Raw genomic sequence first — 72,089 nt, forward strand, 5'->3', positions numbered from 1 at the left:
ACTGCACTGTTCGAGTTGTTTGTGGGGTGGGGGTTGGGTGTTTATTTTCCTCTATTGTTCTGTATTAAAGTTTGGTATTGGCAGAGGGTTCATTGCTGGTATAGTATTTGGTTGTCTTTGATTTTACCCTGAGCAGTGATCACCCTGCTAGCTGTAAAGCTAGTTAAGGGGAGCAGAGAAAGGGAGATATCTGCAGCTTGTCACCGTTGGGGTTGTTTTCTTTTAAAGGTAATAAGCTTAGGTTTTTGTTTCTGTTTTGTTTATATAGGGAAAGGGGCTGATTTTGTTCTCCTGTTTGTTGTTTGGTAATCAGGTCTAGGAGAGGGGAGGGGTAGATTGCAGATGGTCTCTTTGTCTTTGGGCTGGTTCTATGGGGGTGTATGGCGCTATTTTGATTAATAAGAGGGTGTTGTTTACTGCTGTTAATATATTAGCAGACCCAGTTGGGAGGTACGCGACCGTCAGTGGGTCGTTGGCAGGCACGTCGGTGGTGTTGGTTAATGTGCATGCACCGAACTGGGATGACACATCATTCGTTAATAAGGTGCTGGCTTCAATCGCAGATTAGATTCACATCAGCTAATAATGGGAGGCAGACTTCAATTGCATTCTGGATCCCAGGATGGATAGATTGAGTCCCAAAGCTCTGATTCCATCAGGGGTAGAAAAGGAGTTATCGATATTCGTGGAACAGATGGGGGTGGCGGGGGCGCAGACCCATGGTGTTTTACGTATCGGAGGGATAAGGAGTTTTCTTTCTTTTTTCCCCACACCATTGGGACAATTCTGGATTGATTTCTTTTTGGTGGGTAGGGCTTTTCTCCCTGGGGTCCAGTTTAAAATGCTACCTAAACTGATTCAAATCCTCAACGTGGCAATCACCACTGGGCTTGAAGTAAATCTTCCATGGGAAAACGGGAGTGGGGCAGTAACCAAGGCCCTCAGATTTGACCCAATGCATGAACCCTCCTCCATCTGCCCCCAGGAAAAATCCGGATCCCTCAACCACCCCCGCACCTTATCAATGTTTGCTGCCCAATAGTAACATAACAGATTGGGTAATGCCAACCTCCCCGACTGTCTATCCCTTTGCAGAAACGTCCTATGAACCCATGGGGTCTTACAAACCCAAACAAAAGTAGATAGTAATTTATTAACCCTGCAAAAGAAAGACTTTGGAAGAAAGACTGGGAGACAGTGAGACAAAAAGAAAAACCTCGGGAGAATATTCAACTTCACTGTCTGTAGCCTTCCTTTTAAGTCAGAGGGAGGGCATCTCATCTTTTCATCTTTCGTCACATCCACCAGGCTATTAAAGTTAAATTTATGGAACGAGGCCCAATTATGGGCCATCTGGATTCCCATATAACAGAAGCTAATCCTGGCTGGGCGAAACGGCGATCTCCCCAAATCAGCTCCCCTCCCCAGGGGGATCACTGGATGATATTCACTTACGTCCAGATGCAGCTTGTACCCCGAGAAGGAGCCAAAATTCCTGAGCAGCTTTTTTATCTCTACATTGGAGAATGGATCTGTCATATATAGTACCAAATCATCCGCACACAAGGACACCTTATGCTCCCTCCCCACACACTCTACCCCCCGTTCATCTGGTGGATGGCCTCAACGCAAAGGCCAGTGGCTCGATTGCTAAGGCAAACAAAAGTGGTGACAATAGACTCGGCGAGCGTTATCTCGGATCATGCTCCGCATTTTGTGGAGTTGGACCGCTCTCAGAGAACCCCGTGGAGATTGGAAATGGAGGTGCTCATGGATAAGAGATTTTGTGAGCGTTTATCCTCCATCATTGGGGACTATGATTTAACAGGAACGAGGCGGTCTCGCCTTCAATCCTGAAGGTGGTCCTTAAGGGGTGATCATCTCATATAAGGCACATAGGGATAAATGTGGAAGAGTGGAGAGGCAGAGGCTGGTGGATTCCATTCTCAAGCTGGACCGCCTATACTTAATTGCCCCAACACAGGGGCTGCTGGCAAGCAGGAAGAAATTGCAGACGGAATTCAAGTTGTTGTCAATGGGCAAAGCGATGAACCAGCTGTGACACCCGAGGGGAACATTTTATGAATATGGATAGAAGACCAGTCATCTGATAGTACACCAGCTGAGGCAGGCTGCCTCCCGGACGATAGATTTGGCTCATCATGTTAAATCCTATGGGAAGTTGTTTTGGGGAAGGTTTATTCTCAGAGTTTAGAAAGGTAGATAGATTGGAATTGGGAAGTCATTCAAGTTTATGGTCCGGGGAACCATTATTTTAGTTAATTGTAAATTTTGTTCTGCATTGTTGCTTTTCTTGTTTGTTTTAAAGTTTTCTAAACTTTTTTATTTGAATAATTTGCAACAAGATTAACCGCTTTCCTCATTGAGTTTCAGCTCTTTTCTCACATGTTTTCCAAATTGCAAAAGTGAACTGTTAAGAACCAATATTCCAAGTTTCCCTTCTAGGATTTGGTATGGTCTCACATATAACATCAATGGACGCATAACACTTTTCAAAACATAAATGATGAACAAAACTTAATCTTCTCAATCATTTGTCCACAAACGTTTAGGGAATGGTATGTGTGGTTGGTGGGATTTGGGGTCCCACATGAGCCAGAAATGGGGGACAGGAGTAAATGATAAGGGTTCAGTAGGGTCAGGATCAAACTCCAGAGTCAAGTAGTGGATGTGAAATTATGTCGCAAGTTATGACCATTTTTGGGCTTTGCCTGTAATCAGTCTGGACTGCAGAGATAAAACTGGATACCCCTGAATGAGATTTCTTTCTCCTCAGCTTGTACATTGTTCATGTGGTTTCTTTGAAATAGTAAGCCTTTGCTGCAGGGTGGGCGTCTAAGGTAGTTGGAGAAGGTGTAAGGGTAACAGCTGTCTGAGTCTAATGCATTGGCATGATGTTTTGAGTGGTGGGGAAAGATGTGTGAAGTCAATAGAAATGGAACATGGAACTGCAGGTCCGCCATGGTGAGTGGTGGGTGGCAAGTGATGGTGGTCACAAATATTTCCATTGGTTGTAATATCAGTGCCATTGTTTTAAACAAAGTGAACGTTTATCACCTCCTTCAGACCAAATGTGAAGGATCACTGTTTGGTAGAGGCCAATATAAGGAATCAGAAAAAAGGACGTTGACTTGGTAAATGGAACTATTTATATACTGCATAGCAGGAACAACACCAGAATAGGAGTCCCTGCAGAATACTGGCCCATAGCTTCCCGCTAATGGCAGGAAGCCACTGTCCGTTGATTTTAATCGAGTAATCTGCGCACTTACCTATACTCGGATCACGTACCCAACCTTCCTTTCCTTTTGGCAGCCTCAGGCCTCCTGGTCTGGCTCAGGAGGAGTGCAGGAAGCCTGAGGCTGCCAAAAGGTTCCACCCCCTTCTGATGCGGCCAGTTTGAGTACGCCCCCATTGAGGGTAGGCATTTAAACAGTAGATTTAAATAGAAATCTGCAGGCAGCTATTTTAACTAGTGTTTTAAAGGTATTGTCAGGTGGATGTACCTTTAAGAAATGAATGTTTATCAAATGGCTGCAGTGATGTCATTGTGCGGGTGGAACTGGGCTGTCTGTCTGTCTTTCACTTTCGTTTTTGAACTGGCAGCTACAGTGTGTTTTTGGTTTTGTTTTCAGAGTTGGATAGCTGCATTCAAAGCAAGCAGCTTTGGAATGATCTCTCTCTCTACAAGGTAAAGAATGTCTTCAGCTCATTGATGATTTCAAAGTAATACCTGCTTCTGTAGAACATTTCCACCTGCTGTCTTTATTTTAAAAATGATTTAAACTATGGATGTTGTTTGGGAAGTTATTATGGGTTACCTATAGAATATTGTATTTGGGAAAGTATCAGTGTTTGTAGTTGATAAGATGTTTACTGTGTGTTTATAAAATGTTAACTGGGCCGGGATTCTCCCCTACCCGGCGGGGCGGGGGGTCCCGGCATGTAGGAGTCGCGTGAACCACTCTGACGTCGGGCCGCCCCAAAGGTGCCAAAGGAATGGTGAAGACCATGGCGAAGGCAGAAGAAAAAGAGTGCCCCCACAGCACAGGCCCGCCCACCGCCCGCAACCGTGGGGGCACCCCCCTGGGTCAGGTCGCCCTGCGCACCCCCCCCCCCCCCAGGACCCGAGCCGCCTGCTCCCGTCGGTAAGGTAGGTTGTTTAATCCATGCCGGCGGGAGAGGCTTGTCAGCGGCGGGACTTCGGCCCATCGCGGGCCGGAGAATCGCCGCAGGGGGCCCGCCGACCGGCGCAGCGCGATTCCCGCCCCCGCTGAATCTCGGGTGGCGGAGAATTCGGGACACGGCAGGGGCGGGATTTACGCCAGCCCCGGGCGATTCTCCGACCCGGCGGTGGGTCGGAGAATCCCGACCCAGGATTCATAGAATAAACATTGTTTTGTTTAAAACCTACTTTAGATCTCTGTTGCACCACACCTGTAAAGTGGGCCCTTGTGCTCCCTATAACCAAAATTTATTAAAAGTTGTGGGTCAGGTGAACTCCATGATATACTTTGCGGTTCCCTAAACCCTGGCCCATAATAGTGTGTCCAAGTTTTTAAAACAGCTTATTTGCCTCTTTCTTTAAAACAGGTGTTACTGTTGTTGCTGATTCTTTTAAAGCAATTTTTAAGTTTATTTTTTTTATGATCAAAGGTGAATATTTATAACTGAGCATAGGTTAGTTATTTGTTTTAAGTCTGTGAAACTATGTAAACTTGCACTATATTATTAGAAACCTTACTTGTGGCATGCTTAAAAGTGTTTGTATGTTTTAATTTAGATCGCGGTCATAAGATTTCAAGCCCTAGAGCTTTTTGCTGTCAATGTCTTTGTAACATCTGAATTTTTTACTTGAGTGTATGGAATCAATAGGGTGCAGAAGGAGGCCATTCGGCCCATTAACTCTGCACTGGCACTCTGAAAGAGCAGCCTACCGAGGCTCACACCCCCGCCCTATCCCATAACCCAGCTAACCTTTGGACATGAAGGGGCAATTTAGCAAGGCTAATCCACCTAACCTGCACATCTTTGGACTGTGGGAGGAAACCGGAGCACCTGGAGGAAACGATGGTGGCACGGTAGCACAGTGGTTAGCATAATAATAATCGCTTATTGTCACAAGTAGGCTTCAATGAAGTTACTGTGAAAAGCCCCTAGTCGCCACATTCCGCCGCCTGTTCAGGGGTGCCTGTACGGGAAGCACTGCTGCCTCGCAGTGCCAGGGATCTGGGTTTAATTCTGCCCTTGGGTGACTGTGTTTATATGTTCTCCTCATGTCTGCGTGGGTTGTTTTCAATCTAAATCTAATAATTAAATGCCAGCCCTCAATAGACGTTCCCAAGCTGGCTGAGTCAGAAGGGAACAGGGCTGCACTCTTCCTGTACCATGCTGGAGCCTGCGCAGACTGGGGCGCTGGAGACCCGAGGCTGCTGAAAGTAAAGGAAGGTTCGTCACAACATCCGAGTATGGGGTAGTGCTCAGATTTTGCTATTGAAATTGGTCGCTTGTGGCTACCCACCATTAGCTGGAAGTTACGGGCCAGTAGCATCCGTATCGATGCCATGATCATTTGAAACCAACTCCTCTGGGCTGCCCATATGCTTAGGATGTCAGAGTCCCGACTGCAAAGCAAATCTTATTCACCTAACTCAAGGAAGGATCCCGAACAAGAGGAGGATGAAAGAAGCTCTTCAAAGACACCTTGAAGGCTTAACTCAAGAAATGGAACATAGACGTCAATGTCTGGGAGACCTTTGCTCAGAAGAGGAGGAGCTTCCTGACTGAAGGGTCATAATTCTTTCCAAACACACGACGGCAAGAGGAGACCCCAAAGAGGAGCCTGAGAAAGGAATAAATAGCACAATTATTATTTTTTTCCAATTAAGGGGCAATTTAGCATGGCCAATTCACCTACCCTGCACACCTTTGGGTTGTGGCGGTGAAACCTACGCAGACACGGGGAGAATGTGCAAACTCCACATGGTCAGTTACCCGGGGTCGGGATCGAACGCGGGTCCTCAGAGCCGTAGGCAGCAGTGCTAAAGGAATAGTTAGCTTTAAAGGACCAATCCCACCTTTTGGAAACTCCTGCCAAGCAAGTGATTTACAGTTCAGCTCGAGGATCGGGCTCATCAGCCACGCAAGGACCCACAGAACCCATCGCCAGTAACCCGGAGTATCATACTCGTTGGTGAGTGATTACCCCATTCTATTCATTATTGTTCTTCAATGGAATTGTCATCCTCATGACAAACCAAAGTTAAAAAATAATAATTCTTCCACCTTCTGTGACTTCAAACTCACTTTATACCATAAAGTACCCTTTTATGGAATTAACAGTGTCCTGTGAGAGTACCTTTTAAGAGATGGGTGTTTTTTATAGAATAACTGTCATGGGTGTACCTTTAAGAAATGGTTGTTTATTACTGCAGTGATATCAGAGGGTGGGTGGAGCTGGGCTGTCTGTCAGCTTTTAGTTTCACTTTTAGAAAAGCTTGGCTGTGTCTGTGCTTTTTTGATTTTGTTTCCGTTTTGGAGTTGCAGCCAGCCACATAATGTGTAATGTTGTTCTCCCTGCTATGTAAAGACTATCTCTTGATCATTTGGTGAATTCAGAGTTATCACTGTTTTCAGTAGTGAATTTAAACCTGATCTGCTTCTGTTAAAAGGCTTTTTTAAGTCTTACGGATGTTAAAAGGAAAGTACGGGTTACTTAGTGTTGTATTCTTTGGGGGTTGTATTTGAATTGATGGTTGCTAAGATGTTCACTGTATGTTTTAAAAAGGTTAACTTGAGTTCATAGAATAAACATTGTTTTGCTTTTAAAAAATACTTTTCGATTTCTGCTGTACCACACCTGGAGAGTGGGCCGTGTGCTCCCCATACCACAATATAGTAAAAGTTGTGGGTCAGGTGAACTCCATGATACATTTTGGGGTTCTCTAAACCCTGGCCAACAACAGCTTCATGACAAACCAATGTTTTTAAAAAAGTGAAAAACATATCTCCTTTCATTTTATTTGCATTTTCAAAATATTTATAAATGTTAAACACTAATAATATAAAACATTAACGGACAAAAAAAATCTCCCAATATCCCCTGTCTCAGCTAGACCCCAAACTTTCAGTGTAAATAAAAAGGTGTACAAATTCACCGCAGATCCGGGTAAGTGGTCCAAGTTAGCGCTGCAGCTGGATTTTTCTTTCAGCAGCTCCAGCGCTGCGCAGGGCTTCAAGCTTGAACAATAACTCTCTCTCTGCCAGCTCTTACTTTATATTGAAACATTTAATATTCACTTGGGCTAAACGCTCTGTCAGATTACTATCTGCTCCCGATAGGAGCACTCATTCAAAAGCAGGCTCTCTGCTGACTATTGAACAAGCATTCAGAAACCATAAAATCTCCATGATTCCAAGCCTTCAATGGGAGCACCAGAGATGTTACAAGTCTCTCTTGGGGACTTCCAATAAGCTGGTGATATAAATAACTTTATACCCAGGAGCCATAGAGACTAACACCAGCTGCTTAAATGAAAAGAAACTGTTGTAAAGGCAGACAGACAAATGTGATTTTATTTAACTATGAGGTGTTGAGAGCACAAAGATGTAGTTTGATAGATTATGGGCACGATTCTCCGTATAGATTCCCAAGTGTTGTAGAGAGCGGGAATTGCTGTGAGCTTCCTTTCGCTTGGCCCAGCGAGGCTGGCAATGCTATTCAACATTAATTGGTTCAATTAATGAGGCCTCAAAGGCTTCTCGCCATAAATGAAGGCTCGCCAGCTAATTCACCAGCACCGCACTCACAGCCCCCCATTAATAAGGTCGAGCAGCACTTAAACTGCACTTGCCCAACCAACCCCAGCCAGTTCGCAACAATGGTACTGAGGAGACCACCCCAAGATTTGGGGACGCTGACCTGGGGAGGCTGCTACACACTCTTGAGGCCAGGAGAGATGTCCTGTACACCCCGAGGGTCCAGGAGGGTCAGCCATAGGGCAGCCAATGCTGCCTGGGATAAGATGGTGGTGGCTGTGAGCTTGGGGAGTGTGATCAGGAGGACTGGCCTGCAGTGTTAAAAAAAGGTCAGTGATTTTCACCAGGCAGCATGAGTGAGTAGACACTAATTACGTCGCCCCGCCCCGAGGCCTTTCTGCCCCCTCGGGAGTATCCACCCGCCAACTCTCTATGTTATCCCCAAACCTCCCTCCACCCCTCTTCCCCTTCAATCCCATAACCCTTCCTACACTCCCCTCCCCTCCCCCTTCAATCCCCCCAACCCTCCCTTCACACCCTCCTTCCCACCACTGTGAACCATGCGTGTGGCTAAAGATGCACTCTTTGTGTTTCCTCAGGAAAGACTCACTCAATTTCCGACCAGGCTGGCGGAGGGGCGAAGAACATCAAAATTCTCACCACCTTTGAAGAGCGGGCCCTGGAGATGACTGGTGTAGGACCCTCTCCAAACTTCCATGAGACCACCTCGGAGGAAAGTTCCGTAATAATCGCATCACAGCTGTCAGAGGTCAGCTGGATCCCAGGACACAGCTGGGTCCCAGCCTGATGCTGAGCCTGTGGAAGAGGTATTCCCGGAACTCATGGAGTGCAGCCGGGACATTCAGAGATAGAGGTCAGCGTCACTCCAGGAGATCCATAGTCAGTTGGAGGAGTCCCAGAGGCTACGGGCACTGGAGATGTCGTCGGCAAGGTGTGGCACTGAGGCCAACCACGCTAGAGTGGCAACACAGTTAGCCTGGTGCATGATGTCAGCACCATTAGTGAAGGTATCCAAGGCATCAAGCAATTGCTGAGGGCCATAGCTGAGGGTCTCAACAGATTGTTCAACTCGCTGAGGGAAGTGACCCTGTACTTGATGAGGTTCTGCGGGACATGTCCCGCTCTCAGATGGACATGGCCGAGGTGCTGCAGAGCTTGTCCGAGGGGCAGGTGGGCATTGCCAAGGCAGGGCAGAACATGTCCAAGTCACTGAGGGGTATCACCGAGGGCAACGCCATGATAGCGCGGGCATGGGGAACCTTCAGGGCTCAATCCATCTGCACCTCCGTCCCAAGGTGAACTCCAGGGCCCTATGGGCCAACTGGGAAGGGGGGGGGGGCAACCTGGACCCGTCCCATGGAACGGCGACAATGGCCACCAGCTCCCTCGAGTTCCACCACTCAGATGAAGTCGTGCCTCGCAGCCAGCAGATGGGACAGGGCGGCACGATTGTTCATATGCCATCGATGACTGAGTCAGGGCCCTCTGGACCCAGAGCCCCCAGTGGACAGCCAAGGGTGCATCGAAGGCCATGGGACGAGGTAGCAGCTGGCTGCCTCCACCTCAGATGTGCATCCTGCGGAGGCAACGAGATGTATCGGTAGAGCTAGGAAGGCAAAGCATGTTGCGGGTCACTGAGGGCACTGGGGGAGGGGGGAGGGTAGTTAGGGGGTGAGGATGGTGAGAGGGGGGAGGAACCTTCGGGAGAGTTGTGAATTGCAGAACGCATTAAACACCCTTGAGCACAACCAGTATGATTCCTCTGTCACTTTCTCCCTCAATGTGGGCTGACCTCCGAACCCTTGGTCCATCTCTCCAGGCGTACCACCTTCCCCAGGCACACCGCGTGCTGCTGATGGATGTGAGCGAGCACTCAGCAGGCAGGCAGCGGTCAGATTGCATAGGAGGCTGTAAGATGGCTGCCCCCACGGCTAGCACGAGGCTGATGACGCATCTGCAGACATGCTGCCACACTGCAGGGTCTGCGGGCCTGTGAGTCTGTGGATCGGGCCTGTGAGTTAGAGTTCTTGGACCTGGCCAGGCAAACTTTGGTGAAATGTCCTTTCCTCCCACAGCTGCTGCAGTTCGCGTTATGGGCCGGGCAGTGCTGCCGGGGGTGTTGGAACTGGCCGCAGAAATAGCAGGGTAGCCCCCATGATGGACGGGCGGCCGCGCGGCACAGGCCTGGGGTAGTCTTTGGTCGGGGGTCTACGAGGGGGTCGTGTGGTCAGCCAGGAACGCGTTAAGGCTCTGGAACACTACTTCCAGAGAGGAGGCTAACTTTACCGTCTGATCCAGGTCCTTTTCAAGTAGGCACTGTCTCACATAGTTGGACCAAACACCTGCCACATAGACCTCTCGGACGCGAGTTCCATATGTTGAGTGGCCGTAATGGCCTGGTAGTTGCAGCTGCGTGCGAGGACTTTGAGGCTGCGTAGGTGGTCTTCAAGCGATTCCCCGGGACGCTGGCGGCGAGTGGTGAGGATGTGTTGTGCGTAGACCTCGTTCACGGGCCGTACATAGAGGCATTCGAGCCTGCGTAGGGGGAGGACCCGTTGAGTTGAACAGAGATTCAATGGCTCACCCGTGCGTGGAGGAGGCTCAGCTTCTGTTCATCGGTGACGGAAGGTGTGGAGGAGGCTGCGAGATAGGCCTTGAAGCAGCGGAGCCAGTGCGAAAAAATGTTTTTGCCTCCGCGGCCTGCGGATCGTGTTCCAGTCAGTTAGTTGTGAGGGCCGATTCCATAGTTGCGTTTAAGTTGATTAAATTGATGCGACCATCAATTCACTCGAGACATGAGTAGAAGTGAACCGTGGCTTTAATCAACTTAGAACAGTGCCTGCCTGTGACTGATCCAATACTGAGAACCGCCGATAGGTCGACTGCTCTTTTTACCTCCCTTCAAGGGGAGGAGCCATGGGCGGAGCCTATACATGCCCCAACATGTTCCCTTATGGATAATGCCATACAATGGCCCATAGGAGAAGCCCACAAGTAAACAACATAGCACAGATACAAATACAAGGGCAACAGCACAGATACAAATACACTGGTGTATTATTGGTATAATACATTCACCACACTCATCATCCTCGTCCTCCCCCTCACTCTGGTCATTGTCCTCCTCCTTCTTGGAACTGGCTACATGTTCCTCAGGATCAACCTCCAGCACGTTGCCCCGCTGCTGCGCAACATTGTGGAAGCCATAGCAGACCACCACAGAGCAGGTGACCCTCTGGGCAGTGTACTGCAGTGCACCCCCACAGCAGTCGAGACATCAGACTCCGCATCTTGAGGAGTCCAATGCACCTTTCAATGACAGCCCAGGTTGGCACATGGGCCTCGTTGTACTGGGTCTCTGCTTTGGTCTCCGTACTGGTGTCATTATCCAGGCACTCAGCAGGTAGCCCTTATCCCCAAGAGCCAGCTGCCATCTCGAGGTGCTCCTCGAAGAGGTGGAGGATGATCAACTGCCCCAAGATGTGGCTGTCATGGGCACTCCCCGGGAAAACACGTGCATTATCATCATACGAGCTGTATCTTGACAGAGCGGAACCCCTTTTGGTTAAAATAGGGCACCCCAAGATGGCCCGGAGAGCACAGGGCTACATGCGTGGCATCTACTACCGCCTGTGTCTGGGGCATGTTGCCGATCCCGGAGAAACCTGCTGCCCGGGCATCTTGCTGGGCTTCATCCATGATAAAGATGATGTAGTTTTCCGCCTGGGCATGCAGGGCATCCGTAACTTGTCGAATGCACCTGCGGGCTGTGGCCAATGAGATATCCCCGCTCGAGCCTGGAATTATGAGACATAAAAGTTCAGGGCGGCGGTGACCTTGATGACCACCAGGAGCAGGAGACCTCCTCCTCCTCCACGTGGTGCCGAGTCTGCAAGGGTATGGCACAGTTGCCACACAGTCTCCTTCTTGAGGCAGAGCACTGTCCGTCATCTGCTCGAACAACCAGCGAAGCCTGTGTACCCTGGGCCGTTGCGGTACTCCTCCTCTGGGTCCTACCCTGGCACGATCGTCAGGTCCTCAGGGTACGGGGAAGGACCCGGCACATGGGCTGCTGTCCCGAGCATCTGCAGATACTGCTGCTGCCGCCGTCTCTGGCATCTTGTCAGGGATCCTCCAATGCCCTATTGATTCCATCCGCCAGCAACCCCCCCCCCCCCCCCCCCGACCCCTAATGCCCTGTCCATGCACACCCAGCCGCAGCGAGCCTGTGGTAGTATGACTTGGTGTATTACGGTACCTTCAGAGGTGAGCTGCCATTGGTGCAGAGGACTCGCTGCCCATTGGCCCAGGTAGGTCATGTGCCTCTCAGCCGATTGGCTGAGAGGTAGGTAGCTCCACCTACAGGGCGGATATAAGAACCCGTGTTTCCCAGCAGTCGACCATTCTTCTGTATGTCTGCTGCCGGGCACACATCTTGTGTATTAAAGCCTTTTGTTTGGATCGCATCTTCGCAGCACGGTAGCATGGTGGTTAGCATAAATGCTTCACAGCTCCAGGGTCCCAGGTTCGATTCCCGGCTGGGTCACTGTCTGTGTGGAGTCTGCACGTCCTCCCCCTGTGTGCGTTGGTTTCCTCCGGGTGCTCCGGTTTCCTCCCACAGTCCAAAGATGTGCGGGTTAGGTGGATTGGCCATGCTAAATTGCCCATAGTGTCCTAAAAAGTAAGGTTAAGGGGGGGTTGTTGGGTTACGGGTATAGGGTGGATACGTGGTTTTGAGTAGGGTGATCATTGCTCGGCACAACATCGAGGGTCGAAGGGCCTGTCCTGTGCTGTTCTATGTTCGCCTAGTGTCAAACTGATGGTGCATCAGGGCCCCACTCACCGGACCCTGTACCCCAGGCACCTGCTCATAAAGTCAGTTGGACCTGGCGCTGTTCCCCTCCCCATGGCGCTCACCCACCCTCCGGCCATGGACATGTCGCCGGAGCTGTGTACAATCTCCTGGATGTTGGCTGCTGCGTGTTTGGTGTTGCCTCCCGCAGTGCTCAGGCAGAGCATCCAGGCATCATGGTGTGATTGGCAGGCTAGACAATGACTCCCACATGCTATATGGCCCGCCCACCCAAGGAAATCCACTTGGGTTGTGTGAAGTGCTCACTTAATCACGATTGCCAATTCCCTATTAGCGATAGCCTTCAGTTACATGTTCAGAGGCCTCGGCAGTCAATCGGTTTAGGGTGCTCAGTGGGGCAGATGGGCAGGGGCAAGGTTTGCTCCCGGAATGGGTAAACACGATCCAGAGGTTGTCATGGTGTTGCCGTGAGCGTTTGCCCCCCGGTTGCCCACACAGCGCCCCACCTCCCATGCCATCCTACCCCAGCCAGGGCTGTCTCCAAAACCCCCCACCCCCCACCCACCCCCTCATCCACCCCACCCCCACACCCCCCCCCCCCCACCCCCACACCCCCCCCCCACCCAGATTTCTGAGTGTTGCAGCGACCGGGAATTGTCAAGTGCTTCCTGGCGCTCGACCCAGTGAGGACGGCAATGCTATTCAACATTGATTGGTCCACTTAACGAGGCCTCACAGGCGTCTCACCGCAAATGAAGGCTCACCAGCTAATTCACCGGCACCAAGCTTGCCAACCCCCATGAACAACATAGAGTAGCACTGAAGCTACACTTGCACAGCCAACCCAGCCAGTTCGCAACAAAGGCGCCGAGGAGACCAGCCCCAGGACTCGGGGACACTGACCTGGGGTGGCTGCTGAATGGCGTGGAGGCCAGGAGGGATGTCCTGTTGCCCCGAGGGTCCAGGACGGTGACCCATATGGCAGCCAGTGCTGCCTGGGATGAGGTGGCAGTAGCTGTGAGCGCTCGGAGTGTGATCTGGAGGATTGGCTTCCAGTGCAGGAAGAAGCTCAATGACCTACACCTGGCAACACACGTGAGTAGACACCAAAACACCACCTCACCCCCCCCCCCCCCCCCCAGGGACCTTTCAGCCCCCAGGGGAGCATCCACCTCCAACTCTCCATGTGACCCTCAACCGTCCCTCCACCCCCGAGCCCTATAAAACCCCCGAAGCAACTCGTCACCCACCTCCCTTCCACCAGTATGAGCCACGCATGTGGCTAATGATGCCCTCTCTGTGTCATCTCAGGAAAACCTCTCCCATAATCCTCGGGAGAGGGCCCAGATGGGTGGAGGACCGGGCCCTGGAGGTGACCTGTGTGGCCGAGGACAGAATGGTGGCCAATGCTGAGGCTGGCGGACGCCGCAAAGTTGATGAACCACCGGCTCCACCCGGGGGGGACCTGTCAAACATACGTTGTTATTGCCTTACTGACTGACCGACATCCCTCCCACTGACCACATGTCCATTCTCCCCCAGATCCTCCAGCCACCGGCCCATCCGGGGTGGCACCCTCTCCAGCCTCCCAGGAGACCACCTTGGAGGAGAGCTCCGAGGATGCCACCACAGAAGTCACATCACAGCCGTCATCCTCACCCTCTACCAGCGCACATACACACACCTCGGTAGGAAATGTGTGGGCAGGCTTCGGGGGCACAATCTGGTGAGCACCACACTGCTGCTGGTGTACATCAGGTGGAGGCAGGAACCCCCAGGCGAGACAGGAGTTAGAGGTCTGCAGGATCCTAGGATCCAGCTGGGTCCCAGCCTGATGCTGAGCCTGCGGAACAGGTTTACTCGGAGCTGATGGAGACGATAGGGAGAGGCCGGGACATTCAGAGGGAGATGTCAGTATCACTCCAGCAGATCCATAGCCGATTGGAGGATTCACAGAGGCTATGGGTGCAGGAGATGTCACCGGCAATGCATGGCACCAAGGCCAACACTGCTAGGGTGGCGACTGCAGTGGAGAACCTGGTGCACAATGTTGGCACCATTAGTGAAGGTGTCCAAGGCGTTGCGCAGTCGGTGACAGCCATGGCTGAGGGTCTCGACAGGATGTCTACCTCGCTGGATGATGTCACCCATTACCAGGCTGACATTGAAAAGGTTCTGCGGGACATGTCCCGCTCTCAGATGGGAATGGCCGAGGCGCTGCGGAACTTGCTCCAGTCGCAGGTGGGCAATGATGACGCGATGCAGAGCATATCCCAGTCACTGAGAAGCATCACCTCGGGCGTCGACACGATGGTGCAGACCATGCGGAGCCACCCGGCTGGCAGATTCAAATTATGCAGGGTTGGCCGGGGCTCGACCAGCTGCCCCTCCATCCCAGGGCGAACTCCAGGGCCCAATGTGCACTGGGCAGGAGGAGGGGTTGCTGGATGGCAAACCGGAGCCGTCCCATGAAGTGGGGATGGTGGCCATCAGCTTCCCCCAGTTCCGCCCCTCTGATAAGGCTGCGTCTCGCAGCCAGAGGGAGGGAAGATGGGATGGGGGGTAGGTAGGGAGTGAGGGGGAGTGCGGGTGTGGGGGGTGGGGCGAGCGCACCATCGGGAGAATGGGGATTTGTATTACACATTAAACACCCTTGTGCACAGCCAGTATGATGACTCTGTCACTTTCTTCCACAATGCGGACTGGTCTCCGAACCCTTGGCCCATATCTCCAGGCATTCCCCCAACCCCGGGCACACGTGTGCAGGTGATGTGTGTGACAGACAGTGATCAGACTATGCCATAGATTGAGGAGCATCAGCACTCAGGTCTCTGCGGGTAATCATCACCTTACTGTCTTCAGCAGTGACCCGCTGATGGTGCCGACACAATTCCAGCACCCTTGAGTGATGTGAATATACCCTGGGAGCATGGGAGATGGGAGTGGGGGGGGGGGGAGGAGGGGGGTTGATGGATTAGGATATGTCTGATGCACAATCAATGGACACGAAAACTAAGGAATAGTCTGAAGTGAAGGCTTTAATCAGCAAGCAGTGTGCCCAGCAGGAGTACAGAAATGACCTGGCAGCTGGGGAACACGGGTTCTTATACCCTGCCTCGTAGGTGGAGCTACCTTCTTCTCGACCAATGAGAATACAGAGAACTCGATACTTGGACCAATGGGCAGCGAGGCCTCTGCACCAATGACAGCTCACACTCCCAGGTACCGTAATACCCCTAGTTATACTACCACAACGTCCTAAGTAAATTATCCCGAGCCGTAAAAGTTCAGAGCTGTGGTGATCTTGACGGCCACCCTGAGCGAGTGTTCTCCTCCTCCATGTGCTGCCAGGTCCGCGAGGACATGGCACAGGTGTCGCACCATTTCCTTGTTGAGACAGAGCCTCGATGGCACATGCTGTCCGTCATCTGTTCGTATGTCCCCACAGCTGTGTCCCATTCCCTGCCTGTTCGGGTGTTGGCTGCTGCATGTGTGATGCTGCTGCGTGTTGTGGTGTTCAGGCACAGTGTCCGGGCATCGCGGTCTGACTGGGATCCTAGGCAATGACTGCCAGATACTGCATGGTCCGCCCGCCCGCGGGAATCCACTTGTGTTGTGTGAAATGCTCACTTAACCATGATTGCCAATTCCCCATTAGCGATAGCCTTCAGCCACACGGCCAAAAGCCTCGGCAGTTTGTGGGGGTTATGGGTCATCGAGGGAGCAACAGGCAGGGACAAAGGTTGCCCCTGGAATGTGTACACATGATCCAGGTGTTGGCATGGTGGTTTACCCATAAGTTGCCCACCCAGTACCTCCCCCCATTGCCATGGCAGCCCACCCCTGTGGAGGGTCCCCCACCCCCCGCCGAGCATGAGAGCAGCAAGCCCAATGCCTCCGTGTTCTTTGCCTGTGACCGAAGATGGATACTCACCTCCTCTGCTACCCACAGAAGCCCTTCCGCTAAGTTCACATTTCTCAAAAGGAGTACTAATCGGCACCAGCGGGACCACTTGCTGGGAGGCCGTTGAATGACAGGAGGCCGTCAGGTAAGGGGTGGCTCCAGTTAATTGTGTGGGAATAGGGCTCAAATGGAGATCCTGATTTCACCTACGAGAGCGGGCCAGTTGCATTGCAATCTGTTTGGTACCTGGCGCGGTTGTTTTATGGGGTCTTGTCAGGTCGGGTCAGAATCGAGGCAGGTTTTGTTGGAGGTTAGTCAGTTCAGTTCTGGGGGTCAGCAGCTCTTGTCAGGGTATCAATATGGGTGACTGGGGGGTATCAGCTGTATAGTTACCCAGGTGTTTAACTGGGTGGATATCCAGGGGTGCTTTTGCTAACACTGTTGGGGAGGTTTTAAACTAATGTGGCAGGGGGATGGGAACCAGATTAGGAAGTTAGAGGTCAGTAAAGAGTGCAGTAACATTGTTGGGACTTTACTACAGGCCTCACAAAAGCGAGCGTGAAGTAGAGGTACAAATATGTAGACAGATTATAGAAAAATGTAGCAGCAATAGGGTGGTCGTGATGGGAGATTTTAACTTCCCCAACATTGAATGGGACTCATGTAGTGTTAGAACATAGAACATAGAACAGTACAGCACAGAACAGGCCCTTCGGCCCTCAATGTTGTGCCGAGCCATGATCACCCTACTCAAACCCACGTATCCACCCTATACCCGTAACCCAACAACCCCCCCCTTAACCTTACTTTTATTAGGACACTACGGGCAATTTAGCATGGCCAATCCACCTAACCCGCACATCTTTGGACTGTGGGAGGAAACCGGAGCACCCGGAGGAAACCCACGCACACAGGGGGAGGACGTGCAGACTCCACACAGACAGTGACCCAGCCGGGAATCGAACCTGGGACCCTGGAGCTGTGAAGCATTTATGCTAACCACCATGCTACCCTACTGCCCCTGTTGGAGGAGTAGATGGAGCAGAGTTTGTAAGGAGCATCCAGGAGAGTTTTTTAGAGCAGTATGTAAATAGTCCAACTCGGGAAGGGGCCATACTGGACCTGGTATTGGGGAATTATCCCGGCCAGGTGGTTGAAGTTTCAGTCGGTGATTACTTTGGGAATAGCGATCACAATTCCGTAAGTTTTAGAATACTCATGGCCAAAGACCAGAGTGGTCCTAAAGGAAGAGTGCTAAATTGGGGAAAGGCCAAGTGTAACAAAATTCGGCAGGAGCTAGGGAATGTGGATTGGGAGCAGCTGTTTAAGGGTAAATCCACATTTGAAATGTGGGAGTCTTTTAAGGAAAGGTTGATTAGAGTGCAGGACAGACATGTCCCTGTGAAAATTAGGGATAGAAATGGCAAGATTAGGGAACCATGGATGACGGGTGCAATTGTGAGACTAGCTAAGATGAAAAAGGAAGCATACATAAGGTCTAGACGACTTAAAACTGATGAAGCTTTGGAGGAATATCGGGAAAGTAGGACAAATTTCAAATGCGCAATAAAGAGGGCTAAAAGGGGTCATGAAATACCTTTGGCTGACAGGGTTAAGGAAAATCCCAAAGCCTTTTATTCATATAAAAGGAGCAAGAGGGTAACTAGAGAAAGGATTGGCCCACTCAAAGACAAAAGAAGGAATTTATGCGTGGACTCAGAGGAAATGGGTGAGATTCTTAATGAGTAATTTGCATCGGTATTCACCAAGGAGAGGGACATGACGGATGTTGAGGTTAGGGATGGATGTTTAAATACTCTAGGTCAAGTCAGCATAAGGAAGGGGGAAGTTTTGGGCATTAAGGTGGACAAATTCCCAGGTCCGGATGGGAACTATCCCAGGTTACTGAGGGAAGCGAGGGACGAAATAGCTGGGGCCTTAACAGATATCTTTGCAGCATCCTTGAGCACGGGTGAGGTCCCGGAGGACTGGAGAATTGCTAATGTTGTTGCTTTGTTTAAGAAGGGTAGCAGGGATAATCCAGGGAACTATGGACCTGTGAGTTTGACGTCAGTGGTAGGCAAACTGTTGGAGAATATACTGAGTGATAGGATCTATTCATATTTGGAAGAAAATAGACTTATCAGTGATAAGCAGCATGGTTTTGTGCAGGGAAGGTCGTGTCTTACAAACCTTTTTTTTTTTTATAAATGTTTTTATTCAGTTTTCGTATTTTATATTGAACAAATTACAAATTGTTAGGAGAGAGAAAAAAAAAAACAAACAAAAACAAACACGCAAAAATTAACATACATATTTACAGGTAAGCATCTTCGTAGTAGTAACTGCGCCCCCCCCCCCCCCCCCTCAACATGTTTATTTAGCTTGGTTTTGGGCCTTAGCTAGCCATCGAACCCCCGTAACGAACCTGTAGCCCCCCCCCCCCCCCTCCCGCTACCTTCCCCCGACTATTCTTCCTCTTGTACATTGGCCACAAATAGGTCCCGGAAAACAGTTGCATGAATGGCTCCCACGTTCTGTGGAAGCCGTCGTCCGACCCTCGGATGGCAAATTTGATTTTCTCCATTTGGAGAGATTCCGAGAGGTCGGACAGCCAGTCCGCAGCTCTGGGCGGTGCTGCTGACCGCCAGCCAAACAGGATTCTACGGCGGGCGATCAGGGAGGCAAAGGCAAGGGCATCCGCCCTCCTCCCCAGGAATAGATCTGGCTGTTCTGAAACCCCGAAGACCGCCACTATCGGGCATGGCTCCACCCTCACTCCCACCACTTTGGACATTACCTCGAAGAAGGCTGTCCAGTACTCCACGAGTCTGGGGCAGGACCAGAACATGTGGGCGTGGTTGGCCGGGCCTCTTTGGCACCGTTCACATCTGTCTTCCACCTCCGGGAAGAACCTACTCATACGGGTTCTTGTTAAGTGGGCTCTATGTACCACTTTTAGTTGCGTCAGGCTGAGCCTTGCGCACGTGGAGGTGGAGTTGACCCTATGCAGTGCTTCGCTCCAGAGTCCCCACCCGATCTCCATCCCCAGGTCGTCCTCCCATTTCCTCCTTGTTGCGTCCAGTACGGTGTCGTCCCTATCTACCAGTCGGTCATACATGTCACTACAGTTCCCTTTCTCTAGGATACTTGCGTCCAGTAGGTCTTCCAGTAGTGTCTGTCGTGGCGGTTGTGGGTACGTCCTTGTCTCCTTTCGTAGGAAGTTTTTGAGCTGCAGGTACCGTAGCTCGTTCCCCCCAGCTAGCTGAAATTTCTCTGTCAGTTCGTCCAGTGTTGCGATCCTGTCGTCCGTGTATAGGTCCCTGACTGTCAGTGTCCCCCCGTCCTGCCTCCACCTTTTGAAGGTGGCGTCGGTCAGTGCTGGTTTGAACCTATGGTTGTTGCAGATGGGAGCCCTGTTCGACATTTTGGTCAGGCCAAGTTGCTGCCGCAGTTGGTTCCAGGATTGGAGGGTGGCTGTCACCACTGGGCTGCTGGAGTGTTTTTTGGGTGGGGATGGGAGTGCTGCCGTGGCGAGGGCCCGGAGGGAGGTTCCCATGCAGGAGGCCTCCTCCGCACGCACCCACTCAGCTTCTGGCTCCTGGATCCATCCCCTTACTCGCTCGGCTGTTGCTGCCCAGTGGTAGAATTGTAGATTCGGGAGGGCTAACCCTCTCCTGGTTTTTGTTTTTTGTAAGACCTTCTTTGGGATCCTAGCATTTTTACCCCCCCATACGAACGCCATGATGAGTTTGTCCAGCGCTTTGAAAAAGGCCTTGGGGATGTAGATCGGAATGGATCTAAACAGGAAGAGGAACCTGGGCAGTACGTTCATTTTGATCGTCTGAACTCTCCCCGCGAGGGAGAGCGGGAGTGTGTTCCATCTTTGCAGGTCCTTTTTAACTTCCTCCGTCAGGCTGGTGAGGTTCCATTTGTGGATCCCTTTCCAGTCATGGGCTATTTGGATCCCCAGGTAGCGGAATTTATGTCGGGCTTGTTTGAACGGCAGCCCCTTTAGTGCTGCCCCCCCCCCCCCCCCCCCCCCCCCCCTTGCGGGTGTAATGGGAAGATCTCACTTTTGCTCATGTTGAGTTTGTAGCCCGAGAAGGCTCCAAACTCTTTCAGGAGCGCGATGATTCCGTCCATGCTGCTTTGTGGGTCCGAGATATAGAGGAGCAGATCATCCGCATAGAGTGAGACTCTGTGCTCTCTACCTCCCCTTCGGATCCCCCTCCAATTTTTTGCTGCCCTGAGCGCGATTGCTAGCGGTTATGTCTTACAAACCTAATAGAATTCTTTGAGGAAGTGACAAAGTTAATTGATGGGGGGGAAGGGCTGTAGATGTCAGATACATGGACTTCAGGAAGGCGTTTGATAAAGTTTTCCATGGTAGGTTCATGGAAAAAGTGAAGTTGCATGGGGTTCAGGGTATACCAGCTAGATGTATAAAGAACTGGCTGGGCAACAGGAGACAGAGAGTAGTGATGGAAGGGAGTGTCTCAAAATGGAGAAGTGTGACTAGTGGTGTTCCACAGGGATCCGTGCTCGGACCACTGTTGTTTGTGATGTACATAAATGATCTGGACGAAGGTACAGGTGGTCTGATTAGCAAGTTTGCATATAATGCTAAGACTGGTGGAGTTGCAGATAGCGAGGGGGACAGTCAGAGAATACAGCAAAAATAGATAGATTGGAGAGTTGGGCAGAGAAATGGCAGATGGAGTTCAATCCAGGCAAATGCGAGGTGATGCATTTTGGAAGATCCAATTCAAGAGCGGACTATACGGTCAATGGAAGAGTCCTGGGGAAAATTGATATACAGAGAGATCTGGGAGTTCAGGTCCATTGTACTCTGATGGTGGCAACATAGGTCGATAGAGTGGTCAAGAAGGCATACAGCATGCTTGCCTTCATCGGATAAGGTATTGAGTACAAGAGTCGGCAGGTCATGTTACAGTTGTATAGGACTTTGGTTCGGCCACATTTGGAATACTGTGTGCAGTTCTGGTCGCCACATTACCAGAAGGATGTGGATGCTTTAGAGAGGGTGCAGAGGAGGTTCACCAGGATGTTGCCTGGTATGGAGGGTACTAGCGATGAAGAAAGGTTGAGTAGATTAGGATTGTTTTCTTGGAAAGACGGAGGTTGAGGGGGGACCTGATTGAGGTCTACAAAATTATGAGAGGTATGGACAGAATGGATAGCAACAAGCCTTTTCCAAGAGTGGGGGTGTCAATTACAAGGGGTCACAATTTCAAGGTGAGAGGAGGAATGTTTAAGGGAGATGTGCATGGAAAGTTTTTTACGCAGAGGGTAATGGGTGCCTGGAACGCTTTGCCAGCGGAGGTGGTAGAGGCGGGCACGATAGCATCATTTAAGATGCATCTAGACAGATATATGAATGGGTGGAGAACAGAGGAAAGTAGATCCTTGGAAAATAGGCGACAGGTTTAGATAAAGGATCTGGATCAGCGCAGGCTGGGAGGGCCAAAGGGCCTGTTCCTGTGCTGAAATTTTCTTTGTTCTTTCTTCTTTTGTTCTTTGAAGTCAGAGCTGAGCAAATCTCTGATTCTCACTCGGAGTTGAAGACTTTTTTGATTGATTGATATTTATTGTCACAGGTACCGAAGTACAGTGAAAAGTATTTTTCTGTGGCCGAGGGAACGTACGCAGTACGTGCATAGTGGACAAAAGAATAATCAACAGAGTGCATTGATAATCAACAAATTGTGATTGATTACAGTGCAGAACAAGGGCCAAACAAGAACAGCATAGGGCATTGTGTTCTTACAGGGAACAGATCAGTCCGAGGGAGACTCGTTGAGGAGTCTAGTAGCTGTGGTGAAGAAGCTGTTCCTATGTCTGGATGTGTGGTTCTGTAGACTTCTGTACCTTCTGCCTGATGGAAGGGTCTGGAAGAAGGCAATGCCTGGGTGGGACGGGTCTCTGATAATGCTATCTGCCTTCCTGAGGCAGCGGGCGGTGTATACAGAATCAATGTGGGGGTGGCAAGTTTGTGTGATGTGTTGGGCTGAGTTCACCACAGTCTGCAGTTTCTTACGATCTTGGACTGAGCAGTTTCCATATCAAGCTGTGATGCAGCTGCATAGGATGCTCTCTATCGCACATCTGTAGAAGTTTTTGAGGGTCGATGCAGACATGCCAAATTTCTTTAGCCTCCGTAGGAAGTAGAGACATTGTTGGGCTCTCTTGACTGTTGCATCAACGTGAGTGGACTAGGACAGACTATTGGTGATGGTGACCCCCAGGAACTTAAAGCTATTGACCATCTCCACTTCAGAGCCATTGTTGCAGACGGGAGTATGTGTTGTACTACGCTTCCTAAAGTCGATGATCAGTTCCTTGGTCATTCCAACATTCAGAGAGAGGTTGTTTTCGGTACACAATGCAACCAGGTGATTTATCTCCCTCCTGTAGTCTGATTCGTCGTTGTTTGAGATACGGCCCACCAGAGTCGTATCATCCGCAAACTTATAGATTGAGTTGGAGTTGAATCTTGCCACACAGTCGTGTGTGTTTAGGGAGTACAGTAGAGGACTGAGCACACATCCTTGCGGGGCCCTGGTGTTGAGGACTATTGTGGACGAGGTGCTGTTGCCTATCCTGACAGATTGCGGTCTGTTGGTGAGGAAGTCAAGGATCCAGCTGCACAGGGAGGGGTCAAGTCCAAGCTGCAGAGTTTGGTTATTAGTCTTGTTGGGATAATGGTGTCAAAGGTGGAGCTGTAGTCTATGAACAGCAGTCTGACGTAGGTATCCTTGTTGTTGAGATGTTGAGAGTTGATTGTAGAGCCAGAGAGGTGGCATCTACTGTGGATCGGTTGCCGCGGTAGGCGAACTGCAATGGATCGAGACAATCTGGGAGGCTGGCATTGATCCATCTCATGACTAGCCGCTCGAAGCATTTCATGATAACAGACATCAGGGCCACCAGTCGGTAGTCGTTGAGGCAGGCTACCTTGTTCTTATTTGGTACTGGTATTATGGTGGCCTTCTTGAAGCAGATAGGGACTTCGGAGTGGAGAAGTGAGGTGTAGAAGACATATGAGAATACATCTGCCAGTTGGTCCACGCATGCTCTGAGTGCTCGCCCAGGGAGTCCGTCGGGGCCTGATGCTTTCCGCAGATTTACTTTCAAGACGGCAGCTCTTACCTCTGAGGCTGTAATAGTGGGTATGGGTGTGTCCAGGGCTGTTGGGCAGTTGGTACAGATGTATTGGCTGACTGTACAAAGCGAACATAGAACTTGTTCAGTTCATCGGGGAGGGATGCTCCAGTCCCAGAGATTCTGCCTGTAGCCTGTGATCTCATGTAAGCCCTGCCATAGACATCTTGGGTTAGTGTCGTTGGCCTGGTACTCTAGTTTGATGCGGTATTGTCTTTTGACATCCCTGATGGCTTTCCGTACGTCATACCTGGATTTATTATATAGATCAGGGACTTCAGACTTGAACACCTCCGTCCGGGACTTCAGCAGGGAGTGAACCTTTTGGTTGCACCAGGGTTTCCGGTTGGGGAATACCCGTATTGTCTTCTTTGGTACACAGTCCTCGACACACTTACTGATGAAGTCTGTGATGGTGGTTGCGTACTCGTCCAGGTTAGCTGCCACGGCCTTGAATATGGAGCAGTCCACAGACTCCAAGCAATCGCGGAGAATGTCCTCAGATTCCTCGGACCAGCACTGCACGGTTTTCTTGACTGGTTCAGCACGCTGGAATTGCTGTTTGTAAGCCGGAAGTAGGAGTACCGATTTGTGGTCGGATTTGCCAAAGTGTGGTTGGGGAATGGAGCGAAGCACCTTTGACGCTCGTCTAGCAGTGATCCAGGTGTTTACACCTCTGGTGGGGCAGGAATTATGCTGATGGAGTTTGGGTAGACCCTTCCTGAGGTTGGTCTTGTTGAAGTCTCCAGCCACGATTGTCAGAGCTTCAGGGTGTTTTGTTTCTTGGTTGTTAACAGTAGAGTACTGTTCACTTCCGCCTGGGGTGGGATGTAGGCTGCTGTGATGGGTACAGAGATGAATTCACGTGGGAGGTAGAAAGGGCGACACTTCACGGTCAGGTATTCTAGATTTGGGGAGCAGACCTTGGAGGTTTTCGGTGAGCAGGGGAACTGTCCATCGGAAGTTTGAACTTCACAGGCAATTCCTACATAGTCATTGAGTTAGGGCTTCCAATGAGACCCCTGACACATCTTCCATGGTACATCAGGCCTCTGAATGTCGAGAGTCAGAAAATCTGGACCATTAAGTACTGATGAGGCAACACATTGTGCTTGGTTCCAATAACTAGATATCTGATCAGGTTACCAATCGAACATATGGGAGAAAATTCTCCAGGCATCGTGATTCACTTTTTCCGCTGGCAGCACACCCTTGCCCAAGAGTTTCCGGGTGGTCTGGGGTGGCTTAAATGGGAAATCCCATTGACAAGCGGCAGGAGAATAGAATCCCGCTGCCAGCGAACGGCGCAAGATACCCACGGCTGGGGAATCGGAGATTCCAGCCCCTGATTGACTAAATGTGATGCATCGATTATAAAATGAAACAGCAATAAATAGATAATGAGGAGAAAACTAAACCATAAATTTCTTGTTGTTGAATCAACTCTTATGTCGGAAAGAGATAGCTGTGGGGTTTTCTTTCTGCTTCCAAAAATGACAATGTACAACTATAAAGTAACAAGCAGAGAGAAAATTAAGAAATTCTTTCAGAGAGGCCCATATAAAATATAGTTTAATCCCTTAAATGAACATACTAAGCTATTGGCGTTTGGGATTTGTAATCTTTTTGCATTGTGGGGAGGGTTCCCATTTACCATGGGGTCAGAGTGGACATCTATGTGGCCTTTGAGCCTTCGCCGATTTGGCCAGATGCCATCCATCAACTCGGTCTAGACTCTGAGAAGTGACCGTCCGTTCAAGTTCTGGTTATTGGGGATTCTACAGTTTGGAAAATGAGATCGCTGGTCCAACACAATACATTGCCAATAACCAACACAAACACAAGCTCAGCAAGAACTATAAGCCTATGTTGGGAAAGGTGGAAAATTGTTTTATAACCAAGTAACTGAAAGATAAAATATTTTGCAGAAGGAGAAAGGAACAAAACACAAATAAAAACTTTGGTTAGTACTTTATCTTCAATCCATATTTAAAATCTATATCAGAAAATAACAATTTCAAATGTAAATAAGAGGCAATAATAGGAATTGAAGAGGGGATGTCTGTTGCTTATGTATGCTTTCAATATTAATAAATACATAGAACATATCTGTGAGGACAGATTATTTTTTGCTTGAGTCCATCATGTGCTAGATCACTTATTTAAACCTACCAGATCAGAATGATTGAATAACTGCTGCTGTGTTTAGGCCAAATAAAACTCAGTAAAAATCAAAAACTGTGCCTCAAGTCCTGGACTACCTGTGAGCAACACAAGAGGAGATGCACTACTAAATATTAAAATATCATATGGCAGAAAGAATGGTGGCCAAAATAAAGCAGACCAACATGTGGCTGGTAGCCTTTGACATTAATGTGCAGAGACAACTACCTTTATCCTTTTATGAAATGTGCAAAAATGTTTTATTACTGTAACAATTTAATGATCTTGTCACTTATATGCCTGAAAGAGACTTCCTTTGACAGAATGGGAGCACCCCAAAATGAGTATACTCATCCCCATACTGATAGGTGCTAACGGGTCAATTGTAAATGTCTAAATCTGGAAATACACAGATTTGGTGGTTCTGTCAGTTTCAGGTAACAATCTGGGATGGAACTGACAGATTGCATTTCATCTTTTTGTAGCCACGTTTGGGAAGAATTGGACAAGATGTTAGAACCCTGCTACTTGTGCCAGCAAGTTTGTACCTTTCCCATCTCACTGCAATGCAGGGATCCTGATGGAACTTGGGCTGACCAAGGTATCAGGAAGGCTGAAGAATGTGCTGTCACTGACTACAAATTTGAACAGCAGAGCAGCACGGTCAAAATACCTAAACTCCTATTGGTGTCTGGTGCTTATAATATGAATACAAAGTATGTTGGAGATGAACAAGTGCATTTAATTTAGAAGTATTTGAGTGGGATTCTCCGTTGGGCAACGGCAAAATTGCGAAATGTGATTGGGCGGAAAATCGGTCGTGACGTCAAAATCGTGGCGGGGGCCGGGCGCACGGCAGAATGCCATGCTGCGGTACCTCGACAGCAGCGCCAATGCTTCTCTACTCTGCATGTACAGTAAAAACCGTTGCATATCATCAGTGGGCCTGACCCGGTATTCTCCGGGGCCTCCCTGATGCTCTGTCACCACAGGGGAAATTACCAATGATGGGGTTCACTTGTGGTTTTAAACATCGGGAAACAGGTGTTGTGGCCGATGAGGGAGAGAAAGGAGATACGATATGCAGAAGCGCGACCGTGGGCTGGCTTGGGGGGCCCTGCCAGGCCCGTGGTGGGGGGGGGGGGGGGGGGGGGAGGGTGACAACGGGATTGATCAGGTGATGGGCCATGGGATCAGGGTGACCCCCCATGGGACCAGGGCACCCAGGCATAGACCGCCATTGCAAGGAAGCCATCTTACTGCGCACCCAACTGACCTCCCACCATGGCTTGTGGTTGTGCAGAGTGACACCAGCCATATGGGCACCTTCACCTCATCACCCCAGCACCCCAACACCCACAATCCACCCCACCACCCCATCCCTCACCCCACCAACTCTCCCCTCCCGCAACTGGCTGGTGGGGCAGTACACGGTCCACCCTCGGGCAACGTCCACAGTAACCCCTTCAGGAGGGCACCAAATGGGGGCCACGGGATGTACTTCTGCCATGGGTAGCACCAGCCATGGTAGCCCTGGCAGCAGGAATGGCTGTGCTGGTGCCGGACACCAATGGGGCCAGGGTTGCGGTGGGCAGAGTGCCAGGCGGAATGGTCAGGGGTGGGGTGGGGGAGGAGAACAGGACGGGGGACATGCGGAAGCAGGGGCTGCAGTGCACACCTGGGCATCCTTGTAGCCCAGTGGACCTGGTTGGGCAATGGGGTAAACATCATGCTAACATGTCTGACTGTCACCACCTGCAGACAATGGACTTCAGAATCCAACCAGGAATGGTGGCTTTCATCCTAGTTGCCACAGCCCTGGGGAATCACTAAGGCTGTACGAGCTGGAGCTGCCCGGAACCAGCAGCAGTGGGGTCTGCCCCAGTGGAAAAGGAGCCAGCTGGTGATGTTGAAAAACCAGCCATCCAACAGGCTGAGGAAGAGGTGGGAAGGAGGTGCCACATTAGGCTTCGTGTATCAGCAGTGGCTGTCATTCAAGATCTGCTGGACCAGGCATGCCGTCGAGGGTGGGAGCCGGGGTGCTGAGGTGGAGGTTAGGTGGATTGGCCATGCTAAATTGCCCGTAGTGTCCTAATAAAAGTAAGGTTAGGGGGGGGGGGTTGTTGGGTTACGGGTATAGGGTGGATACGTGGGTTTGAGTAGGGTGATCATGGCTCGGCACAACATTGAGGGCCGAAGGGCCTGTTCTGTGCTGTACTGTTCTATGTTCTATGTTCTATATGGCTGGTGTCACTCTGCACAGGGGCTGGTTCAGCTCACTCAGCTAAATCGCTGGCTTTTAAAGCGGACCAAGCAGGCCAGCAGCACGGTTCGATTCCCGTACCAGCCTCCCCGGACAGGCGCCGGAATGTGGCGACTAGGGGGCTTTTCACAGTAACTTCATTGAAGCCTACTCGTGACAATAAGCAATTTTCATTTCATTTCATTTCACAACCACAGGTCACGGAGAGAGGTCAGTTGGGTGTGCATGCTGAGCAGGGGGGCAATGCAACATACCTGCCATGGGGCCATGGGGGAATGGGTGAGGACACCCGCTCCCGCTGGTCATCAAGGTGACAGTCGCCCTGAACCCTGATGCCACAGGGTAGTTCCAGGCACTGAGTGGGGAATTGTCTGGGATCGAGCCCACCACGATGCCCAAGCAGCGGGATTCGCCATCATCACTGAGATGCCTCAGGTCCAGTCGGTGATCAATGGAATGCAAGTTGCCCGAAAATCACCTGCCCATGTCAGGTCGGTCTTCACAAACCGAAAGGGGCTCTATTCAATGAACATGCAGCTGGTTTGTGACCATGAGCTGTGCATCATGCAGGTCTTCCCCTGATACCCGGGAAGTGTCCACAACGCTTTCATCCTGGCACACTCGATGATTTCTGACCTCTTCGGGGCGCATCCCCGGCTGAGTGGTTGGCTCCTGGGCGACAGAGGTTATCTGCAGTGGCCGTGACTGATGACACCTGTCCAGAGGCCACAGATTGATGTGGAGACCCGCTACAACAACGCCCATCTGCGAGCAGGGGCGTGATCGAGCAGTGCTTCAGCATTATCAAGATGCGGTTCAGGTGCCTGGACTGCTCTGGCAGGATCTTCCAGTAAAGCGCTCAGAGAGTCTCCCACATCATGGTGGCCTGCTGCATCCTCCACAGCATTGTGCAGTACAAGGGTGACATGCTGGAGGAGGAAGATGAACACCAGGATGGGCAGGACATGGGGCCTGGGCAGGGAGAGGAAGCTGTACAGCGTGTGCACCTGGGCCGCCACACACGGGACGCTCTAAAGACCTCCATGTTCACCTAGTATGGGGCCTGGCCTGTGGCACGGACATTCCAACTGTAATGAACTCCAATTGGCTTTATTGGTTGGCCAATTGGAGTATGAGCTCCCTCAATGATAGCTCATTGAGGGGGCCCATATAATCACCTGTGTAGGCTTTGTGAGCAGTCTTAAGTTGACTGGACTGCTAGCAGCACTGTTTGTAGCTGCTCCTGTAATATCGTTATTGTAAATAAATATTGGTGTGGTGACGGAACTCCTGCCTCCCGTGGATTACGACACCAACCCTCCCCCACAGCCCCCCCGATAGTTCACCCCCTGTCATGAACACCTGCCCTCCACAACACCCCTCCCTCCAACCTCTGGGACTGCGCCACATCACTCTGTGACTGTGCCATCACGTTCTGAGTCTGTGCCACATCAGCCAATGATTGCACCACCTCCCTCTGGGTCTGTGTCACATCAGCCAGCGCCTGGGCAATGTCCCCGCCGACATGAGCCATGACCCGCTGTGATTGGGCCACGCTTGGGAGTGCTGCTGCAACGTCCAGGTGGCCCTGGTACATTGCTGCCTGTGATAAGGCAGCCATGCCTTGGGCCTCGGCCACCGCCCGCATAGAGTACCCCAGGCCTTGGACATCTTGACCCAAGGCTGAAACCTTGCGAAATTGGCTTGGGTGGCATGCATGGTCGGCACTACCTCCTGCCCTTGCAGGTGGTTGGGATCCTCCAACTGCACCCACAGGCGCTGGATGGTTGCCGACAACCCCTCATGTAGTCCCTGACTCTGAGAGTGCATCTCCACTGCTGATTGGACTGTCCTTTCCAGAAGCCCAAAACCCATCTGGACGGCAGTTGATCCCTGGGGTGGGGATGGTATAGGAGGGGGGCGGTGGTTGGCAGAGGGGGGGTGACACTCAGCGTGGTCTCACATTCTCACCTGATGTCGACCACCGCCTCATAGCCCGCTGCTCTGCTGCGGTGAGGGGTTGTATGTCTGGCTGGTCCCCCTCCGGTCCTTTCCCTTTCATGGCGGTTGGGGGCCAACTTCTCCTGGGGGGTGGGGGGGTGGAGACATAAAACGCACAGTGTTAGACAGTTGGATACATGCAACACAGGGAGTGGGTGGCTGGTGGCATTCTTTGCCAGGGCATCCGATCATGGTGGCCAGTATGGGTGCTGGCCGCTAATGCAGGGTGGGGGTTCGATCGCCTCCGTGTGGGAGATGGAGATGGGAGAGTGGTGAGGTTATGGGCGTGTCTGACGGGGGTTAGTGCCAGGGATACAGTGCTGACCACTCAGCCTCACAGCTCTGAGGCGGCCGTGCAGTTTCGTACTGCACTGCCGGCTGGAGTGGCAGTGTTGGCCACGGCGCTCACAATATGTCCCACCTGCGCTCAGGCCCATTGAACGACAGCGGGTGGCAACCTCCTCCCCACCCCGGAATACAGGGTCAACCACCTCTCCTCCACGGCATCCAGCAGTGTCTCCAGTTCCGCTTCGGTGAAGCAGGATAGCTCTCTCCTTGCTGCCATCTTGTTAGCTGGCATGGTGTGTGTGGTGAGTGGACTGTTTATATGCGGTTGCAGGTCGTTAGCCTCTCGAGTGTCATAGAACATAGAAAATACAGCACAGAACAGGCCCTTCGGCCCACGATGTTCTGCCGAACTTTTGTCCTAGATCAAGAACAAATTAATCTATACCTCATCATTCTACCGTAATCCATGTAACTATCCAATAGCCGCTTGAAGGTCCCTAATCTTTCCGGCTCAACTACTTCCACAGGCAGTGCATTCCATGCCCCCACTACTCTCTGGGTAAAGAACCTACCTCTGACATCTCCCCTATATCTTCCACCATTCACCTTAACTTTATGTCTCCTTGTAATGGTTTGTTCTAACCGGGGGAAAAGTCACTGACTGTCTACTCTATCTATTCCCCTGATCATCTTATAAACCTCTATCAAGTCGCCCCTCATCCTTCTCCGTTCTAATGAGAAAAGGCCGAGCAACCTCAACCTTTCCTCTTAAGACCTACTCTCCATTCCAGGCAACATCCTGGTAAATCTCCTTTGCACCTTTTCCAAAGCTTCCACATCCTTCCTAAAATGAGGCGACCAGAACTGCACACAGCACTCCAAATGTGGCCTTACCAAGGTTTTGTACAGCTGCATCATCACCTCACGGCTCTTAAATCCAATCCCTCTGCTAATGAACGCTAGCACACCACAGGCCTTCTTCACAGCTCTTGAATGGCAACCTTCAAAGATCTATGAACATACACCCCAAGATCTCTCTGCTCCTCCACATTGCTAAGAACCCTACCATTAACCCTGTATTCTGCATTCATATTTGACCTTCCAAAATGGACAACCTCACACTTTTCAGGGTTAAACTTAATCTGCCACATCTCAGCCCAGCTCTGCATCCTATCTTTGTCTCTTTGCAGCCGACAACAGCCCTCCTCACTATCCACAACTCCACCAATCTTCGTATCATCTGCATATTTACTGACCCACCGTTCAAGTTCCTCATCCAAGTCATTAATGAAAATCACAAACAGCAGAGGACCCAGAACTGATCCCTGCAGTACGCCACTGGTAACTGGGCTCCAGGCTGAATATTTGCCATCCACCACCACTCTCTGTCTTCTATTGGTTAGCCAGTTCGTTATCCAACTGGCCAAGTTTCCCACTATCCCATGCCTCCTTACTTTCTGCATAAGCCTACCACAGGGAGCCTTAACAAATGCCTTACTAAAATCCATGTACACTACATCCACTGTGTTACCTTCATCCATGTGCTTGATCACCTCCTCAAAGAATTCAATAAGACTTGTGAGGCAAGACCTACCCCTCACAAATCCGTGCTGACTATCCCTAATAAAGCAGTGTCTTTCCAGATGCTCAGAAATCCTATCCCTCAGTACCCTTTCCATTGCTTTGCCTACCACCGAAGTAAGACTAACTGGCCTGTAATTCCCAGGGTTATCCCTATTCCCTTTTTTGAACAGGGGCACAACATTCGCCACTCTCCAATCCCCTGGTACCACCGCTGTTGACAGTGAGGATGAAAAGATCATTGCCAACGGCTCTGCAATTTCATCTCTTGCTTCCCATAGAATCCTTGGATATATCCCGTCAGGCCCGGGGGACTTGTCTATCCTCAAGTTTTTCAAAATGCCCAACACATCTTCCTTCTGAACAAGTATCTCCTCGAGCTTACCAGTATGTTTCACACTGTCCTCTCTAACAGTATGGCCCCTCTCATTCGTCAATACTGAAAAAAAGTACTCATTTAAGACCTCTCCTATCTCTTCAGACTCAATACAGAATCTCCCGCTACTGTCCTTGATCGGACCCACCCTCACTCTAGTCATTCTCATATTTCTCACATATGTGTAAAAGACCTTGGGGTTTTCCTTGATCCTACCCGCCAAAGATTTTCATGCCCTCTCTTAGCTCTTCTAATCCCGAGTCCGTCGAATGAGACATTGCTTTTCATTGGAATCCCTCGTGTTCCATGTGGCGCTGGAGTGCCTCATTATCAGTTGAGGAATTTCTCTGGGAGCGGCTCCGATTTTCCTATCGTAGAACACCACCGATTCAGTCCTGGTGTCAACGCTTAGTTTCTGAAACGGAGAATCTCACCACATGTCTTAGAATGATGCACGCACAATCAGTGCTAAACAACATTGCAAATCATGCCTGGCTTATTTAATATTGCTCATATAAACATGTGAAGAAATAAAATGAAAGATATAGGGCTGGGGTCTACCAAAATGAGACTATGTCCCTATGCTGGCGTAAAAATGGTGGCGTTTTACTCCCGAAATTTCTTGAAAAAAGTTAGACAAATTCATAGCCCTGCAGGGCTAGCAGGGACATGGAGTGAATCTCGCAGCTTTTGCTGCAGATACGGGCCCCCGAACTTCCGGGTCAGAGGCTGCGCATGGGCACGGCGGCAATCTCCAGTTGGCCGCGCCGTGCTGCATGGAGGACTTGGACCGCGGAGCCACACAAAAAAAATAAACCCCCCGATCGGCCGCAGGCCCGAGCCTCAACCCCCGCTCATTAAAACCGCGGCCGCTTATAAATCCCCTCCTGGTCTCCAATCCGCTAACCCTGCGAGCATCACGACTGGCAATAGGTGGTTAGTTCCATGCCGTCGGGAACTCGGCCAGTCGGGAGCGGACGGTTGCTGGGCTTGCCTCTGGCAATGGGCCCCCGGCCGCACGGCGTACTCCGCGGTGACGCCAATTTTCGGTGCCCGAAGAATCGCCGGGCCCGATTACGGCGTCAAGCTGGATTCTCCGCCACGGCCGCAATTACGGCTTCGGGCTGCGAAGAATCTAGCCCAGGAATGCTCACTCTGACTGGAATGCTCATTTATCATGATTACGTAAGCCATTTTGTTAAGTTATTTACTCTGACTGCAGTCAATGTAAAGTAAAACCATGTGAGAAAATTTATGTAAAAATCAAGTAAAAAGCATATAATGAGAATGTAACAAATGTATACATAGGTTATAGTTGCTCATTAAATATTACTTGGTAACCAATTTAACAAAAAGCTGTGATCCACACAATAACATTCTGGTTCTTGATGAATTTTATTTTAATTTTTGTTAAATTTTGCCATCTGATTTCTGAATGTCATATTACCATCTTTATGTATGGGAAAGTTAGACAAGAATCCAGGAGAAGTCTTGTTGAAATGACAACAGTAACACAGTACAAATAAGCACTAACCTTGCTGCCAACATCAATCACGATAGTGATTACTCTCAATTTTTGTGTTTTAATGAAGTTTTAATAGAATTTTGGTTCAGAACTACTGCCCTATGCTAATCTTGAATATTGACTTGAAAGATGTTGTTTACTTAAACACTGCAGGGCTTTCACTACACCTGTGCAACAATTGGAATAGAAATAAACAATTATTGTTCTTCACATTAAGTTTATGGGCTGAATACTTGTTAAGACAAAGCAAACACTGTAGTGAAATTTTGTGAGGAGTGGAATGGTAAAGAGATTTGATGGAGAGTGTTGTTGCCAAGGTGATGCTAAAGTGAGAACATAGATCTCTGTGTGGTACTCTGTGCCAAATTACTTTCCGCTATTTTCCATCCATTACATTTTTTCTGTTTTTTCTTTCTCAATGTTTTTGTTTCCCCTCTTTTTCTTCACCTTATCCGACAGAAAGAAAGGGATGTACAGGTAATCTCTTCTCCTTCTCTGCCCGTCCCTTGGGATTGAGGGTGAGTTGCTTCCACTCCGGTTCGATGGATGAGGAAATGGCTGTTAAGTCCAATTCACAATCTGCAGACTCTGCCAGATTTGGGGCTGGTGGTGTTGAAGGGATGGGTAAATGATGGGTAATATGCACGCTTTCTGCACCTTGACTTTGTTTCCACACACTCCTGACCAAGACTCTTGGTGTTTGGTGCAGTCCCGAATGAGTCTTCTCCATTTTGGTCAGTCACGAACCAGGGGCTCCCATGAGTCACCAGGGATCTTTGATCTCTTCAGTGATGCTTTGAGGACATCCCTAAAGCCTTTCCACTCTCCTCCTGGGAGTTTCATGTCATGACCGAGTTCCAAGTAGAGCAGTTGCTTTGGGAGTTTGCTGTTTGACATAAGAGCGACTTGTCCTGGCCAATGAAACTGTATTTGACTGATTAGTGCCTCAATGCTGGACATGTGACCTTGGGAAAGGACTGTGCTCTTGGACTGCCATCCTTGGGGGATCTTGCAAAGGCACCGCCAGTGATACTTCTCCAGAGCTTTGAGATGCCTGCTTTAAATTGTCTAAATCTCCAAAGCACGGAGGAGCCCAGTAAATACGGCGAGTAAGTTATATTCTTCTGGATATGGTAGTGAATTTATAACAAGAGAAAGACAATGAAGGGAAGTAGAAAATTGTAGAGATAGAGGGAGGCAGAATGAGAGTAAGAAAAAAGACCTGAGACTGACAGGAAATAGGGTAATATATAATTGCCCAAGTTTTGAATTTTGATGAACTGAATTAATCAGCAACTTAATGAAACTATTGCTTCAAATTTCACTGTATACGAGGAACCTTTTGCTGACTTGGCTTATCATCCTTGGCTTACCAAATGTGATCCATATCATATATGGTAAGCACATTCCATTACCCAGGATAGAAGTGAAATAGCTTCAATGGTTTATGGTCAGTTGAATAATAGTTACTTCCTGCTAAACACCTTCTCAGTTTCAGTGAAAAATCACTGGGTGGAATTTTATCCCCTACCCCTCAGTGAATATGGTGGTGAGGGGACATTTAATCAGACAGGAGGGTGGGGACTGGTGACTCGCCATCTTTCTCCTTCCTGATTAAATCCATGGCAGGATGTCCATGGATTGCATTCCTCCTTTGCTGTCAATTGAGGTCTTTCCTGCCATCGTGGGGAGCATGATACGCACACACTGTTGGGGTTGCATGCGAGCTCCCAGGGTGGGGTCCCTTAGTGCTCAGTATCTAATTGAGGAAGCCAACAAAGAGAAATGGATTTCCTGCTGACAGCCATCTCCCTACCTTTTCTGAAAACCTTCTTTCCCTACAACACCCACACCTCAACTCTCCTTGTAACATTACTCACCTCTGGCTCTGGCTCCAGTGATGATCCCAGGCCTCAGGCAAGTGTCATATTGGCAGAAGCCACTGCCTCCCCAGTGGCGCTACAGGTTAATAAAGCTGGCGGCCCCTGATTGACCCACAATTCTCGGTGTGTAGGATTTCCTGCACCTGGATCCGGATTCAGATGGAAGGCCCATTGTTGGCCTGCCAAGTGCCTGATGCAGCGGGTCTTTTGGTGAGACAGGGCTCCTGCTAGCTCTCCAGCCAACAATTAAGTCCCTCATCACATCCCAGGATTCCAGTGACTGCCCATTCATTTGTATTGCACAGAATTCCAAATCTAAGCATTGTGGATTTCCTAGTCGCCTAATGTTTAATGCCTAGAATATTTAAGACTGCATGGTGGTTTAATGTGTACCACCACAAGCACTCGCACACTTAGGGTGCGTTTCTCCCATGTGGCGCTGTACCGGAGAATTGATGTTTAGGTCATTTTCCCGCGCGACACCGGTCCGACGCAGTCCCGCCATTCTCCCAACCGGCAGGAACGGCTTCATTGGGATCTGCGCCGTGCACGTCGGAGAATCCGCCGAGAGGGCAATCGAGGCGCTTCACACAGGCCCCGGCTATTGTCCGGCCCGGATGGGCTGAAGTCCCGATGGCGTGACCTGTTCACCCCTGCAAAATTAAATGGTCAGCCAGTCATGTTGGCTGACGAAATGGAAGAGGGAGGTAAGTAGGCGGGTCCATCCCGCAACCAGGAAGTAGCGTCTGCAGCCGGTGATAGGGGTTGGGGTGGATGGGTGTGTGAGGGGGGGTGGATCGGAGGGTTGGGGGTGTGTGAGGGGGGGTGGATAGGAGGGTTGGGGGGGTGGATGGGAGGGATGGGGGGTGAGGGGGTGGATGGTGGGTGGATGGGGGGTGGATGGGGGGTGGGGAGGGGTTGGTGGGGAAGGGTTGGCGGGGCAACCCCCCACACCCCCCCACCACCATCCCTACCACCCAGCCCCCCCTTCCTCCCCACCCAGCCCCCCCTTCCTTCCTCCCCCCTTCCTTCCTCCCCCCTTCCTTCCTCCCCACCCAGCCCCCTCCTTCCCCCCCACCCAGCCCCCCCCTCCTCCCCACCCAGCACCCCCATACGTGGCATGGCGTCATCGTTGTGCCGCGCGATGACGCCGCCGCTCCAGCGCTCCGCATACCGCGTTCCTCGCTGCGCCGCTGCTGGCCCCCTCTCAGGCAGTGAATTGGCCACAGCGTAGGCCCGTTCGTGCCGTCGTGGAACACGATGGCGTTCATGACGTCGCGGGCACTTGGTCCGCACCGCGGAGAATCGCCCCCTTAATCTTCTCAACTTCTGACAACAATTCTGTAGTGGCTGTTGCTTGAAGGGTAACACAACAGAGTAAGCGCCATCTGGTCTGTGTGACCAATCAGGATTCAGTCTGGGGAATCACCCCTGGGGGAGGAGTTCTCTTAAGCAAAAGGTATTCCTGGACTAGCTGGACGTGATCAACAGCCTCATGGCACCACGGTCGATGATGCGACATGGCTGTTAAATCTTGCGGGGAGCCTGAATACCCCGCGAGATCTGAGATCTCGTGCGACATCACGATCAGGATCGCGCCCTCGCTGGGCGAGATCCAGATTTACATATTCAAGTAACCAGTTAGGCTCACTTAAATATATGAGCGCCCATTGCTCCAGAAGCCTGGGAAAAACTCGGGAGCCCATGCTCGGGAGACCTTTCATGGCGCAATTTAGCATTCATCAATACAAATGTGGACCAGGTGTAATGGCACCTGTGGGGTCTCCCAGGCCATCGGAGGCCCCTGGGTGGTTGGACTCTGTGCAGGGTCATACCCTGGCACTCGCACTTGTAGTGAATGTATCACGGCAACCATTCACCACTGTACTATGTTGTTGCCCTTGTGGGCTCCACCTCTGGACCATTGTATTACATTACATCGCACTGTATCATATTGGTGCCCTTGTGGGCTCGGCCCTCCCTCACCCTAGGGGAGGAAGATAGATCTGCTGCCCTGCAGACGGCTCAGTGCAGAGCAGTCGCAGGCAGGCACAGTTCTAGCTCATTAAAGCCACTGTTCCCTTCAACTCTCCGTCTCGTGTGAATTGATGGTCGCATCAATTTAATCAGCTACAACATCGCGATGGAAGCAGCCCTCAAACCTGATTGACTGGAACTCGACCCACAGGCCGCTGAAGCCAAAGGGACTTTTCGCACTGGCTCAGCTGTTTTGAGGCCTACCCCGCTGCCTCCTCCTCGTCCTCCGTCACCGCCGAACAGAAACTGAGCGTCCTCCACGCCCGGGTGAGCCACAGAATCTCCGTGCAAATCGAGGAAGCGACCACGTATGCAGACACGGTTGCTATCCTAAAAATGCAATACGTGAGGCAGGTGAACAAAGTGTTCGCGTGGCATCTTCTCACCACTCGCCACCAACGCCTCGGGGAATCGCTGGAGGAGTACCTATGCGACCTGAAAGTACTCGTGCGAAGCTGCAACTACAAGGCCGTCACGGCCTCACAACACATGGAGCTTGCCATCTGGGACGCCTACATGGCTGGGGTCCGGTCCAACTACATCAGACAGTGCTGTTCAAGAAGGGTGCCCTCGACCTAGAAGACACGGTAAAACTAGCCACCTCCCTAGAAGTAGCGTTTCAGAGCCTCAACGCTTTCCCTCTCTGACCAGGCGACCCCCTCATGGACACCCGACCAGAGGGTGCCCCAGGCCTGTGCCGCGCGGTTGCCTGCCCAACCTGGGGAGGCTGCCCTGCTATTTCTGTGGCCAGCACCAGCACCCCAGGAAGCGTTGCCCGGTTCAGAACGTGACCTGTAGCGACTGGGGCAAGAAAGGACACTTCGCCAAAGTTTGCCTGGCCAGGTGCAAAACCTTCAAATCGCAGGCTCGACTTTCGGACTCACAGGCCCGCACACCCCGCAGCGTGGCTGCGTGCCTGCCGGCACCATCCCTTCCGGACACGTCATCTGCCTCTTGTCTGTGAGGGCAGCCATCTTTGACTCTACCCAACACATGCGACTCACGGGGGCTGCATTCCTGGCTGCCATCTACATCGCCGCCCGAAACGTGCGACCGACGGGGGCCATCATCTTGGCCACCATCTTCACCACCACCCGACACGTGTGACCGACGGGGGCAGCCATCTTGGGACCCCCCCACCACCTCCGACCACCCGCAACTCGGCACGGTCACGCTCGACCGAGCACCTCAGGAACTCGATGATGACCGTCCGGGTCAATGGGCATGAAAAGCCCTGCTTGTTTGACTCCGGGAGCACGGAGAGCTTCGTACCCCCAGACACGGTAAGGCGCTGTTCTCTCCCAATTTCCCCCGCATCCCAAACAATCTCCCTCGCTTCCGGATCGCATTCAGTGCAGATCCGGGGGTACTGTGTTGCGAACCAGTACGCACCAAGTACGCCAATTTTAAACTATATGCCCTTCCCCATCTCTGCACTCCTCTCCTGTTGGGACTGGACTTCCAGTGCAACCTCAGGAACCTGACCCTGAAGTTCGGCGGGCCCCTATCTCCTCTCACCATATGTAACCTCACGACCTGAAAGGTCGACCCTCCCCCACTCTTTGCGAACCTCACCGCCGACTGTAGACCCGTCGCCACCAGGAGAAGGCGGTAGTATCCAGGACAGGACTTTTAGCAAGTTTGAGGTCCAGCGGCTCTTGAAGGAGGGGATCATCGAGGCCAGTTATAGCCCCTGGAGAGCCAAGGTGGTGGTGGTTGTCCGGACTGGGGAGAAGAACCGGATGGTTGTAGACTACAGCCAAACCATAAACCGGTACACGCACCTCGATGCATACCCCCTTCCCCGGAGAGCGGACATGGTGTATCAGATTGCACATTACCGGGTGTTCTCCATGGTAGATCTGAAGTCCGCATACCATCAGCTCCCAATCTGTCCGGGGGAATGCCACTACACGGCCTTTGAGGCAGACGGCCGCCTCTTCCACTGCCTCCGGGTCCCCTTCGGCGTCACCAACGGGTTCTCGGTCTTCCAAAGAACGATGGACCGAATGGTGGACCAGTACGGGATGCCGGCCACATTTCCGTACTTGGACAATGTCACCATCTGCGGCCACGACCAGCAGGACCACAACGCCAACCTTCAGAAGTTTCTCCAAACCACCCAAGCCATCAACCTCACTTATAACAAGGAGAAATGCGTTTTCCGCTCAACCCGACGGGCCATCCTCGGCTACGTTGTGGAAAACGAGTCCTAGGGCCCGACCCCGACTCCATAACCCCCTCCTGCAACTCCCCCTTCCCCACTACCCCAAGGCTCTGAAAAGATGCCTCGGGTTCTTTTCCTATTATGCCCAGTGGGTTCCCATGTATGCGGACAAAGCCCGCCCACTGATCAAAGCCACCAGCTTCCCACTGACGGCTGAGGCCCGACAGGCCTTCAGCCGCATCAAGACAGATATTGCAAAAGTCGCGATGCGCGCAGTGGACGAGTCCATCCCCTTCCAGGTGGAGAGCGACGTGTCAGAGGTCGCCCTCGCCGCTACCCTTAACCAGACAGGCAGGCAGGCACAGTCCTAGCTGATTAAAACCACTGTTCACTTCAACTCTCTGTCTCATGTTAATTAATGGTCGGATCACCACTGCCACCCTGGAAACTTGGAACCTGCAGCCTGACACCCTGGGTGGCACTGCTAGGCTGGAAGGGACACTGCCAGTGTGCCAGGCTGGTAGTGCTAAGGGGTCATTTTGTCAGTGCCAGTGATATGGCCCAGGGACACCCTGCCCTTATGAGATGGGGTGAAGGGGGGCATGCTCAAGAACCCCCTAACTGGTAAGTTGGGCGTTGAGGGGGTCCGGAGTCCACGGTAGAGAGTCAAAGGGGTCGAGATATTAAGGTGTATTTAAAAATGGCTCAGATCGTCTGTGCAGGAAATGAAGTGAAGTGCAGCCTCGGTGGGGCATTCCTCGCCGAGGCCAAAATAAACAGATTTACGTTTGATAGCGGGCTGGTTCTCAGCACTGCAGGCACAGAGAAACACCCCACTAAACGCACCCAAAACGGGACTCTGTTTTCCTCCCAATAAATCGTACCCATTGCCTCTCTTGTAGTTCCTTGTAACTAAATCCTTTGCTGTTCACGAATGAAATCTCTGAAAGTGCATCATTACAAATTCACATTCAGGAAGTAGGCCAGGAGTCTTCGAAACACCAAAGGGAAATCTAATGCAGGGACATAACTAGATAACTCTCCCAGCATCTGGTTCACAGCAGGTTGACTGTACAGAAATTTAGAGTAACAGATTGTGTTTATGTTCTGGGAAAAATAAACTACCTCAGGACAAAATTGGTTAGCTCATCAAAAGGGACATGGGGATTGCGAGGTGCCATTAACTTGTGCCCTTAGCTTGCCATGCAGGCATCATGCAAACCTTCTGCGGTCAACATGTGAAGTGGCACAATTTTAAGCTTATCTTTACTACTTAAAGCCAGACTGCATCTCTTAAAGGGAATGTTCATTCTGGCTAGAGCAGATGTTGGAAATGGAAGACGAAAAGTAACTGGGAAGCAATGTAGGGGAGAGCAATGTTCAAGGTTCACTAAGAGCTTGACATAGGATAGAGCTATCTCCAGATACCATGATTGAAAGAAAGCAGATAACTTACAGCACCTAGTGCATTCTAGAAGATTGTTTCATGGAAGGAGCTGGTTTAGCACCGGTCTAAATCGCTGGCTTTTAAAGCAGACCATGGCAGGCCAGCAGCGCGGGTTCAATTCCCGTACCAGCCTCCCCGAACAGGCGCCGGAATGTGGCGACTAGGGGCTTTTCACAGTAGTTTCATTTTGATGCCTACTTGTGATAATAAGCGATTTTCATTTCATTTCATTTCAATCTTGTCAGATTTTTAGGGGATACTTAATGTAACTGGTGATACCCTTGTACATGAAAGATACAAAGTAGAACGCGATCAATGGCACTTACTCGACTCGTACAAAACAGTTTGGTGCTCAATAAGGACATTCGTCACAACCATACTTTCTAAGATACAGGGTGATGACAACTGAACTAAAGCCCACATACAACAATGTCAAACCCAATATGTACTTCCAATAGCAGAAAGTCACTCTTCATGCCAATCACCATGGATTATAATGTTTTTTTTAAATTTAGAGTACCCAATTATTTTTTTTCCAATGAATTGGCAATTTAGCACAGCCAATCCATCTACCCTGCACATCTTTGGATTCTGGAGGTGAGGCGCACATGACACGGACAATGACCCGGGGCCAGGATCAAACCTGGGTCCTCAGCGCTGTGAGTACCAGCCATTGTGTCATCGTGTCGTCCCCGATTATATTGTTATCCACGTTAGGATCTGATCATTGATCTCCATATATCTCCAGATGGTTAAATTGTCTTCATCAGTACAACCAACTTTGAGGGTTCACACAACTGAGCTGATCACACAAAACCACAACCTCAAATCCATAGATTCAGTGCCATCACAGACTTTCATATCTCAAGAATTATTTCTGTACTGAGAGAAAAACGGACAAGCTGATCACTCTAAGAAATGACTCAATATGCATATTTTTGTTGTTTAGTATGATTTAATTTAAAATCAGTGGTCTTTAGTTTTACTGGGGTTAGAAAATATGTATGGTTAAATTGTTTGGTGTTTGATTATGTGTGTCTGGTATCTATTCTCTGTGTGCGATTAGTTAAGCCAGCCATGGTTCCTGAGAAAGATAAACTAAACCGTAGGCAAGCAGTTGTAAGCATGAGAGCAGATATTTCAAAACGTTAAATGAACCTCCTGCACCCGTAAAACCTGCTGAATCATTTCTGTAATCCCCTGACTGCATTTGCAACGCTAGCCACTCATGATAGTTGATGAACCTGTCATTGAACCATGTGGTTTAAACTGGTGGAAAGAGCAGGAAAATGAGAAGGCAGCACAAAGTCAGCATGTTTACAATCAATCAGAGCGGGATAATCACATATCCCAATCTCTGCCCCTATTTTGGGAGTTATTCGATTTCACCCCCAATTCTCAATACTGTGCTGCTATGGTTTGTAGCTGCGTTCACATCGCCATATATAACGTATATGGATTATCTATTTTGACAGTAGCTTGTCAGATTGGTCAGGATACTGTGAATCACGCAATTAAACTTTAAAAGACCTGAAAGAGATACAATAAAGCTTCCTGACAAGAATTAATGGACTGTTTCAAACCCCATTCTGGCTAGCAATATCAAATCACAGAAAGCAGATTAAGAGTAAAATCCATGTCAAACCACTGCTGAGGCTTTGGAAGACCTTTGTTTGTAAAATTATTAACACACCGAAAGGTTAAATTATCAGCCCTTGTTATTTCAGTGAGTAATGGCCAAGGCTGGCCGAGTTAATAAATAAAATGACAAATACAAACACAGAAATTGAAATTCTAAGTTTAGGGGTCTTAAATCTTGCCGGAATCATTTATTGACCCACGATAATTACTTATTCCATTCATTGACAAGTCTTAAAAGTGTTCCCCGGTTTTTGATCATAATGTAATTCTTTTCTTTTCAAGCAGTTCATTCGTGGATATTCAGTTAGAATGAAGTCAGGCCTCAATCATTTCAAGTTTTATGAATATTAAAGCATAGACAGTGTGTCATGTCTGAGCCCATTGTGCATTCTGTTCATTGAATCATACGTAAAATTTACTTTGGCATTCATTAAATATCCATAAAAACCCTACAGTGCAGAAGAAAGCCATTCAGCCCATTGAATCAGCACAGACCCTCTGAAAGAGCACCCTACCTGGGCCCACTTCCTCCATCTATCCCCGTAACCCTACCTAACCTGCACATTTATGGACACTAAAGGGCAATTTAGCAGAGCCAAGCCACCTAAACTGCACACCTTTAGACTGTGGGAGGAAACCAGAGCACTCTGAGGAAACCCTCGCAGACAGGGGAAGAAAGTGCAAACTCCACAAAGACTGTCACCCAAGGCCGGAATTGAACCCGGGTCCCTGGCACTGTCAGGCAGCCATGCTAACCACTGTGCAATCATGTCTCCCATTCTTCTTAACAATTGTGATAAAATGTTTCAGATTGAGGTATTAAAGAATTCATAAAACCAAACATGTTTTAATTCACAGAATCTTACAATTTACAGTACAGAAAGAGGCCCTGTAGCCCATCGAGTCTGCACCGGCCCTTAGAAAGAGCACCCCACTTAAGCTCCCACCTCCAACCTATCCAGGGGCTGGTTTAGCACAGTGGCTAAATCGCTGGCTTGTAATACACAACACAGCCAGCAGCGCGGGTTCAATTCCTGTACTAGCCTCCCCGAACAGGCGCCGGAATGTGGCGACTAGGGGTGTTTCACATTAACTTCATTGAAGCCTACTTATGACAATAAGTGATTATTATATTATTTATTATCCCCGTAACCCAGTAGCTCCACCCAACCTTTTTGGACACGAAGGGCAATTTAGCATGGTCAATCCACCTAACCTGCACGTCTTTGGACTGTGGGAGGAAACTGGAGCACCCGGAGGAAACCCACGCAGACATGGGGAGAACGTGCAGACTCCGCACGGGAATCGAACCTGGGACCCTGGAGCTGTGAAGAAACTGTGCTATCCATTGGGCTACCGTGCTACCCCTTAATATTAGTGACAATCTCCAGAAGATTCTTTGGACATTGTTAATTGCAAACCGACATAGATGTAGATCTGCCTTACTGATTGACCATTTTGTTGCAGCTTGCTAGCCACAGAAGTACAAAGTTCTTCCCTTGATCAAGCAATGCTCTATAAATTGTACTTTATTCCATGTTGATTCTCCTGCTTAGAGTATTTACTAAAATGCATTCAAAACTTTGAATTGACTGCAGATTATATGGCTGTGCAATCAAGTGAATGAATGTGGACTCCTCTTGGATAGAGCGGGGAAATGTTTTGCATTCTGCAATGAAGCCGACAATAGCTACCATTCTGCCACACGATCCCACAAGCATTTACTTTAGGATTACTGAGGAGGTTGCAAAATGCAGTTCGTAAATTTCATAAGTACCTTCTGTAGCTAAGGAAATGTTTCATGCTAGGGAAGCAATGTGAAGTAACTGATCTATGCAGGAAGAGGTAGTTGTCACTTATCACGTACTAACAGATTGCCTTGACAATCATCAGACAGCCAACATGCTTTGTATTAACTTTATCAAGAAAGGCACCAATTTAAAAATGCCTTTTACTTGGGAGAATCTACAAAATAAGGGGCTGATTTAGCTCATTGGGCTAAATCGCTGGCTTTTAAAGCAGACCAAGCAGGCCAGCAGCATGGTTCGATTCCTGTACCAGCCTCCCCGGACAGGCGCAGGAATGTGGTGACTAGGGGCTTTTCACAGTAACTTCATTGAAGCCTACTCGTGACAATAAGCGATTTTCATTTTTCAAAATAAGTCTAATTTAAAATAAGGGTAATATCAATAAATGAATGATACATTAACAATATGATGAAGTTGACTTATTAGATTCCTGCACTTTACTGTGACAAAACCCCAGGCACCAAGTGATGGTGCACTGGACACCTTGGGCGGCATTCTCCCCTACCCGGCGTGACGGAGGGTCCCGGAGTAGGGGAGTGGCGGCAACCACTCAGGGGTCGGGCCTCCCCAAAGGTGGGGAATTCTCCCCTCCCCAAAGGTGGGAATTCTCCCCACCTTTGGGGGCCAGCCCCACGCCAGAGCGGTTAGCACCAGAAGACCGGCGCAAAAAACCGGCGCCCTCGGCAGCGGGGCTGGCCGAAAGGCTTTCGCCGGTCCGCGCATGCGCCGGCAGTGACGTCAGCGGCAGCTGGCCGCTGACGTCACTGCCGGCGCATGCGCGATGTGGGGTTCTCTTCCGCTTCCGCCATGGCGAAGGCCGTGGCGGGCGCGGAGGAAAATAGTGCAGCCAGGGCACTGGCCCGGAGTCTGAGCGGGGGGCCCCGATCGCGGGCCAGGCCACCGTGGAGGCACCCCCCGGGGTTCGATCGCCCCCCGCCCCCCCAGGACCCCGGGGGCCTGCTCGCGCCGCTGAGCCCGCTGTTCCAGAGGTGGTTTAAACCTCGGCGGCGGGAGAGGCCTCCCAGCGGCGGGACTTCGGCCCATCCGGGCCGGAGAATCACCGCAGGGGCCTCTCCGATCGGAGTGGTGAGATTCCGCCACCGCCACTTCCCGGGTGGCGGAGAATCTCTGCCACGGCGGGGGTGGGATTTTAGGCGGCCCCAGGCGATTCTCCGACCCTGCTGGGGGTCGGAGAATTTCGCCCCTGATGCCCAATCGTATCTCCTGATCTTCTCCTGTAAAGATTCTGCTGATTGCACCTGCCGTCTTCAGCCATCTGAAGTACCACAAGCCAATTTTGTATCTGTTCATAACTTCTTTAATGCCACTATTAGAGTTGCTAAATGCTACTTTATTGAAATTAAGCAGCATGTACTATCTTTCTGTCTCTGACAGCTGCTCCTTCTGGTCCCTTGCCAAAGTTGTTTCTGATCATTTCTGTCAGCCTGCTTTCCACTGATGATGCAGTTTGCAAGCTCCCTTAGAGCTGATCTTTTTTGGCTCCGTTTTTTTTTAACCCTGCAGCTGTAATCTCGATGATTTTCATGTTGGCACTCCCTCCACTGTTCCATCGCATTTTATCATTATGGCCAACATTTATCTCTGCCAGGGTGGTCCTGTCCTTTCTTCTCTGGATACTAATAGGACCCGAAGACAAAACATATCCCTCATTACTTTTTGGAGTTCCGTGTCTAACGCCCTTTGTAAGAGCTTCACAAAATGTTTCCACTTATTTACCATTTGATGGGGTGTGTGGGGGGCTATCTTTTTAAAGGCATCCTTCACTATAGCTGAATTGTTGGAATTTATGGCAGAGGAAGGATACTTTAACCATCAGAATTGATGATGCCGGCATCACGGTGGCTCAGTGGGTTAGCCCTGTTGAAAAAATTCATTTTTTCCCAATGAAGGGAAATTTAGCGTGGCCAATTCACCTATCTTGCACATTTTTGGGGGTGAGACCCACGCAGACACAGGGCGAATGTGCAAACTCAACATGGACAGTGACCCAGGGCCAGTATCGAACCTCGGTCTTCAGCAGCCATGAGGCAGCAGCGCTAACCACTGCTCTGCTGCCCCCACCCCCCCCCCCCCACCCTAATGGCAGGAAGTTTACACAGAGGCAGTGGCCTATCCCTGGGCTGCTGCATTGGGCGCAAGCGTGCCTCCACATGGCTGGATCACAGGCAGTGATTTTAATGGCTGTCGAGCCATAATTTGGCTGAAGGGAAGAACCTCTGCCCCATCAGGGAGGTAGTCGCACCTCTAAGAGCTGATAACCAATCAGATAAACAACAGTCTTCTAGTCCCGTGTGTGATGGCCATTACTGGAATACGGGCCTTACAAAACAAAGAGGGGCCATGGAGATGCTGGTGTGTTCGGAGTTTCATTGCCATCCGGCTGAGAGACCCTGGCAAGGGCATGTGGGTGCCTTGTTCGACAGGACAGGAGGAGGTGTAGGGAGCCATGTGGGATGGTGGGTGGGAGAGGTGTTGGTGGTGAAATGGACTACCTTGTGTGGGTACCTTTGATTGGCATAGGATGCCAAAACAGGGGGAACCACCCTCAACCTGCACAAAGGCTACCACTTGGTGTGGATAATGCCTTTGGTGGCACCCCAATTGGCCCAAGGGTGGGGAGGCAGTTGAGATGGGTGGGTGATGGTGCACCCCCACTATTCCACTTAATTGTAGCGTCCCACTGCCCAACAGTCTGTCAGGGGGAGGGCGGGGGAGTGAGGATAAGAGACCATAAAATTTCACCCAATGTTTCAGGCTGATGGCCTTTCATCAGAACTCAGATAAAATGTTAAGCCATGTTTGGAAAAATGTAACTGAGCTTTTAACAGCAGTCTGAATAATTATGACTTAACAACTGCTCTGGCCATGAAAAGGTAGAATGGCCTCCATCTATCTGCACTGTAATTTCTATGATTCTATGGAGTCAGTGCATTGGACATGAAAGAGGTCAGATGCGATTTTGGATCAAGGATGGGTGGACTCTTCATGACGCTTTGTGCTGACTTGGCATATGCTCTTGACATGCCTCACATTTCTTGACAACTTCCATATCCTTGTTCACACCCAGCCAATAGACTATCTCTCTCACAAGTTTTCCCATCCGATCTATGCTCATGTATGTGATGAAATTGTTGAAGAATATCAGGTCGCAAAGATTCCGTTATGATGACTGCCTTTAAAAATGACCACCCCAGGAGATTCCGAGCTCATCCCAATGATGAATAATGATCTCACGTGTTTGTGGCCATGGTGAATTGAATCAGGCCATTCTTTAATGATGGTTTTCCACAGTTTCTGTAGTGTAAAATCTTTCACTGCTTCTCCTTGTAGCTGCTGGCATTTGTGTTTGGCAAAATGAATCAATTCAATTTGCAAAACATCTTTAAGTTTGATGTCTGTGAAGTCAGCTTGTAAATCTAAGGTTATATCTTCTGTTTTCATTAGGTTAGGCAATCTGCTAAGTGTGTCCAATGTTATCATCAAGTTACCTGGTTTGTACATAATCTCACAGGCAGCGGGGCGGCACGGTGGCGCACTGCTGCCTCACGGCACCAAGGTCCCAGGTTCGATCCCAGCTCCGGGTCACTGTTCGTGTAGCGTTTGCACAATGTCCCTATGTTTGTGTGGATCTCACCCCCACGACCCAAAGGTGAGCAGGGTAGGTAGATTGGCCATGCTAAACTGCCCCTTAATTAAGAAAAATAAATAAATAAAAAAAAAACAATCTCAGTCATAACCCTGTGCCACCATGCCACCTGACTTTATATCAGAACTGTATTGTAAAAAAAAATTAAAAAATAATTTCCAGGCCAACTAGTTAATCATCTTGAAGCATACAATATATTTTCATAACCTTCTGAAGTTCACATAACTAAAATGATTATTTTTGGACAAATCCTTCTGCTAAGTATTAAACAATTAAGTATTAAGCATTAAACAAATGGCATAGTTGTCCAGTTACAGAATTCCAAAATTGGATAGCACATTCTAAGTCTTGTCAAATGGAAATAATGATTAATATGTTTTTAATTATTGTTAGCTAAAAATAGGAACATCATTCTTGCTATCTTTTTCATGTTCACTGAAGCCTAAAGCTGCTGAAGTGTAAGGAGTTCTGCAATTTGTTCTTCAAATGTTTCTGACAATTATATATGGAACAATGGGTTAGATGGCGTGATTACAAGGCTGTAATTTAATCCTGAGTTTCAGATGATGAATACAAGCTGTTCAAATTAAAGCTTTAAATTATATTTTTCTGCATATTATTAATGATTAACATTATCTAATGCCCATTGTCATTGCTCAGGGTTAGTTTGAGGTCTGCAACATGAAGATAATGTTTCTCCAACTTTATCTCCTTAAGGCTGCAATTCAGGTACCCTTTCCAGGTGAATGGTCTAAATTTTCTTGCAGCCCATTAGAGGCTAATTAATTTGGTTATTGGAAGATTGTATAGATTTACAACTGTTGGGCTCCCTGTCTTATTATGCCACCAGCCTTTCTAGGTTATCTGGAGGTCAGGAAATCATCAGGAAATAGTTGACTTACTTCCTCATTTCCAACAGTAATTAAGGATTGTAGCAGAATAGGATGAATGATCTCCAACCTTTTATTCCAAATGATATGCAGAATATCTTTGCATTATTGGGCGAGATTCTCCGGAGAGATTTCTAAGTCTGATGGCGGACGGGAATTGTCGCTAGCTTCATGGCGCTTGGCCCAGCGAGGCCGACAGTGCTATTCAATGTCAATTGGTCCACTTAACAGGCCCTCACGGGCTTCTCGCTCGCCGGCTGATTCGCCAGCACCGCGCTCACCAGCCCCCCGCTAACAAGGTCGAGCAGCACTTAAACAGCTCTTGCACAGCCAACCCCAGCCAGATTGCAACAATGGTGTAGAGGAGACTAACCCCAGGATTCCAGGATGCAGATACGGGGAGGCTCCTAGACACAGTGGAGGCCAGCAGGGATGTCCTGTTTCTCTGAGGGCCCCGGAGGGTCAGCGAGAGGGTAGCCAGTGTTTCTTGGGACGAGGTGGTGGCGGTTGTGAGAGCTGGGAGTATGACCAGGAGGACTGGCATCCAAAGCCAGGCAGCATGAATGTGTTGATACCAACACCCACCATTCTGCACCCCCCCCCCCCCCCCCCACCCCCGCACAAGACCTTTTCATCCCCACGTGAGCATTCACTCCCAGGTCAACATGCGTCGCGACCCTCCCTTCACACACCCTATCCCTTCAACCTCCCCAACCCTTCGTTCACATCGCCCTCCTTCCACCACCATTGTGAACCTCATGTGTGGCTAATAATGCCCTCTCTATGTCTCCTCAGGAAAAGATCTCCCACAATTGCTGGGAGAGGGGCCCAGGCTGGCGGAGGCGTGCCGGACTTGAGAATCCTCACCTCCTTCGAGGAGCGCGACCTGGAGGTGACAGGGGTGGCCGAGGACAGAGCGGTCACCAACACGGAGGCTGGCAGACACCGCAGAGGTGAGGGGCCACCAGGCTCCAACTGGAGGACCTGTCAAATGTAAGTTGTTATTGCCTTACTGACTGACCCATCCCTCCCGCTGACCACATGTCCATTCTTCTACAGGTTCTCCAGCCGGCTGCGCAGGGCCATCCCGGATGTCCCCCTCTCCTGCCTCTCAGGAGAACACTTCGGAGGACAGCTCCGAGGAAGACACGATTGAGGCATCACAGCTGTCAACCCACACTTCACCAGTGCAGGTACAAGAAGCTCGGTGGGAAATGTTGGTGGTCAGGCTTCGTGGCCACAATCTGATGAGAATCACACAGCTGCTGATGCACATCAGGTGGAGGTAGGAACCCCCAGGTGAGACAGCAGTCAGAGACTGCTGGATCCCAGCACCCAGCTGGGTCCCAGACTGATGCTGTGCCTGTGGAAGAGGTCATCCCGGAGCTGATGGAGACGATATGGAGTGGTCGGGACATTCAAAGGGAGATTTCAGCGAGACTCCAGCAGTGGGCACAGGAGATGTTGCCGGCAATGCGTGGCACTAAGGCCAACACTGCTAGGGTGGGGGCCGCAGTGGAGAGACTGGTGCACGACATTGGCATTATGAGTGGAGGTGTCAAAGGCGTCATGCATTCGTGATGGCCATGGCTGAGGGTTTAGCCAGAATGTCCGCCTCACGGGGGCATGTCACCCAGGACCAGGCTGACCTTGATGAGGTTCTGCGGGGCATGTCCTGCTGTCAGATGGGAATGGCCGAAGCATTGTTGGCGCAACATTGCGCTGTAATGTTCTCTGTGCATTGCGGAGCTTGTCCCAGTCGTAGGTGGGAATTGCCGTGGCACTGCAGAGCATGCCCCAGTCACTAAGGAGAATCCCCGAGGGTGTCGACACAATGGTGCAGACTATGGGGAACTGCCAGTGCTGGTAGAGTCAGATGATGCAGGGGCTGGAGAAGTAATAATAGGAAACAAAGAAATGGCAGACGAACTCAACAGTTTTTTTGCATCAGTCTTCACGGTGGAAGACATCAGTGGGATGCCAGAGCTCCAGGAGAATCAGGGGGCAGAGGTGAGTGCAGTGACCATTACTAAGGAGAAGGTTCTGGGGAAACTGAAAGGTCTGAAAGTGGATAAATCACCTTCGGATGGACTACACCCTTGGGTTCTAAAAGAGATAGCTGAGGAGATTGTGGAAGCATTGGTGGTGATCTTTCAGGAATCACTGGAGGTAGGAAGGGTCCCAGAGGACTGGAAAGTGGCTAATGTAGCACCCCTGTTTAAGAAGGGAGGGAGGCAGAAGATGGGAAATTATAGGCCGGTTAGCCTGACTTCGGTCATTTGTAAAATTTTAGGGTCCATTATTAAAGATGAGATTGCAGAGTACTTGGAAGTGCATGGTAAAATAGAACTGAGTCAGCACGGTTTCGTCAAGGGGAAGTCATGTCTGACAAATCTGTTAGAGTTCTTTGAGGAAGTAACAAGGAAGTTAGACAAAGGAGAGCCAGTGGACGTGATTTATTTAGATTTCCAGAAGGCCTTTGACAAGGTGCCGCAGAGGAGACTGTTAAATAAGTTAAGAGCCCATGGTGTTCAGGGTAAGATCCCGGCATGGATAGAGAATTGGCTGACTGGCAGAAGGCAGAGAGTGAGGATAAAGGGGTATTTTTCAGGATGGCAGCCGGTGACTAGTGGTGTACCTCAGGGGTTGGTGCTGGGACCACAACGTTTCACAATATACATGAATGATCTGGAATAAGGAACTGAAGGCACTGTGTGAAGTTTGCAGATGATATAAAGATCTGATGAGAGGCAGGTAGTATTGAGGAAGCAGGCAGGCTGCAGAAGGACTTGGACAGGCAAGTGGGCAAAGAATTGGCAGATGGAATACATGTGGAAAAGTGTGAGGTTACGCACTTTGGAAGGAGAAATAGAGGCATAGACTATTTTCTAAATGGGGAGATGCTAAATAAATCAGAACAAAGAACAAAGAAAATTACAGCACAGGAACAGGCCCTTCGGCCCTCCCAGCCTGCGCCGATCCAGATCCTTTATCTAAACCTGTCTCCTATTTTCCAAGGTCTACCAAGCACAAAGGGACTTGGGAGTCCTTGTTCACAATTCTCTTAAGGTTAATGTGCAGGTTCAGTCGGCAGTTAGGAAGGCAAATGCAATGTTAGCATTCATGACTAGAGGGCTAGATTACAAGACCAGGGATGTACTTCTGAGCTACAAGGCTCTGGTTAGACCCCCATTTGGAGTATTGTGAGCAGTTTTGGGCCCTGTATCTCAGGAAGGATGTGCTGACCTTGGAAAGGGTCCAGATGAGGTTCACAAGAATGATCTCTGCAATGAAGATCTTGTCGTATGAGGAACGGTTGAGGACCTCTGGATCTGTACCCGTTGGAGTTCAGAAGGATGAGGGAGGATCTTATTGAAACTTACAGGATACTGCGAGGCCTGGATTGTGTGGATGTGGAGAGGATATTTCCACTTGTAGGAAAAACTCGAACCAGAGGACACCATCTCAGACTAAAGGGGCGATCCTTTAAAACAGAGATGAGGAGGAATTTCTTCAGCCAGAGGGTGGTGAATCTGTGGAACTCTTTGCCACAGAAGGCTGTGGAGGCCAAATCACTGAGTGCCTTTAGGACAGAGATAGACAGGTTTTTGATCAATAGGGGGATTAGGGGTTATGGGGAGAAGGCAGGAGAATGGGGATGAGAAAAATATCAGCCATGATTGAATAGTGGAGCTGACTCGATGGGCCGTGGCCTAATTCTGCTCCTATGTCTTATGGTCTTGTGGCAGATGGGACTGAAAGCACCTGCCTCGCCATTCCATGTTGAACCCCAGGGCTCTATGGGCACCGAGGAGAAGGCGGGACTGCTGGGTGCCAACCCGGACCCGTCCCATGGAGTGGCGACGGTGGCCACCAACTCCCTGGAGTTCCACTTCTCTGATGAGGCCTCATCCCGCAGCTAGCGCATGGGACAGGGCGGCACGGCTGTGTATGTGCCGCCAACAAGTGACCCGGGACCCTCCGGCCTCAGAACCCCTAGAGGACGCCCGCCAGGGGCATCGAAGGCCATGAGACAAGGTAAACAGCTGGCTGCCTCCACCTCTGATGTGCATCCTGGGGACACACCCACACATAGCGGCAGAGCTAGGAAGGCTGCTGCCTGTGTGGTATTGCCTGCTGCAGTGTTCACGCACAGTGTCCATGCATCAAGGTGTGATTGGGATGCGAGGGAATGCTGGACAATGACCCCCACATGCTACATGGCCCGCCTACCCATGGGAATCCACTTGGGTTGTGTGATGTGTTCACTTAACCATGATTGTCAATTCCCTATTAACAATAACCTTCAGCCGTATGGCCAGAGGCCTCGGCAGCCAATGGGGGTTGTGGTGGTCGGTGGGGCAGATGGGCAGGAGGAAGGGTTGCACCCAGAACGGGCACACATGATCCAGGGATTGGCATGTCGGTGCAGTGCGTGGTTTCCCGCCGGTTTCCCGCCCCCCAGCTCATGCCTGCGGAGGGGCCCCACACCCACCGAGCACTGTGGTGGTAAGCCCACGGCTTCCGGGCTCTTTGCTTCGGCTCCCCACAGAAACCCTTCTGCCAGGTTGACATTTTTCAAAATGTAATCGGTGCTAGCGTGACCACTTGCTGAGGAGGCTGATGAATCACGGGAGGCCATTGGATATGAGGTGGCTTTCGTTAATTGTGTGGAAATAGGGCTTAAGTGGTGATAATTGGTTTCTCAACACGCTAAGGTGAGATCCAGATTTTGCCTAAGGGAACGGGCCGGCTGCATCGCAAACTGTTTGGTGCTTGGCGCGGTTCTCATTTTCCACCTCTCCCACTATTCACCGTCCTCGTTCCGCTCGAGGAAGAGGGGCTACAGATTGGAGACCCCCAGGTGCATGCCCTCTGGGCAGGGTGATATCCTGGCACTGCTGGTACCATCTGCGTGCCAGCCTGACACTTCCAAGGTACCTAGGTGGCATTGCCAGATGGCAGGGATGCTGCCAGTGTGATAGGCTGGCACTGCCAAGCTGGCATTTTTTGCGCAGCAGTGATCATACACAGGGTGCCGTGCGCAGGTGTGGAGGGAAAGGGAGGGCCCGGGGACCCACTTACAGTGAATTGAGGCTGGGGGAGGTTGGGGGTTGCGTCGGGGGCTCAAGAGCTCAGGACGCCATTTAAAAATGACGTCCTAATGTCTGCACTGAGTTTCGCCGACCGGGGTTCCTCAATGCAGGAAACAAGATTGAGTGCTGTCCATATCTAACTAGAGTCAGGTTAGATAACATTGTGTTTCTCGGCGCTGCATATTTCCTGTTTTGTTATATTGCACCCCAGGCCAGAGGCTTCTCTGGAAGGTCTAATACCATAAAGTCTCACTCAGAGAATATCCTCAGACACAGGCAGTGGGTGATTCAGGAGAATGTATATCAGGTTTTCCCCTGATATGGACAAGAAGGAAATACCTTGAAAGTTTCCACAGCATGATTTACCTCCCTAGATGAAGACAGTTCCGATTGCTGAATTCCTGAAATCATGCGGGTGGAAAGGGGAGGTGGGGGGTGGCAGCCGTGTGTGGAGATGTGGCATTCTTTTTCCTCCGTTTTGATGCTAAGTGTGGAGGATCTGTGGCGTTTTACGTCAAAAAACTTCAGCGCAGTCCCCTCACCAATCCTGTGACCGGTGAGGGGCTAGCAGATGCGCTGCATAAAACTCCCGGCTCCCACGATTAAAATTGCTGGAAAATGGCCAGGTCCGTGGCCGCGTATGCGCACGGTGACGACCTGCAGCGTACCCGACCTGCCAGTTAGTGTCCCCTGGCCAACCCCCACCAGTCCCCCCAGGCCTGGCGGAAGCCCCCCCAAGCCAGCAGCACGATTCCCACCTGACTGTGGTCAAGTGCCTTAATGATGGGGCAGACAGGCAAGGGAGAAGGAAAGAAAAAGAAGCACAGCATCCTGGGTCCCACTACCTCACGGGACATCCTGCCCCATGTGCCTAAAGATCTGCGGGTAAAAAATTGGTCTGTTCAGTCACAGAAAAGTCCATGGGTGATGCTGAATAGATGTCATCCCCGAGTGGAGAGAACAGCCAACGACAATTTTCCAACCTGATTTTTCTGAAATCAGTCTCTCATTAGTTCTGCACATCAGGAAGGTCACCATAATGTAATGTTTTATACAGACCAGTTTGGCAGATTTAAGACTGTGCTAAAACAAATTCAAGGATTTGGCAATTACCCGACTCCAGTACCTGACAGTGTGCATGCAACCTACCGCCAACAAAGAAGCCTATGATTTTGTCATGTGGACAGCTCTTCTTCAACAAATTAGTAATTTACTGACATTCCCCAAGTACAAATAATGAATGATAGACCTAATTCTGGACATAAATTATCAACAGCGTGCTTGATTATTTTGGTAGCTTTTCCTCTATGACTTGATGAAGTTAACTAATTTAGTGAATGTATAGCATCTGTAAATATCTTTGTTTTCAAGCATACATTGGTCCATTGTTGAACATAGCCATTCTTTAACCGCAGAAAGAACAAGACATGACAAAGTATAATAAACTATATTCATCAAAAATAAAATGGAAGAAAAGAATAGATTTAATCTTGCCAACAACTGTGAGATTGTAAAGATACAAGTGAATACAACATTTGGGGTGGCACGGTGGCACAGTGGTTTGCACTGCTACTTCACAGCTCCAGAGAGCCAGGTTCAATTCCGGCCTCTGGTGACTGTCTGTGTGGAATTTGCACATTCTCCCCGTGTCTATGTGAGTTTCCTCCGGATGCTCCAGTTTCTTCCACAGTCCAAACATGTGCAGGTTAGGTGGATTGACCTTGCTAAATTGCCTCTCAGTGTCCAAAAAGGTTTGGTGGGGTGACTGGGTTATGGGGATAGGGTAGTGGCGTGGTGTGCTCTTTCCAAAGGCCGGTGCAGACCTGATGGGCTGAATGGCCTCCTTCTGCACTGTAAATTCTATGATTCTATAATTCTATGATTTAAAGGGCGGGATTCTCTGACCCTCCACCGGGTCGGAGGATCGCCGGGGGGGGGGGGCATGAATCCCGCCCTCCGCCAAATTCTTTGGCACTGGAGATTCGGTGGGGGCGGGAATCGCGCCGCGCCGGTCGGCGGCCGCTCGCAGCGCCCCCCCCACCGGCGATTCTCTGGCCGCAATGGGCCGACTGGCTGCCCGTTTTATTGCCGGTCCCGCCGGCATGAATCAGACTAGGTCCCTTACCGGCCGGACCTGTCACGTGGGCAGGCTCCGGTGTCCTGGGGGATGCCCCCATGGTGGCCTGGCCGCGATCGGGGCCCACCAATCCGCGGGTGGGCCTGTGCCATGGGGGCACTCTTTTCCTACGCGTCAGCCGTGTCAGCCTCCGCCGACGCACCCACGCATGCGCGGACTCTCGCCAGCCGGCGGAGTCCCTTTGGCCCCGGCCGACGAGGCACAAACCACTCCGGCGCCGGCCTAGCTCCTGAACGTGTGGAGGATTCCGCACCTTTGGGGCGGGCCAACGCCGGAGTTCTTCATGCCACTCCATCCCGCCGGGACCCCCCGCCCAACCGGGTACGTGAGAATCCCGCCCAAAATCTTTGATCAAGTGGTTAGAAAAGTTATTGTATATGCGGAACAAGCTTCCAGTCAAGTAAGTTGCTGGGGTTGGGGCAAAATAATGCCATAGAAATATTCTTGACACTGTTTATTAATGTTAACAGGAAAGACTGGGGAATTAACAACTCTTCGCTAAAGTAACAAATTAACACATGGTGAGGGAGGGGCTGTTATGATGGAATAAATGGGCAGTATTCTACGAGCCTCCGCACCGAAATAGAGTTCGGCGCGGGGCGGAGAATGGGGTGTCACACCCCATTCAGGCGCCTCCCTGCGAATCTCCACGGACCGAAGAATCGGCGGCAGTCATGCGCACGCGGCTGATGCGGCTCCGGTCGGGGGCCATTGAAAGAGGCCCTCGCGACGATTCTCAGATGGCAGCTGGCCGAGTTCACGCCGGCGTGGTTCACTCATGCTTTCACTCGGCGGGCACTGCCTCCAGGACGGCCAGGCTCGCGATTGGGGGCCACCGATCGGCGGACGTGCGCCATCTGGGGTGGCCTATTTGTTAGGGCCGGCTTGCTGTGTGAGTCCGCCATGTTGCGCGGGGCCGCCACAGGCAGCCGCCGCGCGCATGGGCGGACCCGCGGACAGAAGTGCAGGTCCCCGTATCGGCAACCAGAACTGCATGGGCTGCTCCAGGGCCATGCTAGCCCCCTTCAAAACGGAGAATCACTGACTTTCTCCAGGAAAGTCCGGAGTGATTCGCGACCGTTTTCTCACGTTTGATGAACGAAATGAACTTTTTTCACTCTGGGTTTTCTTACAACCCTTAATGTTGTGCCCATATAGATTTTGAAGAGTTACAAATGGAACTCAAATGTGTGCCCACATAGTGTCCTTATTTTGTTGTTTTTAGTTAAGGTAATAAATTTGAGCAATGACAATTTCTCTTTGGAGTATGGGGCGGTATTCTCCATAATCCGAAGCCGAATTCGGGATCGGACGGAGAATAGTTACCGATGCAAGATTCGGGGCAGGTACCGGTATGACGGCAGATCGCGATGCTCCACCCCCTCCAAATCGGTGTCATCGGGTCGCGGGCTATGCGCAATGCCGTTGGCGCGTCATTGGCCAGCTCACACCTGATGCCCCGCCCCCGATGGGCCGAGTTCCCGACGGTGCAGGCCATGTGTGGTCCCAGCCGTCGGGAACCTGGCGTGCCGGCTGCAGACAGTGTCCATCGCCGCCACACTTGTCCGGGATCTGTGATGCTTGCCAGGGGCTTCTGCTGGGGCTCAGGGGAGTGGTGGGAGATGGCCAGGTGGTGGGTTGTGGGGCGGGATGGGCGGGTTAGGGTTCTAGCATGTCCAGCGCCATGTTTTCCGGCACGATCAGTACAGGCCGTGAGCCGCGTACATGCACGGCTCGGGATCCGGCGATTCTCCGGCCACATTCTGCACGATCCACGGCTGATTCACGCTGCACCGGTGCTTGCCCCTCAATGGTATCAGAATCATAGAATCATCGGGTCTGCACCGGCCCTAACAAAGAGCATCCGAATGAATCCCACATATCTACCCTATCCCCGTAACCCCCACTTAACATTTTTTGGACACTATGGGCAATTTATCATGGCCAATCCACCTAACCTGCACATCTTTGGACTGTGGGAGGAAACCGGAGCACCAGGAGGAAACCCACGCACACACGGGGAGAATGTGCAGACACCGCACAGTCACCCAGCCGGGAATCGAACCTGGGACCCTGGAGTTGTGAAGCAACTGTGCAACCACTATGCTACCGTGCTGCCCTTAAATCGGTGAGGGTTCGTGTTGATTTTCGTATCATGAACCACCCCCGGATTCTCCGTTGGCGCCAGTACTTAGCCGCTGGAATGGAGAATTCCGCCCACGATCTTTCAATAAAGTGGTTACAGAAGGGTTATACAGTAATGAGAAAGATTTACAAATAAGACACACAGTTCTCACATTTTTTAAAATGGGCTAGTACGTAAGATGTATTTAATGCATTATAGTTCAAATCATTGTGTTGTGCATAGTGCAAAACGAAAAAATCAAATGCAAAAATCAAGAAATAATTCAAAACAACACGGAAACTACTTTTTTTCAAACAAATTATAGCAATTTGTGTATGTAGTCTTCAGGGAATGACTGTGTTTTCCTCTGCTGCCACATGTAAGTAAGAGAAAACGCACACCTTAATGCCCACAAAGTATATCATTGGCAACCCAGAAGCATCAGCAGTTGCTGTGGATTTGCACAACATTTTCCAATAGAAGGAGGTCTTGCCATATTGCAATGCAAGTTTGCAGGACATGTGCTTGATTAAATGTCTCATATTTTGTACCAGCATATTCTGAACTGCAATGTTTTCACATCCATCATTTCAAAATTTTCATTTGTACAAGTGGAGACATTTTATAATGCACTTTGTATCTTAGAACATAGAACATTACAGCGCAGTACAGGCCCTTCGGCCCTCAATGTTGCGCCGACCTGTGAAACCACTCTAAAGCCCATCTACACTATTCCCTTATCGTCCATATGTCTATCCAATGACCATTTGAATCCCCTTAATGTTGGCGAGTCCACTACTATTGCAGGCAGGGCATTCCACGCCCTTACTACTCTCTGAGTAAAGAACCTACCTCTGACATCTGTCCTATATCTATCTCCCCTCAATTTAAAGCTATGTCCCCTCGTGCTAGCCATCACCATCCGAGGAAAAAGGCTCTCACTGTCCACCCTATCTAATCCTCTGATCATCTTGTATGCCTCGATTAATTCACCTCTTAACCTTCTTCTCTAACGAAAACAGCCACAAGTCCCTCAGCCTTTCCTCACAAGATCTTCCCTCCATACCAGGCGACATCCTGGTAAATCTCCTCTGCACCCTTTCCAATGCTTCCACATCCTTCCACTAATGTGGCGACCAGAACTGCAGGCAATACTCCAAATGCAGCCGCACCAGAGTTTTGTACAGCTGCAACATGACCTCATGGCTCCGAAACTAAATCCCTCGACTAATAAAAGCTAACACACCGTACTCCTTCTTAACAACCCTCTCAACCTGGGTGGCAACTTTCAGGGATCTATGTGCATGGACACAGAGGTCTCTCTGCTCATCCACACTACCAAGAATCTTACCATTAGCCCAGTACTCTGTCTTCCTGTTACTGCTTCCAAAATGAATCACCTCACACTTTTCTGCATTAAACTCCATTTTCCACCTCTCAGCCCAGCTCTGCAGCTTATCTATGTCCCTCTGTAACCTGCAACATCCTTGTGCACTGTCCACAATTCCACCAACTTTAGTGTCATCTGAAAATTTACTCACCCATCCTTCTACGCCCTCCTCCAGGTCATTTATAAAAATGGCAAACAGAAGTGGCCCCAAAACAGAACCTTGTGGGATACCACTAGTAACTGAGCTCCAGGCTGAACATTTCCCATCAACCACCACCCTCGGTCTTCTTACAGCTAGCCAATTTCTGATCCAAACCGCTAAATCACCCTGAATCCGATGCCTCCGTATTTTCTGCAATAGCCTACTGTGGAGAACCTTATCAAACGCTTTACTGAAATCCATATACATCACATCAACTGTTTTACCCTTGTCCACCTGTTTGATCACCTTCTCAAAGAGGTTTGTGAGGTACAACCTACCCTTCACAAAACCGTGTTGACTATCCCTAATCATATTATTCCTTTCTAGATGATTATAAGTCCTATCTCTTATAAACTTTTCCAAGATTTTGCCCACAACAGAAGTAAGGCTCACTGATCTATAGTTACCAGGGTTGTCTCTACTCCCCTTCTTGAACAAGGGGACAACATTTGCTATCCTCCAGTCTTCTGGCACTATTCCTGTCGACAATGATGACATAAAGATCAATGCCAAAGGCTCTGCAATCTCCTCCCGACCTTCCCAGAGAATCCTAGGATAAATCCCACCCGGCCCTGGGGACTTACCTATTTTCACACTTTCCAGAATTGCTAACACCTCCTCCTTATGAATCTCACTCCTGTCTAGTCTAGTAGCCTGTATCTCAGTATTCTCCTCGACAACATTGTCCTTTTTCCTGTGTGAATACTGATGAAAAATATTCATTTAGCACCTCTCCTATCTCCTCGGACTCTTGTTAGTAAACAACATTTCAAATGCCCATCTCTACAGACTGCCACTTTGATTTCCATAATTTTTATTTACAAATGTAGACAGTTTTGGTCACATCAAAGTATGTGAGTCTTTAAATTAAGAAATATGTGACCCTTATTGCTGTCATAATTAATTTACCGTACCAAATGCATGAGGAATGCATGTGTAGGTGACATCGGGCTTCTTTCAAGATTCGTACTGCTGTGCACATCTGGACAAGAGCTTGATCACTGACTCCTGCATGTTTGGATTAAGGACTGCCAAGAGCAATGTCAGAATAATTACCTGCACCTTCTCTGCTGGGCACAATTAGCCGACATACTTGTACAACCAATTGGAATGTCCATTCAGCATAATTGCCTTCTGTTAACAGTTCATTAATAATGGACACCTATGGGCGGGATTCTCCAGCCGCCCCCGACTGACGATCGGAAATTCCCGCCCAAGGTCAATGGACCTTTACATAGTCCGCGCCCTGTCTGTGGTGATCTTGCGGCAGGTGGAGTCATGAATGCAGCCCTATGCATCAGCTAAAATAGTGGGGTTTGCTCACAAATACAACAAGGCACATAGCATGTGCTTAACACTAAGTATATGCTTGTTGGTTAGGCAGAAATTGGACTGTATTACTTTAATGTGACTATAATTTGCTTCAAACACTCCATAGTTTGAGAAAAAAAAGTTATAATTCAAATCAACAATTTGCATTCAACAGGATAACATTGAAAATTGCTTTTAAAATTTTTTGCACACTGGCGCATCCCAAAGCCTCAGGGTGCAACATGATCTTTGTAAATAAACAATTTCCCCATTTGTAATGACCATTTTGAATGTCTGTAATTTTTTTGATTGCATGGAAGCATCTTAGAGTGATGTATGTAGAAAACGTGAATATTATTGCACTTTGTGAAATATCTATTTTGAAATGTTTGTAATGTTCTTTCAGATAGTTTACGCATAAAGTATATTTTTTACAAAAAGCATTTAAAATTTCATGCCACATTCAAAAATGATACCATACATTGTTATTATGTGGGGCAGGCAGGCTTATTCGTAAGTCATGCTTAAGTCCTTGCACATGATCTTCTTACCATTATAGCACCGACTAATCCTCACAGGTATGCAGCATATTTACCAAGCTCCATATTGTCAATTTGAGTACAACCTCGATTTGCATTTTAGCATTACATCATTTTCTGCTGACACAGCATTTAAGCTAGAATTAACAGGGTCAGCACAAATTTCACACTACAAAGGGATGGTCTTATCTTGCTCAGTAACCTGTCCTAACTCAGCAATGAGGGCAATGATCTCCTTACCACTTCGCTCCTACATCAAGCTGTTTCATTAATAATCTCCAAAATGATCATCGTTTCCTCTGTTGTTGTTCCCGAGCTGCCTATCACCTGCCCTACTCCTTCCTTATTCCTTCCATCATTGCTGAGTTCCAAGGACAAACTTGAAGAGAATGAGGGAAGAAAATCCCATAAATAATTTACTGGGAAATGTTATCAACAGATATGTGGGTAGAAAAAATAGAACACCTCCAAAACAGGAATGAATGTTGAGTACACAAAGATGAGTAAACTCAGGAAAAGTAAGCACATCTGTAGTATGGCTGACCAGGAAACACTTCGCATCCTGCAGCTTCCCTGGGGCTTTTTGAAAGGATGTGTTGGATGATAATCAACCTATTTGACCATGTTATGAACATACCTTCTGTGGCCATCACATCCTGAAGTGAGCCTTGAAATCGGTCTTTCAATCCCAGAGGTAGGGATGCTGCCCATTGCACCACAAGATCTCCTTCCCCTTAGCTCTACACTCCCCTTTTGCTTTTCTAACTTCGGATAGTTAAGAACAGCTAGCTGCTCATCCACTTCAGTGTGAGGAAGGTTTGATGAAGAGCTCACCTCTGAGGAAGAAGCTGCGTCATTTGACCTAGTGCTCACAGCCATCAGCTCAGACAATCGCACTGTGCAAACATTCGAGTTTAGAGACAGGATCAGCATGTGAAATGTCACTGAGTTTCAGACTGCAGCCAAGACAGGGAGATAGGTTAGCTCATGTGCAGATAGTGTGGTCATGGGGAGTCTGTATGGGGGTGTATTGTCGGGAATGTAAGGTCCATTTTGGGGTAAGGTACTGAGGTGAAGCCTCACAGTACAGTCCCAATTCTGTTCAGGTGCACGTGGTGGATGTTGTCTCCTCCCTTCCCCCACCTCCTCTTCCTCCTCTTGAGATGGCCTTTGGGCTCTCATATATGAGAGGTAGAGGAGGACGTAGCAGACCAACACAAACGTGGACACTCTCTCAGGTGTGAATTCCAGAAATCCCCCCCCCCCCCCCCCCCCCAAGTGATCTAAGCAGCAAAATCTCTGCTTTAGGAACCGAGGGCTGCAGGACTTCATTAAAGGCACTCTGACCTCATGAAGAAGGATAGTGGAATTGGGTTAGAAAGCTTGTGTGGAGTGTGTAGCTCCTGTTGTTGAGCAGCCAACCTGTCATGCATCTTGGAGAACTGAAGAAGACATTGGGGCTGTGACAAGATTAAAAACGTGAGTTTTGCCAGTATAATGGATATTTACTAAGATGAACTTCTTAGCCTGGTCATTCACCAACTGTAGTTGACTAGCTCGTAAACCTAGCGGTTTTGGTATTCATTGATGTAGGACAGTGAGTCATCGGATTTGTGTTTTTTACCTCGGTGATACGCAGAGATGACCCTCTCAAGGTTCTATGTATGAACAGGAGGTTTATTACAATGCTTTTAAAATGTCTGCTCTCTCATCTTTACTGTTTGGTTCAGTTTCTGTGTAACCACACCCAAAGGCTTGTCTCACAGCACAGTGAGCGCTCAACAGACATACACAATTAAACACCAATGAATTGACTATAACACTTGGGAAAGCCACTATCCCAGTGAACCCACATGCTCATTCATCTGTGTCGTTCTCCCTCAGGGAAAAGAGGACGAAGCTTCCTCTTCTTCTGTTGAGCCCATCCATCACCTCCCCGATCTTTCTGTGGAAGGCAAACTGCAACTAGTTACAATGTTGCCAGTACCCACCTTGCTTAGACACATGTGATCGCAGTTAAAGGAGCGACATAACTATATCACTACCTTTTTGGGAAGCAAAGCCTCCTCAGTCACTGTTCCTGGACCCTGGTATGTCTGCAAGGCACTCTCTGGGGTAAGGCCTTCCATTGAGAACCCTCCGTCTTCCCACATCCTCACAGAGGTTCCTCTCTCTGCATCCTCCTCTGCACATCCTCCTCATGTGGTAGAGCAAGTGACACTGCAACTACCATCCCCAAACCCATGCAAGGGAAAAGTTTTTTATACCTTGCTGTGATCAGCAGAAACGACCAAACGACTCCAGCAATTCAGTTCAGTGCTTCCGCTAACTGGACCTGAGAACAAATAAGCCAAAGCCCCAGAATAGGGACCATCTAGCTTCCTAATGAGATGTGGACCTGTGGCACTCCTGCACTGTAAATCTTCAGGTGGGCGTTCGATAAGTGGCGCTTTGTCAAAATTACATTCCTGGCATCTGTGATTGTTCTTTTTATCAGGTCAGTGTTGATATTTGACAACAGGTAAATTATGGAGTTTGGTTATGATCCGAGTATAGTGAATTCTTGTGTGCTGTGTATTTCAGTGGCTGTTATTTCCCTTGTAATTACTGTTAAGCTAACTTCCATTGTCCATATTTGATAACGTTAACATTGACTGTTTTATCTTGTACATTTTTAAACTAGCTCTTTGTGAGGATAGCATTTTCTCAGTTTCAATTAATATGGAGCACTGGGTTTCCAACTCTAATGGTTTGAGGGCATCCAGTTATACTGTTCAGTAATCTTTTATTTCTGACAACCACTATAACTCTTCTCTGGCAAATGAAACCATACCAATACCCTCTGGTCTTCTGTTAAGTTTGTATAAATTGCCTTCTTCTTTGTAAAGAATCCATTTTCTATTCCATTTCGATTCCAGTACAATATGACTTTCTGCTCGGATTTCACAATCATTTTGTATTCACTGTGTAACTGGAGCATTCTTGCTAAAAGGTTCTCCTTTGCACTTATACACAGCTTGACAGTTCTTTGATCTGTCTTAGCAATTGCTTCAAAATGGGTGACTGGATCTTCCTCCAGTTTATTTATACCAGACCAATCATTTACTTTGTTCCTGTCCAGCTGTCCTGGGTGTAAAGCGTCGTCTGTACGCTGTGTAATGCAATGACTGGGTGTCCACTCAAGATACCTTTCACTGAATGAATGTCTAATATCCATCAATAACTTGGGTGCGATGCCAATCAGTAATAGTAAAACTGCTGCTACTTCTTTGAACGTTGTCTTTCTTTCAATGTTAACGCCACAACATAGTCATCAAGAAGGAATGATCGATAATCCTGTTGTTGGAAGCACTATCATATCCTAATCTGCCTAATGCATTGAAGGAAGGGGTTGATCACTGATCAGCTATGCTAATGCATTCGAAGGCACCTGAACTTTACTCATGCATACAGCAGATAAATCTCATTGTCATGTTAGATTATGAAATTTGAGCCTTGGCTGATGCTCCAGTCGAGCTGACCTTTGATCATTAATCACACAAATTTCTTTAGCTGCAGCTTCCTGTGGATTTGATGGAACTTCACTAACAGCTCAGTTAAAGAGGCAGAGGAACTAATTGCTTTTTGTCTGTGATCATGCTGATGGGTGAGAAGCCAAAACCCAATTTAGCTGGTAATTGCTATGATCATGAAGAACAGCATCAAAGCCTTGATGCGTTTTTGCTGCGCTCTCCGGGGAGGGAGAGGGATGTGATAGTAGGGAAATGGGTGGGGGGTGCGCAATGGTGGAGGTGGGTGAAGCTTGTGTCTAATTTGTATGCTGATGCAGCTCTCTCACCATCTGAGCTGCTTTGCAATTAAACCAAAAGGAATTTTTTTGAGGAAAATCTTCCATTGTGGATATTCCTCTGAACTGAGATGCATTCAAACTCAGTGTTAAAGCCCAGGCACATCAGGTTTGTCTGACATTGTACATTGAACATTCAGGCATACAAAGAATCAATAAAGCACCAGAATTCTCTGCTTCGCCCCGTAATCAATCAAATTAGTAGAATGGGTGGATTATTGTTTAATCATGACAGTTTTGTGCCTGCTGCCGAAGATAATCTCTACATTCCATAACTTATTTATTTTCAAAGGTCTCTGTTATTGCATTAACATAAATTTGAAGGTGAAGGGTTTTGTACATCAAACACATTTGGAAACAAACCTAATTTTTTTTTCCTAATTCTGTTTCTTTGAAATTGGCATATATATGCACAGTTTCTGATATGAGCAAACAAATTTCACATATGACAAAGTATTATTTGTATGGCATACCATCAATGCACATACTGTGCTAAAAAGCAGAACTGTTACAATAGAGATTATTCAGGCCTAACATTTAAATATCAATTATGTCAAACCCGGGTAGCGTCAATCAGATATTCTTGTTACATGAGAGCATTTGTGTTTCTGGTTAATGCTATGCAGATATTGGTCAAATCAATAGCAGCGTCAGGACAATTTAAAGACCATTTGTTATCCTATTACCATTGGCAGGATAGGGAGTCAGCTTTATTATGGTATCAGCTTTAAAAAGCCTAATTGGTTGCCGTAATGGACATCTCCCAGCACCATAGTCAAAGCTGGAGGCAGAGGTCCCTTGTATATTTTTGTAATAAAGATCAATCGGTCTTCTTTTATAATGGATGTAATATGAACATCGTAGTTCTACAATTATACTAGCTTGATACTACAAAATAACCATTGAATGCACCCATCGCTGCCAGGAAACCAACAGCAGGGATGTGCAATTGGCGGGAACGAAAAAATCTGCCGGCATGAACAGCCGGAAAATTCTGGCCTATGCCTCTATTTATAAAGCCTGGGGTGTCATCTGCCCTTTGAACCACGTTTTCAGCCTTCGCTGCCACCTTTAATGATTTGTACATGTATATTCCCAGGTCTCTCTGTCCCTGCACTGCTTTGAGAATATAGAGTGGGATTTTGAATATATTCAAAAGGCGGCTGGATATAGCACTGGGGGAGAATGGGACCAAAGGCTATGGGGAAAAAGCAGGATTAGGCTATTGAATTGGATGATCAGCCATGATCGTGATGAATGGTGGAGCAGGCTCGAAGGGCCACAAGGCCTCCTCCTGCTCCTAACTTCTATGTATGTATCTATTTATTCTCCAATCCTGGGACTAAGTGCTGACACCGCCGTAAATAGCGGAGCGTCAACAGGCCCCTAGGATCAGCGCTCCTGTGCCGCACAGGGGGCCAGCATGGCACTTGAGCAACTCACGCAGCTCCAGCACCAGGTCTGCGCATGGGCGTCATGTCCGGCGCGAGTTTGCGCATGCGTGTGGGTTGCCTTCTCCTTGCTGGCCCCCACGCAACATGGCGGAGAGCTAAAGGGGCCCGGAGCGGAGGAACATAGGTCTCCACCGGGATAAGCCCCTGGGTAGACCCCGATCGCGGGCCAGACCACCATGGGCGACTGTTTCCAGCCTCATCAGGAGTCTCCTCCTGTATGCCCTGTCTGTGAGGTCCTGGTGCGGCGCTAGTGCACACAGAGTCTCATTGGGCACCTCCGTTGGCGTGGCACCACCTCCTCGTCCTGTCGGGCGGGCGGCCATCCGGCCTGGGTGGCTGCCACCTGCCCCTCTGTGGCACGCTCCTCTGCGGCAACCTCCGGCGCCTCCCTGGCACACCCCTGCTCCAGCTCCTATAGGGCGATATGCAGGGCAGCTGCCCCCGCCAGGGCAGCCAACATCGCTGGGTGATGGCCAAACATAATGATCTGCAGGGAGTGGGGGCTAGACGGCATATCATCATAGCACATAGCCCCCTCTGCAACCTGGTGCCAGGGTCTGCATGGTCGCCACTGTTGACAGGTGACACCTAGCCACCTAAACCATCCCCACCCTCGCCCCCATCCCCGACACTCCTCGCCTCACCCCCACCCTCCCCAGGCACCAGCCCCGACACTCCCCCCCTACCCCCACCCTCCCCAGACACCAGCCCCGACACTCCCACCCTCCCCAGACACCAACCACGACACTGCCCGGCCTCCGTCCCCGCCAAATGCACCCCCCCAGCCACGACCCAGCCGTCTCGACATGTGGCGGCCTTCCCCACATCGATCCCTACCTCCTTCTTCATCTGCGTCAGCCAGCACGACTGGTTGACGCCGTTAAAAAGCATGTTTGATTTACACTAGCGTGAGCTGAGGTCACATCGGCGGGACTTCGGCCCATCCGGGCCGGAGACTCACAGCAGGCCCAGGGACCAGCACGTCGCACCAATTCTGCCGATTCTATGGGCCGCGCGGCGCAATCCCCGTTGGTGAGGTTTTTCCCGGGTCAGAGCATCGCAGTCCAGGCGTCGGAGCAGCATGGCAGGGTTCTGGGGAGGGGGGGGGGTGGGGGGGGGGGGTGGGGGGGGGGGGGGAGTGTCGGGGCTGTTGCCTGGGAAGGGTGGGGAATATCGGGGATGGGGGCGAGGGTGGGGATGGTTTAGGTGGTTTACCTGTCAACAGTGGCGACCCAGCACGGCATCTTAGAATCCCGGCCCTGATATATCTGGGGCGGGATTCTCCAACCACCCCACCGAATTCTCCGGCGTCGGGGATTTAGCGGGGGTGGGAATCGCTGGTTGGGGGTCGTTGGCAACGGCGCCCCCGGTGATTCTCCGGCCCGCGATGGGCCGAGTGGCCGCTCGTTTTTGGCCGGTCCCTCCGGCATATGTTACGACAGGTACCTTCCGGCGGGACCTGGCTTCGCAGGCGGCCTCCTGGGTCCTCGGGGGGGCGTGGAGGGGATCTGGCACCGTGGAGGTGCCCCCATGGTGGCCTGGCCCGCGATCGGAGCTCACTGTGCCGTGGGGGCACTCTATACCTCTGCGTCGGCCAGTGTAACGGTCCATGATGGCCAGCACGGAGATGAACCCCCCTCCCCATGCGCTGGGATGACGCCAGTACATGCTGGCGCTCCCGTGCATGTGCCAACTTGCACTGGCTGGCGGAGGCCCTTTGGCGCCGGTTGGCGTGGCATCAAGCCCCTTCTGTGCCAGCCGGTGTGACGGAAACCCCGTCGGCGCCGACCTAGCCTCTGAAGGTGCGGAGGACTCCGCACCTTTGGGGCGGTCCGATGCCAGAGTGCTCCATGCCACTCCTTCGCGCCGGAGTTGCCCACCCTGCCGGTTTCCAAAGAATCCCGTCCCTGGTCCTGGAAACATTAATATAAATGGGTTAAATAACAAAAACACTGCATGCAAATACTTTAAATTAATTCACTGCCAGTATTGCATAGCATGATTTAAACAATAACAAAAGTAACAACCAGAAATACATGGACAGTCAGAACGAAAAGCTTAGAAAACAAGGCTTTAGGGTCATGATTCTGAGTTGACATTAGAAACATAATAAACAGCAGACAGTGTCCATCGTTATTATGATAAAAATCTGGCGTGTGTGCTTAATCAATACATTTCAAAATGAAGTCTTTATAATAGAGGCGACCATGAAGATCTTCCTCAATGGTCATGAGATAAGTTGCCTGTTGGACTCCGGGAGCACGGAAAGTTTTGTCCACCCCGCCACAGTAAGACGCTGCGCACTTCCCGTTTATCCAGTAAAACAAAGAATCGCTCTGGCCTCCTGTTCGCACTCGGTCCAGATCACAGGGTGCTGCATAGCGGACCTCACGGTCCAGGGGAGGGTGTTTAAAAACTATAAGCTCTTCGTCCTTCCCCACCTCTGCACGGCAGCACTCCTGGGGTTTGATTTCCAGTGCAACCTCCAGAGCTTAACATTCAAATTGGGCGGCCCTATGTCCCCCCTTACTGTCTGCAGCCTCGCGTCCCTCAAGGTCGATCCCCCATCCTTATTTGCAAACCTCACCCCGGATTGCAAACCCGTAACCACCAGGAGCAGACGGTACAGTACCCAGGACCTGACCTTCATCAGGTCCAAAGTCCAAAGGCTTCTGAAGGAGCGGGTTATCAAGGCTAGCAACAGCCTCTGGCGAGCACAAGTGCTGGTGGTTAAGACGGGGGAGAAAAATCGGATGGTCATAGACTACAGTCAGACCATCAACAGGTTTATGCATCTGGACGCGTATCCTCTCCCACGTATCTCCGACCTGGTTAACAGGATCGCGCAGTACAAGGTTTTTTCCATGGTGGACCTTAAGTCCGCCTACCACCAGCTCCCCATCCGTACGAGTGACCGAAAGTACACTGCGTTCGAAGCGGATGAGCGACTCTACCACTTGTTAAGGGTTCCTTTCGGTTCACGAATGGGGTCTCAGTCTTCCAAAGGGAGATGGACCAAATGGTGGACCAACACGGTGTACGGGCAACCTTCCCGTATCTCGACAATGTCACCATCGGCGGCCACGACCAGCAGCACCACGATGCCAACCTCCGCAAATTCCTCCGTACCGCAAAACTCCTTAACCTGACCTACAATAAGGATAAGTGCGTGTTTAGCACCGACCATCTAGCCATCCTCGGCTACGTAGTGCGTAACGGAGTGATAGGCCCCGACCCCGAACGCATGTGCCCCCTAATGGAGCTCCCCCTCCCCCACTCCCTCAAAGCCCTCAAGCGCTGTTTGGGCTTCTTTTCATATTACGCCCAGTGGGTCCCCAATTACGCCGACAAAGCCCGTCCCCTCATCCAGTCCACCTCCTTTCCCCTGTCGATGGAGGCCCGGCAGGCCTTTAGCCGCATCAAAGCAGACATTGCAAAGGCCACGATGCGCGCTATTGACGAGTCCCTCCCCTTTCAGGTTGAGTGCGACGCGTCTGATGTTGCTCTGGCGGCCACCCTCAACTAAGCGGGCAGACCCGTGGCCTCCTTCTCACGGACCCTCCACGCTTCCGAAATCTGACATTCCTCGGTCAAGAAGGAAGCACAGGCCATAGTTGAAGCTGTGCAACATTGGAGGCACTATCTGGCCGGCAGGAGGTTTACCCTCCTCACAGACCAACGGTCAGTAGCTTTCATGTTTGATAATGCACAGAGGGGCAATATCAAGAATGATAAAATATTGCGGTGGAGGATTGAGTTGTCCACCTACAACTGCGACATCTTGTATCGTCCTGGGAAGCTAAACGAGCCTCCCGATGCCCTGTCCTGTGGCACCTGTGCCAGCGCACAAGTGGACCGCCTTCGAACCCTCCACGTGGACCTCTGCCCCCCCGGAGGTCACCCGCTTTTTCCATTTCATAAAGACCCGCAATCTGCCCTACTCTATCGAGGAGGTCAGGACAGTGACCGGGGAATGCCACATCTGCGCGGAGTGCAAGCCGCACTTCTACTGCCCTGAATGAGCACACCTGATAAAGGCTTCCCGCCCCTTTGAACGTCTCAGCATGGACTTCAAAGGTCCCCTCCCCTCCAACAACCGCAACACGTACTTCGTCAACGTGATTGACGAGTACTCCCGTTTCCCCTTCGCCATCCCCTGCCCTGACATGACCACGACCACCATTATCAAAGCCCTGCATACCATCTACTCCCTGTTCGGTTGCCCTGCATACATTCATAGCGATCGGAGGTCCTCATTTATGAGCGACGAGCTGCGTCAATTTCTGCTCAACAGGGGCATCGCCTCCAGCAGGACGACCAGTTACAACCCCCGGGGTAATGGACAGGTCGAGAGGGAGAACGGTACGGTCAGGAAGACCGTCCTGCTGGCCATGCGGTCCAGAAATCTCCCAGTCTCCCACTGGGTCCTCCCAGACGCCCTCCACTCAATCCGGTCACTTCTCTGTACCGCCACTAACCAAATGCCTCACGAACGTCTTCTTGCATATTAGTTACGGGTCAGTGGGCAGCCATCGATGCAACGGCACGG

The sequence above is a fragment of the Scyliorhinus canicula genome, chromosome 2, assembly GCF_902713615.1.
Source record: "Scyliorhinus canicula chromosome 2, sScyCan1.1, whole genome shotgun sequence".
In the NCBI taxonomy this organism is placed as follows: Eukaryota; Metazoa; Chordata; class Chondrichthyes; order Carcharhiniformes; family Scyliorhinidae; genus Scyliorhinus; species Scyliorhinus canicula.